Source organism: Harpia harpyja, chromosome 22 (assembly GCF_026419915.1).
Source record: "Harpia harpyja isolate bHarHar1 chromosome 22, bHarHar1 primary haplotype, whole genome shotgun sequence".
Classification (NCBI taxonomy): Eukaryota; Metazoa; Chordata; class Aves; order Accipitriformes; family Accipitridae; genus Harpia; species Harpia harpyja.
This window is the reverse complement of record NC_068961.1, coordinates 16,729,983-16,802,071: the sequence shown is the minus strand read 5'-3', so window position 1 is coordinate 16,802,071 and position 72,089 is coordinate 16,729,983. Positions and strand designations below refer to the sequence as shown.

The following is a 72,089-nucleotide window of genomic DNA, read 5'->3' as shown; positions in this document are numbered from 1 at the left end:
ATGCCTGGGAAAATAGGGGAAAAATGCACATGTCCCAAAGCAGAGCAGTCCCAAAATAGCTATGCAGCCTGTAACACTAAAAAGGAGGGAGTAACTTGCAAGATTTATGCTGTATAAACCAACCACCCCCACATGGTCTATCTTGAGGAAGGATGGTCTACGGTGCATTAATACACAATGCTGAATCACAAGTGACTGAGGAAGGATAAGATTTTGGAGACCAGGACAAGCCAGGTGGAAGCTGTTTAAGCTAGTTGGAATCTTCTGAGTACTTTAAAACAAACTTTCAACAAACCCCATTTCCATGGCTGAATTGGTTGTTCCAATCAGTTCTGAGTTTTTATTCCTGTCATTTAAATAATGTGCATTGTTAAGCGTAAATAACTCCAGGGCTTGTATTTTTAAGACTAGTATAGCAAAATCTTCTAAAACCAGGAGCTGATACGATCCAACACACAGTTAAAAAAAAAAAAAAGAAAAAGAGCTAAAAAGGAGATAAAACTGTTAAAATTGCAGCTGACTCATGACCTCGCTCTTTTTCCATCTTACCCCTGAACTTTCTAGGTAATTCCTACTGTGACTGTCATGCTGTTTAAACAAATACATTTAAATATAAAATACATATACATAGGACAAATGACAATTATCAAGACCTAGGAATAGAATCTAATCAATTGACATTTTCTAGGGTTGGTTGGCAGACTCCTAATGTTAATTCTAAGTGTTGATTTATGATGCTAGAATTTAATCTTATCGTAAGATAGGATTGCAGTCACTGGAGATGAAGAAAACTTATTCATTTATTTCACTGACGGGTAAAGTTCAGCAGCTAAGGACAAAAGAAAATATATACAAAAACTTTTTCAGGTTTCCTGGCTTATACTCCCTTTTTTGCATTGTATTCTGTTGTATTTTCTGTTTTTATCTGGTTCTTTCCTGTCACTATTCTTTCTCAATTATTTTGGATATGAAAGAGAGAGTGAGAAATGGTAGATATTTCAAAAGATAATCCTCATGATATGTGCATTTAAAAAAATGAGAAAGATCATGCCATATAGTCCTTTTTGATAGACACAATTAAGGATGAAGAAGAAAGCTAACTGCCATGGGAGAGGAAGAGCATGAGCATGTACCTGAGGTACTTCAGACCCTGCTTGAGCATCTCACCAGTAGCACTGACTGGACAGAAAAGCCATCTCCACTGCTTTGTCTTTTGCCCATCTGTAGAGTTCGTCTAGAAGCACAGCTGCTAGCTACCACTCCCTTGAGAATAGAAATGATCAGTGCTTTGCCCTTTAGTGGTTTCTTTCACAGAGGAAGAACTGACGTTGCTGGCATTGGTTAAACTATTCCTTCCTGATTTTCAGAGTTTTGGTGTCAATAATAAATGCCTTTTCCTTCTGTACAAATGCATTTATTTATTATTCTATACAGACATTAATTTCAACACAAACAGAAAGAATGGATTAGTTTATGTAGTTTAATATAATTAAAAGAAAATAAGATAATGACCAAGAGCAAACAAGATTTTAGTCAGTGGACAGAAATGCATGATAATTCTTGAGAAGACAAAGTATCTAGATCATGTGTATCAAACCACTTTTAGAGCATTGGCTTTGTTCAAATATGCAGAATGCTGAAGTAGCAAGTGATTTATACCAGCTATGAGAAAAAATACAAAATTTCTGCGAATAAACACCAGCATTTCAGTACCTCCACTTCCTGAAATCACAATTAAAAAATTATTCTTTTTAAATGACAATGAAGAGAAATACTGAAAACTTTTTATTTGGAAATTGCAAATTATTTCATTTCATAGGAGTACAAAAGTAGCCATACCTAGTTGGACCAAAGCTTCATTTAATCAAGTATCATTTTTGTTAAAGTGACCTGACATGTATTGCTGGAGAAAAGTTTAAAGTAGAGCGATCCTTTCAAGAGCTGAACATTGAGCAGTGTACAGATCTAGCAGTGTCTAAAACATTGAAGGATTTATCATCGATTAATTTCTCTGATAGAATTTTACATCCTTTTTTTTTTTCCTTGGTCTCCTATCATCTTCTGCCAATAAATTCTACTATTTCATTTATTTGGGGAGAAAAAATATAGCTTTTCTCATCTGTTTTAAATCTGGCATTCAATATTTTCAGTGGATGACCACTTGTTCTCTAATTATAAGGAACAAAGTTCCTATTCACTTTGCCACATGGACTTCTAGATGGCAGTCACATCCCCCCACTGCTAAAGAGTTTCAGGCTATACAGCCCTACCTTGTACAGAAAATACCCCATCCTACTAATCCTTCTTAATTTGCTCCTTCCTTCTACTTTTTTCCCAAGTTTCCTATAATCTCACAGTAAGCTAAACTGGATGCAGCATTTAGGATCAGATTTATTTGCCTTTCTGGCTGCTTCTCACCAATGAACTAATGTTTGCAGAGAACCATCCTCAATTCCAACATGTGTTTCCTGAGTGGTAGTAGTTAGTTCATAGTCCATTATTCCACATCATGGGTACACTACTATGTGGCCATTCACTGAATTTCATTTACCATTGACATGTGAAGATCTTCTGAAATACTCTATCATTAGTATCAGTTTTGAGTGTCTCGAATTATTCTGTCTCACTCGTGCACTTTGTCACCTGACTATTTGTTCTCTGTTTGAGGTCATTTATTAACACACTGGACAACATTCATTCCAAGGGCCCTGGAGAACCCTGCTATTAATAGCTTTTCGTTGTGAAAACTGACCATTTATTCCTACCTACTTTTCCCTCTCTTTTAACCAATTATTAATCCATGAGAGGGCCCTCCCTCTTACCCATGACAACTTAATTTCTTTAGAAAACTCTTCCAAGGGACTTTGTTGAATGCTTTTTCGAAATGTAAGTACAGGGTCATTGGGTCACCATTGCCCATAACCTTTATGACTCCTGAAAGAACTTTGATTGATCTGTGAGAGAGGACTTCCTTTCACAAAAGCCCAGTTGATTCTCCCCTGGAATACATCATATTTATCTAGATATCTATTAATTCTCTCCTTTGTTATAGTTTCTTTTATTTACCTGATACGGAAGTCAGACTCACCGGTCTGTAGCTCCCTGAATCATTTGTGAAGCCTTTTTCAAAGACTGGGGACTCATTAACCGACTTCTACTTCCCTAGCATTGAGGCTCATAAAGCAGTGTCTCACATACATACACCTCAGTTAATAGTTCATTGGTTTCATGTCTGTGTTTCTTCAGGACTCTTGGGAGAACGTTGTCAAAGCCTTCAACATTGCTATCAAATTGTATAATACCGACCCACTCCTGAGGTAAAAATGTTTGATAATTTTAAATGACTCAAAATGGAGCAGCCAGGGTGCAGCCAGCCCCGAACTTTTGATGTACTACATGGTAACCCTGGCAATATGATGTGTGGTGGAGTCTAGTTTCCACTTTTTAGTCTAAAAACATGTCTCTGGGTGGTAATAGCTCCCACCTCACAGAGAACAGTACTTGTCATTTTTACTTAATTGGTAAGCGACAAGACTTTTTATGATATGGCTGTGATCCTGTACCATACAAATACATCTGCAGGCATTTAGTTAGTATATCTTTCTTATTGGTGAATAAGTAGGAAGAGGGTGGTAGATTAACCTTCCCTATATTTTCCTAAGTATCACTGTTGTGTTAGTAAGGTTGTTTTTCAAGAGTACGTCTTTTTTAGCTTTTGCTAAACTCCTGTTTTGTTTACTGGATTTCCCAATTCAAGGGCTGCCAGCCTTTATGTCAGACTTCGAGGATACTAGAGATAAATGCTGAATGCATGGAAAACTTGTAGTTTCAGAATTCTGTATCTGCATCAATAGCCTGCTTCAGAAAACACAAAACAAATCCCTGGTGGTGGTCACTGCAGAAGAAGTGCAAAAGAGAAAGAGGATGGTTGAGAAAATTCAGAGGGCGAGTGAGAAATGACCACCATTATCACAGGAAGCAAAAGGAAAGATGAAAGGTTTTCAGCTAATGATATCTTTAATATATATTTGTTTACTGTTGAAAACCAGCTACATGTATATGTGCAGGGAACAATGCATTACAATATGAAAAATTAATATAAAACTACATTTAAATAACTAATGTGTTGGCACCAGAACTGATGCGGACCCAGGAGGAATGTGGTTCCCTTGTTAAAGTATGTTCATTAGCATAAGAAGCACAAATATGAAGGGCAGGAAGGGAGGAGTGTTCCCATGTTAATAAATATTTACTTCATGATTCCTGAATGACAGAAATCAACAAAAGCTAAGAAAGAGAAAGTTCCAGCAAACACTCCAACCTTAACTAGGAAATGAAATCAGAAGCTTGAACCCAAATTTTGAGTTCCTTGTTTCGTCTTAACATGAGTCACAAAATACAAATTCCCCCTGGTTTTCCCTGCAAAGTTTGATTATGCAAGTAAATAAGAATGGCTCTAACCATCTAGTCCTATTTTGCCTACTTGTTTCTTCTGTAATGTTTTTCCCACTAAAAGGACAAAAAGTGGAAAATTTGTTTCCAGTAATGCTAGTTTATATTTTTATAGTACCTTTAATTCTAAAAGGTCCCAGATGTTTTCTATGAGAAGATGAACCGTTTCATCTGCTCCTGAAATACAGCTAGCTGTCAAACACCTAACACTACAGAACTCTGGTTAATACCAAAAAATATTTAAAATTAAATAGGTGAAAGACAGGTACCAAGGTGGGAGAGTTGGAAAAGAATAAACTTTTTTCTTTTACAAACTTATTTGCAAGTGGCCAAAACCTTGTTTTATGGTCCCCACCGTTGGCACGCTGTTGTAAATACTGATTAAAAGGAAATACAGAGAAATAAGCTCCAATTATCAAATAATCAAGAATTTCAGCCCTTTTGTTGGAAGCATTCTCCATAGGACTATCCAGCTATCTCTTGCTTCACTTAGGAACTCTAATGACAACACGCTCAAAGGTGGCTGGCTGCTAGCTCTATATTGCTTGGGAGGAGGAGAAACCTCATTAGTTACTTTCCTTAAGATACCAGTCCTGCGAATGAATATGTACGCAAGGGATTTGTTAAACTACATGTTATACTATGAAGATGGCAGGGATTCGATTTCGCTGTGTTGAGTAACAGTTGTTACTGGGTGCACAACTCATGTCACGCTTTCACCCTGTTGGGTCGAGGGGTGAAATCTCTTTTTAACTGAGGGCAGGTTGCAGCTCAGCCAAAACAGGAGTCCTCCCCGCTCCGTCAGCAGCCCCCAAGCCACTTGGTTGATAACTACTGGCTTACCTAGGGAAGGATCGGTTAGCTCCCAGCCACCCCCACCAGAGAAAGTGGATGCACACATGTGCCACCTTGGCCTTACACCCTTTCAAAGAGAGTCTCTCTGAGCAGGGCTACGGCTGGTTTGTGCAGGCAGGCTGGCAGGAATGAGCCAAACTCATGCTTTTTGGACTTTCCGGCATTTGCTCTGGATAAACTTGCATGGTGTAAATGAAGGGACGCCCCTTAGCCCTTGAGCCAACTGCTGTGAGGGAATTTAATGAAATGACTTTAACGGGAAGTGGTAAGACACATTTTTGAGCTGAAAAGTGGCGAATCAGAAACATGGAAACCCATGCAATCTGATTAGTGTCTCTGTGAGCTTCTGCATGCATGTTCAACAGGGAAACAGAAACTGGGTCTGCTTCTAAAATAAACATAAACCCCCTTCGAAGTACAGCTCTAAGACAGATTTTCTCTTTTAATGCCTATTCCTTCATAACTCCACTGAAGCCCAGCATCTGCTGTCTGTTTTTGCAGCCTACACTGACACAGTAATATCTAAGACCAGTTTTTGCTATCCAAATTTCCCTACCATCTGGGAGGCAGTCACCTTTTGAGAGAGTGATAGTGTCTTCCTTTTGAAGCACAGCCGCTGCTTTTGGGATTCATAACCTCTTTGATGAAGGTGGTCCTCACCTGCGCTGGCAAAGCTGCCTCATGCACCTACATGCAGGGAGGGGGAAGTCTGGCTTGGTAGCCTCCTAGGTTGGGTTTGCACTGGAAAAATAAAGCTCAGAATAAAGACATGGAGAAATTTTCAGATGCCATTACTTGCAGCTGCAGCCAACATTAAAGCAATTTGAACAAGAGTGGGCTCCAACCCACGTGCGCGTTCCCTGAAATAAGAGGCTCCGGTTCCCACCTCCATGAGAAATACATGCTGCGCGAGAGAGGTGGGTACCCAGACATACAAACCTCGCCACAGGCACACAAATTGTCAAACATGAAAAGCAAAACCAAAGCAGATTCACAGATTAAGCCTAATCAAGGAAAAAGGGTATTACATACACCAAGGCCAAGTCCTACTCAGGAATATAGCTATCCTCCAGAAAAAAAGCCACCGCATCTTTAAATAACCGAGCAAGGTGGATAAAGAGTTGGAGCTGTGCCAAGGTAAAAGTTGTAAAACTGGATTGATTTTTGCTACAGCTTGCTAAGGGCTCCCTAGAGCGAGGATGTGATGTTCAAATGTAATAATTGATAGCCTGAAAAAATATTTCTGATAAGTGTGCAACTGTAACACAGAGCCCTGTCTGAGATGAAGCAAGTTTTTGTGTCCCAGCTAACCTGAGTACCGGGGTGACCCAGATCTGCCATTCCCTTCCCTGATTGCAGCCGCATCCTTCAGCTGGAGAGAAAATGGGCCCGGGCTTTGAACAGGGCATTTTGTTAAATGCCGTCGTGGAAAAGTAATTACCCGACAGCCAGACCAGTGCATATGAAGGGGGAGGGCTCTGGGGGAGGAGGGAATTCACATTCATTAATAGCATCCCAGCAATCCCAAAGGGCAGAGGAGTTAGTGCTAATCTAACCTCTTTTCAGCCTTCACCTTGGTGCGGTGACCACCTCAAGCTCTGTATATGTGTGTATAAATTGCTTAAGATTCAATTGAACACATTAAGTTTTAAAAAGGATTTAAGTGAAAATTTTCAATAGCTTCTGAAAGGGGATAATTTATTAGCTCTGAGTAAATTAAAATCTCAAGCAGGGGTAAAGACTTTAGAGATTACTTTAATACATTTTATATGCTTTCAACAGAAATGTTCCTTTAAATGGTCCAAAAATCAGCTAATTTTGTCCTATTTAGTAAATTACCTCCTAAGGCTGTAATGTTACAGATTACAATTGCTAAAAAAAGTTATGCCTTATCAAAGAGGAATAAACTGCATTTTTATAGGTTCAAATGTAGCACTTTTTTGTTTTGTTTTCATAATTCAGGCTAGTAAAATGCTGTGTTAAAATAATGCCAGGAAGGGAGTGTATCTTTTACATTCTTGTTAGGTCAGATGGTAATGTAACAGAATGTCATGGCTACATCTCCCATATACCATACCAGCAATTTAGAGTCTATTTTGTCTTTGAGATCAGACATATGACCAAATTACTCTGGTTAACTGTTACCATGCATCAGCCGAGTCTCACTAACTCCCTGTGCAAATGCTCTTAGCCCATGGCACAGTCAGAGTAATTTGGCTTAGGTTAGCCCCTTTTCACTGCGGGCTAACGTATGTCACATTATCTCGTATTTGTAGTGGACAGTTACCACAGCCTCGTTGATGTGCAGTAACGTGCTGTGCTGAGGCTCTCTGATTATGTCTGAGCCTTGAATTTGCCTATGAAACCACTGGTTTCCAGGTTTAAGGTCTCTTTGGGGAGGATGGCAGGAAAAGCATTGGCTCTGAACAAAAGTCCTGTACATCCATCCTTTACACGGTCAACAGGCTGCCTTTCAAGTTGTTTCCTTTATGGCAAGAAACCATACTGCCTGCTCAGCAGAGAAGCTGGCTTGGCTTCAGGCAGCTTTAAAGCTATCAGCAGCTGGGAAGCCAATGACTACATTTCAAAACTAGAAATCAGTTCACATAAGGAAAAGGCTCGGGTCTGGTTTAGAATTATAGTTCTTGCAAACCACAGGAATCAGCTGTTATGTACATCACTGCCTTAAAGGTTGTTTCTGCTGCTGGTGAATAAGGCTGTGTTAGTAAATTTAACAGTGCCAGAGGTGGTACTGGAACTTGACTGTCCATTTTGGAACATTTGAGTGGTCTCTGATAGGGTTTTACCCTGGGCCATCTGGTAGTCTTCAAACTGTTCCTGAGCAGGGTTTGGGGTGTATCGCAGAAGATAAGAGAGTGTGAGTGAGTGTCACTCTGTGCCGCTTTGTCTCAGTGCAGAACGTGGCCCCAAACCCATTTATTTTATTAATATCGGTTCAGCCTAACTTACAAAAAGGAGTCAAAGAGTTAGTAAGGTGATGAGTAGCTGGTGAGGGGTGAGCGATTTCAAAGACTGGTGAAGGTAAGATCGGGAAGTTGCCAGTAAGTGACGATGGGCTAGGAAAGAGAGTAAAATGAGAAGAATAGAGAGAAGGGGGCTGAACAGATATACTATAAGGATACAATCAGGCTGCAAAAGAAGAAGGAGCCTGGAGCAGAAATAAGGAAAACAAATATTACTGCAGCTGAGACTGAAAGAGAAGACATTAAGAGTCTAAGCTACAAAACAAGCTACTAGTTGTTATTGACCAAGAAAAGGTAAATAAAATTGGAAAGATAAATTTGTATCCAGGAATTTTTTAATTACAAGAAATAGGCCAAGGCACTACGTGGTCTTTGGATGGATATTCAGATCCATACACCTATCTGCATGGACATATATGTGCAACAGCATTTAAGACTGAGACACCTAAAGCTTGTGACTTTTGGGGCTCAGATCAATTAGGTTCTTCAAGAATTTAAAGGAATTTGGTGCTTTTTTTCATGGTGGAATTGTGGAGAGGGCAGGAACAGAAGTAGCCTGGCAACTGTCTTATGCTGCTCAGGAAAGGGGTTGTCAACCTTTTATCCGTGGTTTTATGTGTTGCCTGTCTGTATCACTTGCCCACACATGTGCAATACAATGGTTGCTATTAGCGTTCAGAGGGGCTACATAGTTTTAATTGTTCACTGTTTCAGGATCAAATTTGTCCATTATTGCAGTAAGACCAGCATCCAGGACAGACCTGAACAAAAAGTAAGCATTCATCAGGATTCAATCTCCAGACCTGCCCGATGTCAGTCCTGAAGCACAGAGAAGATCCTCAGCCCAAACATTACCTTTCTTCTTATAAAACACCTCAAGAGCTCCATGTACGGGCAGACCAGATGCATCTTCACTTGTCTGTGAAGACGTATCCTTGTGCCTGATTATTTAGCCCTGTAAGACAGGTGAGGTGATTTTTGAAACAAGTCCCTTGAGCCCTGGAACTAATGAAATCTGGTTTCCTGTGAATCTGTTTCCTGACTGTTGTATTTTGGTTTCTAAAAAGGTCCCGGATCTTTTTACAGGTTTAGTCACTTATGAAGTCACTCTCTGCTGCAGGTTTTCCCATCCGAGAAGGTGTAAATCTCCCTCTACCAGAGCATTTAAGGGGTTCCTTCATCTGTGCCTGGATCCCTATAAACCTTTAGGAACTGGAGTATCTCTTGGATCTCACCACTCTGTCAAATTTCTTGGAGCCAGTGAGGTCAGAGGGTAGACAGAGGATGCACACAGGGACAGGAATTATTTTGCAGCCAAACCAGTAACTTATTAACTGTGACGACATAAGAATTCCCATGCTGGGCTAGTCCCGTGCTGAGCCTACCCCAGTATCTTACCTCTGCTTACCAGTAGCTTTTACTAGTACACCAGCACCTACTTAGTCAGAGAGTGAAGTCTTGTCAATAGGAAATTAATGTGCAAAACCACTAGTCTTATATCTTTTTCTTGAAAAAGTTCTTTTTTATCTCATTGTCTCATATCCTGCATGATTTCCACAAACATTTTTGAATTCTCTCCTTATTTTTGCTATACCTTTTTTTTTTTTTGAGAGAGAATGCCTCTTGAAAAGAAGATCGTTCCCCCAATAATGCTATGCCACTGTCATAAACTGACATTATAATAATTTCCGTATTATTGTTTTCTTTTGCTCTTTGATGCCTTCTGGAATGCCAAACCTCTTTCAGCAAATGACTGCACCACAGCAGCAATCACCACTTCTCCTTTCAGAAGGTACTTTCATTAACTTACACTCACTGCTCTTTAAACTCATCGCTCTTTAAACTCAGAGATCTCAGTAGTTCAAATGATTCTTCCTTCAACATGCTTTAACCTGCATTCATTGAATTTCACCTGCTACCATGCTGTCCTTTCACCTCACTGCCTTCAACCTCTCTGGAGCTCTCTGTAAACTTTTTTAGTGTTGATCAGCCTTTGTGATACCTCTAAGCATGGTCAGCTCAGCGTTCACACAGATTTTCATGTCACTAACTTACAAAACGCTATCAATGGCAACATGCAGCTTTGGAGTATCCCAGTATTAATTACTACTTTTTTTTTTACTGCTAGAAAATGGAGCAGTTTCTGCTTTGTGATGCTCTGTTTTTAATCCAGTGTACTCCTGCATGGTGTTACTTTTTGGACAGTTTTCTACAAGGAACTTGCAAAAACACTTTCAGTAAATCCAAATACATTAGATCAATGCCATTTTTTTTATCTTGAATTTTGCTGATGCACTCGAGGAATGCTTGAAGAAAAGAGTGATAGGTTATCCATTACCAAATCATGGTGCTTTGTCCCAATCTTATCATAGCTAGCTAAGTGTTTTACACATTAGCCTTTCATTTGATGAAGGTCCTTGGCAGATTACTTCGAGATATGGTTAACTTTAAACACAGAAGTTGTACCCTTGAAGCCAATGTCCTATTTACATGCTTTAAGTTCGGCATGTGTTGAAGCCAGGATCACCAGCCTGCAGTCCTTAGGCAGTGAGCATTTTCTCTTTTTCTTTTTTTTTTTTTTTAAATGAAGGATGGAGTCTTTTTTCTAGCAGCTGCCCCAGATCATTCTTAAGTCTGGTGGACATTTAGTAATGACAGATATTTCTGACAACCAAAGACACCAGGGCTATTCAGGTTGGAGACAAAACTGAATTTTGCCTTGCTGAGTGCTACTCCAGCTCAGGACAGGGAGGGGAAGGGAGACACAAGCTGGCCCTCCTGCAGCACCGGCACAGACCCAGGAGCCAGTAATACCATCCTGCAACCCCGACAGTCTGGGGGACTGCCCGCTGCCACTTATGCTTTGAGCCAGCCAGACTCTCAGCTCTTCAGTAAAAATATCAGAAGGCTCTCAACATCCTAGCACTTTGCTAAATCCCTTTTTACTCTTTTCCATTTCTGCTTTCTCTGGGTCCAACCCTCTCATTTTCTTTCAACGTTTTTATTTTACTGCCTACGACCTGATGTGGTTTTATCAGTGTAGTTAGCACTGTACAGCCTCACCAGGCTAGATCCAAGCACTTTTCATAGTGCCTTTCCAACCACCTCAATCCTTCTTCAATTCTTCCTTCCTTTCCTTCTCTTTCTCTCCCCTCTTTCCAAATCTCGTCCATCTCTATCTTTTGTGGTGGTTTTATGTTCTCTGGCAACCTGGCTCTTGCTTTTGGGCAGAGGCTATTTGCTGTCTTCAGATCTCACGTGCTGTGCTCTCAAGGGTCAGATGCATCCTGGAGAGGATTGCAGACTTTTGACCCCATAAAATCAAGAGATTTAAAGAAAGTAGTGGCCCCATTACAGTTGCTAGATATAAGGAGACACTATAATATAGTTGAAGAAATATTATAGAAGGCAGGAACATTTAAGGCCCAACACCCCAATACTGGAGATTCAGAGACTGAGTCTGTGGAATGCAGATCAGATCCTTTCATTTATTTTTTACTGAATTTGTGCTCCAATTTCTAGCTAGGATTTAACTGCAGTAATACAAATTTAATACTGACCCTTTAAAATTATTCACTGGCCATTTTTCACACTTGTTTTATGAAACAGTCAAAACATTTTTCACTCCTGCTCTTAAGAATTTTTGGATCTGTAAATAGCAACAACTATTTTTATCTTCTATCAACTATTAGAAGCCTTCAAGCTGGGACACATATTGTGCACTGACTACAAGAAATACTGAAGCACAGAAATGCCAAATCAACCTATTGTTTCAAGAGACAGAGCCTACCATTTCAAATGTCCTTGCGCGAGAATCTTTCTCATGGTCATGGTCACTAGGAATGTGTCTGAATAGTAAAAGACAAAGGGTAAAATCTCATTAATTTCAGTGGGGTCAGGGTTTCAACCAATTTGCTTCTTCCTACAAATGTAACCTTGCCAGTACTTTTAATGTGTTGCTTTAAACACATTCAAAGCTGATGCAACTTGTTCTTGCAGTATTTTTTTCCCAGATGTTTGTGCATCTAACAATATTCCTAAAAAGGTGCTATGTTAATAACTCCAACAGTTTTGACTTTTTGAAAGTAGCATCTAATTTTAGAAAACCATTAAATAACTTAGAGTGAAGGATTCACCAAGTAAATGGTACTTTATAAATCTTTCTGTCTAGATGGATGATTTAAATACAAGTTTCTGATTTTACTTTTACTTGTCTAAGGGTTGAGACTACCATGAAAATCAAATTGATATCTGTAAGAACAATGAAATAAAACCCATCTAATTGCAATGTTTTGAAAATTTTCCTATAGGAAGCTGTAAAATACTGTTTATTTGTGTAGTGCTTCTTGCTGAAGATGCATAGCATGTGAGCAAATACTGTAGCTTTTATCTAGATGACCTGATTCTCAAATTCCAAACACTGAGGACTGGAAAGCAAGGCAAGAGCTAAAGATAAATTTTTAAAAAATCTGCATTTATTTAAGTTATGGATGAATAAAATATAGGGCACATAAAAGTGACAGTACCTTGTAGGTTAGTAGATTGCACAATCTGGACTTTCACAGCTACAGTATTTTCTCATGCGTGTGCTACACTAAGAATACTAAAAATACCTAGATTTAAAAGGCGGAGCTGACAGAACATCTAAGTAGTGATGAAATACTCAGATACACATGAATTACATCTTCCAAAGAAGTCTCTTGAAACTAAGTGCAAAGGCCTTCATTCTCTACTCATATTGATTTAAATCAGAGGAAATTTCTTGGGGTGAAACCTTAGCTATACAGACGCCCACAGTACGGTTCAGGAGAGAGTGGTGGCAAGGCTGATTTGACAGAGCGTTTAAACTCCTGGGTGCAGTCATAAAATTATGTCTATCTACTTTTGTCCTCAAGAAACTATTAATAAAGACACAGATACCCAGGCTGCAGAGGTGTCTTAAATTCTTTCTCTTTTGACATCCTATCTGGTAGGGGCTGCAAAGACAAAAGCTAAAATTTGGGTTCTTTCATCAAAACAGCCAAAGCCATGACCAGATAAGGTCCATTTGAATACACCTACACTGCTATAGTGTAAAAGGACAGCAACCAGTTCAGATGATGGTATCTCGATCCTCTATTGGGCTGATTTTCCCACTACTTCTTGTTTCCAACCATGTTTTCAGCAGGCTTTGCACCCTCAGACAACCCCATCGTGCCAAACCCTCTGGCGTGCCACGTGTGTGGTCACTTTCATGGTATAACACCCACCAGCCTCGTTGGCTCCAGCACAATCCTCTCTGATGTCAGACTCTTTGAACTGAAATAAAGAGAAGCTTTAGGGTCATGGAGACATTGTATGGAGCCTAAAGGAGAGCCAGGGTCAAGAGCTATTACTTCACAGGCCCCCACCTGCTCTAGACAGGATTAGTCTGAAGCAACGTGAAAGCCAGTCAGCTGGTGCCACACAGACTACTGCTTAGAGTTTCCATGGGAAGATCTCTTTCGCCTGTTTTCAGATTCGAAACTAAAATGAAGAACACTTTGATGGACTGGAAAGTTAATGCAAATCATGTGAGAGGAATATATTCTGACTCTTTTAGTGTTATCATAATACAGTTCCACTTCCTGTAAAATGCAAGTTGACTAAACTGCCATGCTGTTAGGATCTCAACTAGAACAGAGACAAATGGCACTTAGATGGTAAAAAAGATGCCCAGGGTTGTCATTACTGTAAGTCAGGTGTTAAACAGTTAGCACTGAGAGGAACAGAAGCATTCAGAAGCTGGTCAGGGTCCCAGCTGAGTGTGTTACTCTTTCGGAACCGTGTCCCTTACTGAACTTGCCCTTCTTACTTTTTTACAGAGGCTCTGACACCCATGACGTATCAGCGTAGTTATATGCACAATCGAGCTAATTCATGCTAGTTAATAAGCACGATGTAATTTGTGCATTTTTAATGCAGGATGCTTCCAATAACCATCACTAATAACCTCCTCTCAGTACAGGAGAGTAAAGCTCCTCCTGTGTTATTTATGCTTAAGATTAGATTTCATCTCACATAACTTTAGCTGTCAAGTTTAAGCCACTCACCACAGACTCCCTTTGTAGTCACTGGAGAGAGATAGGCATCTCCAAAGGGCGATTCCTTCCATCTCTCTTCGATACCTGTCTTCGGATGGGATGAATCACCCTCTGGAGGTGCCTATCTCTCTTCATTGTCTAGAGACGGAGTCAAGCTGACTTTAACTTATAGACATCTAACAGAGACTTCTATCTTATAGATAGTGAAAGTGAAATGAATCCCACCTTCAGCGTACTGTACTTTAAGTAGTTCTCTGCTTGGTGTAAAGAGGATTGAAGGAAGATTTCTCTAAGTGCAAGCATGATTTTGTTGCTGCTGGTAGGAATGCTTTGCTTTCTTCTCTTGCCTCCCTGAGATGCTGACAGCTCTGATGTTAATAATGGAGCACCAGTCGGGCTTCAGCGATTTGCAGAAAAAAGGCAAGTTACGTAATTTTTCGAGGTAATAGCTGCAGTCTGGGAAGAATTGGCCTGAAACTGTCTGAAGCTGAGAGAATCTTCCATGTTAAATAGTTTAATTTCAGGATAATATATCCATGACTTGAATTAAAAAAAAAAATCTAACCTATTTCATTTGCTGTATTAAGTATCTGCATTTGCTCCTAATATTCTTAATTAGGTCAATTTGAAAATTTCAGCATATCATTTTCAAGTGTGAATTTAGGGAGAGAAAGTTTTGCAACCTATTACATTCATACTTCAGTTGTAAAAAGCACCCCACATATCCTTGTGTGGCGATAACATAACATTTCGTGAATCGGACAAAGAGTTTTTGGCATTGCTAAATAGAACGGCTGCATGATCTATCACTTGATACTTTCCCAGCACTTATCCATGGCCTGGATTCATCCTTGCTTTTCTTCCTAACCTGCGCAAGTCTGTGTATATGTAAAAAAAAAAAAAAGCAGTTTCATTTGAGAAATTACTTCAAACACATATATATGAAAACTGATCTTGAAAGGACAGAAAGACACTTTATGATGTTGCCAAGACTTGTCATTTAATCATGTATTTTGCAACAATCAGTATTTTTAGTGCCTTAGCTTCAAAAATCCTGTTATTACCTGATAATCACTGTTCTTATTAAGGGAGAAAAAAAAAAAAAGGACATTCTTAATGGTCTGGACTGCCGAGGAAAGTTCAAAAATATGAACTGTAAAAGCTCAAATCAAGAAGGTGACAAGTGAAAAGGAGCAATTAATGTAACACTTTATAATTTTTGGAGGCCTGACTTGATTTTTTTTCCCCTCAACTAAAGTAAAAATTTCCCACAGGATTTTCTTTTCAGGATCACAGTTCTTGACGAGGTTGAAGTGAGACACAGGACTGTGTGATCAAATTCATGCCTGCCCAATGGGTCAAACTAAACCCTATGCATCCCTCTAGGTCCAGATTTTTTCCAAGACAGTGATCTTGCTGGATGGCTAAGTATGAACAGGACTTCATGGGGCTTTATATGGGGTTTGCTCTGTTTTGGAACAAAGTCTTTGGATCAGAGTTTGCAAAGAACTAGAAGGGTAATCTGTCCTGATCTGGGGTGCTGCAGAGGGGTGAATTTCATCCTGAAAGAAGACAACCAAACCAAAAATCTTCCTGAAAGAAAGAAAATTATAGGGCTCTTCACAGTGTCTAAATTTAGATACTTAAATGAAGTGCCTGAGGTAGGAGGTTAGTCTTTTAAGGCTTCCTGCCTAATCAATAGAAAGGGAAAGACAGTCCTGTAAACCATCTTAACGAAGTTTCTGCTTTGAACTGGCTACTGAGAGAGCCTGCTCTCCTGAAGGCATCTCTCAGTGTCAACCAGGTCCTGCTTCCTGGAGCATAACGCACACCCGATGTTGAGTCCTCTTCTTGGTTACATTACTTTTGTGAGGGTCACTGATCATAGAATCATAGAATCATTTCGGTTGGAAAAGACCTTCAAGATCATCGAGTCCAACCATTAACCATGCCCCCTAAACCATGCCCTGCAGTACCCTGTCCACTCGCTTTTTGAATACCTCCAGGGATGGTGAATCAACCACTTCCCTGGGCAGCCCATTCCAATGTGGGACTTGTGGTGGCAAAGGAGCAGGAAAATGAACAATATCCCAAGACCTGTGTGGATGTGGCTATACTCTGCAATACTACTGTTTCTTGCTCCAGAAGCCGCTGGGGATGGGCTTGCTCTAGGCAAGTGTGTGGAATTACAGAGTGTTAGGGGAAAGGGAAAGTTTGGAAAGCGTCTGTTGTCCTCACTTCATACATCACGGAGCATATATGGAGGAAAAGGAGAGTGCTTAGAATAACTTCATAACTGGCTGATACCTCCATCTAGGGTTTTTGGGTAGCTGATCTGGCCTATGCAATCCTCCAGGACTACAAGGTGGAAACCTGGATTGCTCCAGTGAGACAGATGCCACTCACAGCCACAAACATCTGGATGCTCAGGAAGTTCAGGAAGCTCATGCGTTCATTGCAATTTTGAGAATGAACAGAAATTGTGATAGCCCTCCTTCTGATCAAGCTGCATTTATACTGCACTGCAATGTAAATCTATGTTCCTCTTGATTCCTTAACTTTGGCACTGGTGCTACTGTGTAAACTTAGAGAAGTCCTTTCTGTATTAGATTGCCTTTACTGCATTGAAAATCAGGCCCTGCATTCTGCAGAATGTAATTTTGTTTTACCCAACAGATATTAGTTTAGAAACACCTGGGTATCTTCAGCGACTGCTGTTTTTAGGTTAAGCAGTCCGGAATCTCTGTTTGATTTGGAAAAGAAAGTTCAGGATTAACATGCTGTTTCTGCAAATCCATAATCAGAGCAGCTTTGTACCAAATAGCAGATTAGGAAGCAAGCCATTGCGTGTATGGCATGACCCAAAACAGGTGCACCTGCAAGGTAAAGGACTGGAAGGATCCTGCTTAGTAAAATAGGATCCTGATCCCATTGTGTGATGTGTCTAACTTGCCTGTTTTTCAATTCTGCTTAAAATGTCCTTAGATCTTTCCTCTCCTCTCCTCTCCTCTCCTCTCCCTCTTTTTTTTTCTCTCTCCCCTTACCTCCATCCTCCTAGGGTAAAAATTTGGCTGACCATTTACTTTGGAAGCAGATTACTTAAAAAATCATTCTTACTTTAGCATGAGAGGAAGGGATTCGGGTGAGTAAACACAGATGTTTTGTGCTTTTTGAGATGCTCTAGGGTGCCCAAGATGTCTGGGCTGGCTGATCTGACACGGGGGATCCATTCCCTCCTGGAGCAGGCAAGGATGCCCTGTTCTGTCCAAACTGGCACAAAAACATCCAAATCTCCTTCAGAGTGCCTCTACCTGGAACTGTTCCAGTACAGCTACTCTGCATTAAAACAACCCACAACCCTATACCTTATTCTGGAATAATTTTTGTGTAAGCTATCATCCTAAATTGCCTGCCATAGACAGCTTGGTTAACAACCTAATCAAGGCTTGCCTCAAGACGTTATTTAGAATCATTAACAATAGAAAGGAGAGGTTAATGGGCATCTGTGCAGGGCCATGCTTGGAAATGTTGGCAACACTTTTGGGGAACAAAACTTTGGACTGTCGATGTGCAAATTGCATTGGTTTAACTAAGAACGGGATTTAAAATCAATGTAGTTAAAACAGTGAAATAGGTTGTGTCAGCTCTTTTAAATCAATGTAAGCCTGACAGAGCTTGGTTTAACTTATATTGAGTTAAAAGTAAACCAAAATAAGCTGCTTGTAACCCAACATTAATGTGTCTACATAGAGTTTGTACTGAATTAATGAAACTGATTTTAAATCAATTTAAGTCAAAACAGTGCTAGATCTGTGTACAGACAAAAGTTTAATTGGAAAATGATTGATTAGATATGGATAATGCAGCCAATGGTGGGGGATATGAGAGAGAAAGAAATCAGGATCTGGACTTAATGAAAAAACCTGAATGGATATGTCCAGGCAGCATTGTGCAATGTTGAGATACATAAATAAAGGGAAGACTATTTAGATTGTAGCCACTTCCCTACATAATATAAGGCCTCCACACATCAATATGCATTACTAGATACGCAGGCAGATGGTATAAGTATGGCAAAAGGATGGAAGTTGAAAGTGGGTGCATGGGGAAAGGGTCTAAACCAGAATAAAGGTCCTTAACGGCAAAGAAACAAGAATGCCACCTGGAATACTACTGTGGAAACAGCAAATAAAGCGGAACAGACCTTACCACCCTATATTTTTTTCCTCTTCACTTCTCAAAGGTCTTCACGTGCTAGCATTCTGAAAGGGAAAAATAACGCAGAGAGCTTTTTCTGGTATTGTTTGAGATTGCCTTTTTTTTAAGACAAGAACTGTTTTACTATCCAGAGCCCCTCAAAAAAATTGAAGATGTTCTCAGCACAATATAAAAATTGGTCATGAAAAATATAAATGTTCTTTTGACTTGAGAAGGGAATCACTTCATAATTTACACTATCTCTACTTGAGAAGAGAAAAACTTCACTACTCATGAGTTATTGGTTTTCCCCTCTTCATTAAGCATTCCTTGTCTGTGTTTCTATCTATTTAGTGCATGTTCTTCCCACTCCCTTGTCAATGCCCTTAGATACAAGGGATATATTTGAGAGTCAGTGCACAGAGAACTTTCATTTTAATACATAGCAAATTAGAGACACTGCACATGCATGTATATGTGGTGTACCAGACTATTAACCTCTAATGTGGATTCGTCCTCCTTGGATAATCTTTTGCCCACATCCCACCACTATTTTCTAACATTTGCAAACCAATTAATTTATCTCTTGGAAGGAGTGCTCTGCAGAATTTACCGGTGACGATATATGTAAAAGAGGATACGTTAAAATGAAATCTCAAGTATTGTCATTGTTGACAGGAAGCTGAGTGATATGAATTGCCTACAGTATATACAGAAATGTGGTTGCCCTATAAATTTTTCTGTGTCTCTAAACAAAGACAAAAATAGGTATAACTAGCCTGATACTGTTTAGTTATGTAACAGATTGAGGGTTTGGGTTTTAGTCACTGAAAATGTGATAAACAACATTGTGCATTAATGCAGAAAACAGATTGAGCTTTTTAATGGTACATCAAATAAGACTTTATTAGCATCTATTAGGTTCAACCCAAAGCCCGGGAAATAGCATTAATGAGCATCATATATCAGTCTGTCTGTTATTAGATAACATTATCCCTTAAAACTAGCAAGTCATATAGTACTTTATACTTTTTACCTTTATCTTTAGAATTAGCTGCTGACATCCTCTCCTGTTACACTGGCCTTACTATTAGTAATAGTGAACCAATTTATAAACCCATTAGTGACACTTTTTCCCGAAGATAAAAACAGTCAAAATTATCTGGCAGCAATTAATCTTAATGGCTGTATGCAGTAAACAGCAATGGGCTAATTCCAGCTCTGTCAGCCCCATCAAACAATCCCACATTAGGCAGCTTTTCACTGATCCATTAAGCATATTCAGAACAACAACAAATTCAATGCTGAAGGCATATGCACTAAACATTACAACAGTGATCTTCTGAAGCCATCATTATCTCTTAAATAGTACTTCCCCCATGTATTATCATTATGCTGTACATTAGAAATACTTTGATTAAACTCCCTTAATTCATAACAGCCAGCTGCAGACCATTTATGCAGTTAATCTCAACACAACAGCTATTGAGGAAATATAACAAATGAAGGCTGTAAACTGGAAGTCATTACTACGAAAGATACTGGTTTCCTAGCCCTCGTAGTGCAAAGTGCATGGCAAGATTGTACTTTACGATGACAGTAACGCAGACTGAAACCACTAATGACCTTCCACATGTCCTGCAACACGTGCAGCAGGAGTTGCAGCTGTAAAGGTGTGGGCAGGAGCAACCTGACAAACTGTCAGCAGGAATGGCAAAAACATCCAGGAGCCCCTTGTCCACAGGACTAAAATACCAGGCAAGACCTGGTTTGCAAACCACAGCCTCTCCTTGGCTTTGCTGGCTTCATCTGGAGCTCACAGTAATTTGTCCCTATGAAAGAACAGTTCTGATTTCTTCCTCTATGAAGCTCAAGTTAGTAGCAATGACACTTTGAAAGACTGCAGACCTTTGAGTTTCCTTTCCTACAAGTAATAGCTGTTTTGAGAATTTTTATTAGACTGTTTTCTCTTTAAGGTATAATGGATATGGTGTGGCAAGAAAATTTGCATAAAGCTTTCCATGGTGATGTAAACAAAACAATATTATCAGGATGGCAAGGAAAACAGTAGCTAATTTATATTTCCACTCTGACCTGAAATTCACATGAGGTATCCTCATTTAATAACATGAAAATGTTAAATAGATAAAAGTTGACGGTATTTTCTTAAGTTTTCATCAAATATATTCCATCAAAAATACGTATTAAAAATTCACTCAGAAGGATTCATGCTGCATGTTAGGGAAAAACGGGAGCTAAGTTTGTATTACTAATCTAGATCGTACCTTTTCTTAATTTAAAAAATACCCCAAGAAATCTGTGGGATTTGGGTACAAAAAACACTTTCACAAATTCTTTACTTGTCAAGTGTAAAGAAACCATAAAAATATTAGTGAATAAGGTCTATGTGTTTTACAGTTCTTCACTATATATAAATAGTTTATTTGATTTTAAAGATATAAACCACAGACACAGTGTCTACCTTGCAATGAAATGATCAAATAAATAAAACTTCAATTTGGCATGAGCCTAGCTGCCAGTTCTGATCTTAGTTCCAGTTCATAAGTCCAGCTCACTCGAAGGTGGAATGCAAAACCTCCGCAGCACCTTCAGCACCCGCACTGAGGAGCAGGCAATGGCATGCAACAGGCGACAACACCCTTTAGAGGGCCAGAAGAATCAACTTCCTGACACTTTGCTTAAAACCGAGGTGAAAAGTCTCGCTACAAGTCCAGTTTCGTACTTCTATTACTTTCTAAAGCTTGTGCACTGCTGGAACACGTGAGGCTGCAGCTCCGCACCGTTTTCCCTGGGAGCAACCTGCACAACGCGGTGCTGCATACGCCTAAGCACACTACACCAAATCCCCTGGTTTGCTCGTAAGCAGAGGGATTCAAGACAGCCACTTTTCAGATGGGTGCTCCCGTGTAGTCTTCCCTCTGTGTGGGGAGCCACACCTGCATACCATGTTAGATGTTGAGCACTGCCTAAAGCAGCAAGTGTACTTACAGAGTGAATTTTGCAAAGATATATTCCATTCTAACCATACACCTTTTACAGACTGTCACAGTATTCTCCTTTTCGGAGGGAGAAGAATGGACTTGTGCTTCAGATACAGATTTCAAACCCAGGCACTCTTCCTACCTCCACAGAGCTTGCCATATGATCTTAGGTAAGTCACTTTATGTCCCCGTGCCTTGGTTTCCCTTCTTTATAATGTTGATAAGGTGACTTTTCCATGTGGCAGAGATGTTGCCGAGACTAACTGGTAACGGGTACAGTGATTCCAAGGTCTTTGATCAGAAAGCCAAACAGAAAAAAAATTGCTACATCACTTACACTAAGGTATTCTGCTTCTTGGCTGTCAAGGTTGGCTCCTGTGATCAGTTATGTAGGACCTTTAGGCATCAAGAAATCTGTCCATACCACAGAGCTACCCTGGGTCCTTGCAAAACCAGCACTGCCTCCCAGCAGGTCTGACCAACTTCTGAGATGATGAGAATGAGCAGAAATCACTGTGGCCCTCAAGAAGGCAGGTGCTGAGCATGCAGGAATTACATCCCTACCTCCAGCCTTCACTGCCACCACGGTAAGCAATCTGCTTTTTAACAAGCAACAGTAGATAGATTAGTTTCAGGAAATTATTTCTCCATGCCAGTCTCATTCATGCTGTTCTAGAGCAACTTGGATGCCAATCTTTGGAAGTACAGGAGTGAACTTTATCTTTAGCCCATTTTGGGTGATCTGGAGTTAGCCTATAACAAGAAAAGCACCTGGAAACCAAAGCTGGTTCCTTAACCCAGTAGAAAACGAAAGCTGAGTAATGAATTTTTTTTCTTACACAGTAGCATTTCTAGGTACAAGAGCTTCAGGCAACAAGGAATGTTAGACAGCTTGTCGAAAATCAAGACCCCAGCAGAGTCTGGACACTCAAGGGCAAGGCATCCTCTGATCAAGGATTTCTAAGACTGGAAATTTTCACTTAGGTGCCTAAACACAGTTGAAGTCTCCTGCTGAACAGAATGCTCAATGTCCCAGATGTAACTTATATGTTTCACATATATGAGCTATTAATTTGGGAAAAAGTAGTTTTTCCAAAACTTAAAGAGAGACTGACTCACCATCCTCTCCAGCAGGCAGAAAGACCTGTGATACGATGTGATAATTTTAAGTTACAAAGTGTGCCTGAATCATTGTATGTAACCGTCTTTGTCCAGCTTCACGTTTTTCTTCCTTTCCCTGCAGTATGTTTCCTTAAAAACAGTGGAAAATGCCGTAAGCAATGCATTTTCAACAATTTATTTTAATTTTCAAGATATGATTTCCTTGGATTTAAGAAAATCCAAGTAGGTAAGCGCTAACCTTTAGAACAAAGCAGAAGATCTGTACATCTTTCTCTCCCAGAAAATGGAGCAATAGAATTTGTCACCTCACAGTGGGCCTGATTCTGGGGAGTACTGAGTAATGGGTACTCTGCAGATGACAAGGAGTACAGGTAAGAATGAAAAATTATTCCCAGTTGCTACTCGCTCACCCCAGCACAAAAATTTCACTTAGCTGCAGTTTTACCAGGCGATGTTTTTTTTTTGGCTCAGGCTTCTTATGACTGACTGCAGAAGAATATATGGCTATGTATATACCCTTCAAATGCAGTAACAGGGGGGCTACTCTGCTTACTTTCCAGGGACCATTTACTAATCCTGAATTTAGCTAACCAGGCAGTGTAGCTGGTATTTTATAAAGATTCCCATAATTCTGCCTAGCATGCGATCCAAGCACAGAGCTCTTACTGTATCGGTAAGAATTTGGGACTAAAGAGAAAATATATACCTACCGAGTTGCTTGTAGGAAATTGATTACGTTAATTACAGATGAATTTTATAGATGGATTTTATTTTAAATTATGGACATTGTTGCTTCTTAGTTTGACAATGTGTGAACAGTGAGATGTGAAACTAGCTCTATAATGTGTCCTAGTTTTTCACAAAGGGAATATAATATTGATGAAAACCCCAAAGTAGTTTGGTCATACTACAACATATTTTTTCCTATTATTGACGTATTTCAAAAGGGCCAAACTTGATTTCAAAACAAGAATTTTGCTCTTTGGTCTAAGCTAACTTCAGATCACCCAACAGTGGTAAGGAACTTTGACAATATTCTATCGATTTTACTGATAAAATTCCCAAGGCGTGACTTTGACTACCCAATTTGGGACTGCAGTGCAATGTGCATAAAAGTGGAGTGGACTGTTCTTAGAATTATTGCTATTAATGGCATTACTGGGTAGCAGAAGAACACGAGTTATGAGTTAAAGGAGCACATCTCTACTAAGAGACAAGAGAGGAGAAGAATACTTCGCAGGTTTTATTTTGCTCACTTATTTATTCAAGTTTCTTTTTCCATAAAAATTTCTATTGTAAGAGTTAAGTGAAGCTCTGACAGACAATCTGGAATTGTCCAATTTTATGATGGTTTTTTTTCCAGTTCTTCAATTCCTTTATACATTTGGAAGAATTTCCACATAAAAGAAGTTTCCTTTTTCTTCCGCAGGACTATTAATGTGTGCAGACTTTAACTGGGTCCAAGTATAAGCTCTGTGTGCTGACAAAATGTTAGGAAATCGAGTTTAATGAGTGGTCAGATAGTGCACTAAAGTAACTCTAGAAATCTTAGAAAGTATACTGATTTATAGAAAGCAGTGCTAAGGACTGTAGGGTTTCCATCTCTAAGGGACAGAATATAAGCAATGAAATTGAGAAGTGGTTTTCAGCCTTTTTGAATTTACAGACAATGTAAAAATATTTTTAGTGGAGAGGAACACCCGTGTAATATATTTAAGCTTGCAGATAATATAACAGCTTTTTCAGGGACCACTGACAGGAAGCCCAAGGATCCCCAAGGGTTCACAGGCTATAAGCAGGAAATCACTGAAATGAATAATACCAAATTATCTACCCCATTCTAGCTCTGTTTCTTAAGTTTACCATGTTGTCTTGAATCTGTCTTATTAATTATCTGGACTTATGTTACTATACTGCTTACATATCTAGAAATAACAAAAAACCCTGGAGAAGTAATTTTCTTGAATTTCATTATATCTCTTCTAAGAAAACTTGTATTTCATGAAGGAAAGAAAAGGAATAAAACAATGATTCCATTCATATACAATGTGTCAGTAATTTATAACCAATTTATCAATGACCACACAGCTGCATTCACTGTAGTTTAAAAAAAAAACCCCTCATATAATGCTTACACAGTCTCTGAAAGCATAGCATCTTAATAAAGGAAGAGGAAGCCACCAGAGTAATTAGAAAGGTATATTGTAGTGCATATAATGGCAGAAGGATGTTTGTATTATAGTCCAACACATCATTAAGGATACAATTGTTATTTAATGTGGCACAATCATCTTTCTACTCTTCATGAAATCCACTTAAGTAATTACTTTTCTTAGCTCATTGGCTCTATGAACTGACAGTTTAGCAAAGTGCTATGTCTAAAGAAATACTGAATCTCTATTTTTATAATATCCTGCCTCTTTTTAAGCTTGACTGTTACTGCTTACCTGGAATGGCCATTTTCTTATTTGAAAAACTGGTGAGGGGAGTGGGGAGGAGAGGAGAAAACTAGATGCGGGGGAGAGAGGGGAAAGAAGTACTAAAAGCTTACAGAGCTGTCTTAAAAAATGAAAATGTTAAATGAAAAGCCCTGCTCCCTTTTTCTCTACAGTGTATCCCTCTTCCCCAGTCCTGTTTTTGGAACATATATATATATATATATATATATAAATATATACCCAATTAACTGATTTGTTTGTACTATGTTTAGTCATTTTTGTATCTGGTAGCAGCAGAACACGAGCTCAGTAGTGCAGCACCTTGAGTTGCTTCTAATCTGTTTTTAGGAGGAATAGTTTTACAAAACACAGTTTTCAAGATTTGGGAGAATACCATCTTAGGAAAGTTAGTGGGCAACATTAAATAACCTATTATTTTATTTTCTAATCTTTTTGCACTTATGACTGCAATAATATATGGGAGCAGACAAACATCATCTAAATACTCAAAGCTCATTTGCTTTTTTTCCTGTCATGCATATTTTAATATAAAGTTCAAGATCATTCTGCAGAGCAAGCCCAGCATTCAGCAGACACAGCACTGAAGTGCAACATTTAAATTGCCCAACAGCACGCTTTTTTCTTTTTTTTTCATTTTAAACTTCAAGCTCTCTTTCAAAAGATGTTGTAGTCTTCGTGTTTACTAGCATTACAACAAGGTAAGTCTGAAATACCTTTATCTTATTTAGTAGATCTATGTTTGATGCTCTTTGTTTGAATAGAAGTGTCAGCTGTATTTTACTTTATTATATAAAAAAGTTTCAGAATTTAATTAAGGGTCAAGTACCCACAGTAGATAAATGCAACAGCTAAAGCATATTTCTGATCTCTCTGAAGACTGCAATCATGAAAATTATTATCATTGAGTAAAACTGGTCTCAATGATGGTGACTGGGAGATGGAATCTGTGTTAGTCAGCCATAATTTACATAATAATGGGTTCTGAGTTTTCATCAGCACCTTTTGTTTGTACAGTGCTTACTGCTACAGTAAATTGTCAAAATGTCATTCCTATCCAATCAGCCAGAAAATATCAACAGTAAACAAGGCACAAGAAGAAATTCTCTGATTAAAAGTATGGCGGTGGAAACAGTAAAACGGGACACTGTAATAGTCGTAGCAGTCTTATTCTGATATTTTCAACAACACTGCTGAACAACTTATGAAACTTATTATTATTTTTTAATGAAGCAATGCCACAGAGGGGGTGATGTCATTAAAAGAATCTCAGCAAACAGTTAGATAACTGGTTTGTTTACACTTGAGTTTGTCATTACCTGATTGTTTCCTCTTCCGTGCGGCAATCTATCTCACTTCTCCAGGCAAAACAGACTCAACTAAAAAGTTACTTTTGCTACGGGCTGGGTAGCCCCAGACCTACAAAAACAGTGCCCCAAAGCAACTTAATCGAGGAAAACACTGAGTCCTAAACAAAAATGCCGGCCCAAATAAATCTCCCTTCTCTCTCTAACAAACACACAAAGCCTGATAGTATTTAAGTTGAAATGAATTCAGTGTAACTTTCTGCCACCTTCTAAAATTCACAGAAGTGCAAGGAGAGGAGGAGCATGAATTAGTCACAGTGTAGGCTTTATAGCCATCGTACTTATGTACTATATTAAAATAAAAAGTTTCACATTGTGTTTGAAATAAAAATGAATAAAGTGGCATCCTGCCAAAGAGAACCAGAAGCCACCCTTGTGTGGAACTGAAACATTTGGCTCATACAGTACTTAATTTATTTTCGTGAAATGACAAGTTATATAAATGTATCTTTAAAACAGAGAGGCAAAAACTTGAAAAAAGTTTCTTTGTATTGTGGTTCATAAAGGTTGACACAGTCATAGCCTGTATATAAACAGATCAAAAAACAATAAGCATTCCTCAAGGAGGGCTTCCAGCACCGTGCTCTTAAAAATCTTCAAAAAGGATGTGATCACGTAGTTGAGTCACCACAGAAAAGACTCACAGTACCTTCTTTTGGAAATGAATAGGAGTTTTAAAATCTATTGAAATGAAGTGTTGACATAAGGAAATATTTTGTAGAGCTTTCAGGTTTCTTTACTATTCACTTTATTTTACTTGGCTACTTTTAATTTTTTTCCACTTCTTCTGTTTGAAAATCCTGCATTGTCCAAGCCCTTTCGATTAAGCTGCTTGCCTGAATGAAAGCACTGTGATGATGTGGCGGTGCATCAATAAACAGGGTGCCTCTCAAAGCGGGACAGAATGCTGAGAAATAGGGCTGATCAGCGGTAATTACTCTGACACTTCATGCAGTACAGGGAATTAACTCCTAGGACTTTGGGCCGAATGGAGAAGTAGTAGTTGATGTTCCACATTGTGAATGCCTCAGTGCCTGAACCCATTATGAGTTTAAACGGAGATGGGAATTCACTATATACGCGGCTTTTTTCTTTCTTTTTTTTCCCCAGTTAGGAATGTGAAGCAGAGTGCAGAAAATAGAAATCGGGATGCTGAGCAGGCTGCATTTCTATTTTTTTGCTAAGGTCTTTACATTCATTTTCCATTAAAACACAAATAATTGAATAAAAGGATGCCCGTAGCAACCATATTTATGGGAATGCACCCATCATGTTGAGGAAGACACCCATATGCCAAGTTAAGGAAGTGGAATTGCTCTAAGGCAGACCTGCAGAAACTAAGGTACACAAAAACACATAGCAGGAGGGGAAATACAGCTAAAAAGGCAACTAGTTAGCAGCTGCCACTATGACCTTTAACTGCATCCATGGTAACTGGGCTAAAGATGGAGTTCCATTTTATTATTCTCACACCCACAATGTTAAGCCTATGAATCCCATTGCAATTTAATGGCTGAAATCAGAAGGCAGATCTGTGTTCATTGGACCAGTGCCGACATCCTCTTAGCTAATGAGTGCAATAAACATTTTCATGCCAGGAAACCAATGCAAGTGGAAATATTATGCCATGCAGAAATCTATCCCCCAAACACAAAGAAATGGTCAGTAAAGTCAGTCCTTCATGATCATTTGCATATACTGTAATTTTTCAGGTTTTAGGCCATGCATCTTTGAAGCAGGAAGATATTTAACTCACATACTCTTTAACAGTGTGGCATGCAACAGCATTCACTTTATATTAAGAATCGTGGGAAGAATTATGTATTCCAGAGTTAATGACTATAGCTGCCTCCAATTATTTTCCTAAAGGAATCTTATGTTTTTAAATAGTATTTTTTTCTTTCATGCACCTAAAATGTATTTCATCCATTTGCAGGCTATGTACAGTACCACCAGCTGAGCAAAAGACAGTAAACCAGCAAACCGTTTCAACAAGAAAGACGGCTTTGTTCTAACTTTTGTTGCTATTGTAATTTGACTGATACAGTTTTTCTTAAGAATCAGTGACAACAATGTCATATCTTTGTCATGTGAGCTGAAAGCAAGACATATATCATCCTTACTTGGGCTGAAGAACCAGAGCAACGACAACAGCGGTTAAAAGGATCTGTGCTGGATGTGTCTTTGAATTCTTAAGCACTTCCACCTCTAAAGTTCTGTGATAACATGTAAAACTGACAATGAGAGGTGTGGAGTGGAGCTAACAATTGATTTGTCAGCCTTTACCTGGCAAAAAAAGTACAGCTGAGGAGTAGCCATAATTACTTTAAAAATTGTAAATATAGTGATTTAACCACATTGAGCCATTCAGTCATTTACCTGTCTTACCCCCCAGCCTCCCCTAAAGAAGGAACGTTGTTCTCATAACGCAACAGACCGGGGTGAAGAAGAAAACTCTGAATGCATAAATGTGCAGCTGGGAAATGAAGGTCACCAAAATCTCCTTGAACTCTTGGGTAAACCCACTGTATTTCCTTCAGTGTGGTGCACTCAAAGACATAAAACTACATTAGTACATTCATAAAGAGCATTATGTGAAATGTCCCTGCCTCTCACAGTCAACTTCCTCCTCCATCTTAAAATATCCAGAATTTTATTTTTGTTAAAATGTTAGCCTGGCATAAGGAGAGAGGGCTTAATGACTTCCCCTGACAAGAACTACATGTATTTTTTTTTCTTATGGAATACTGCCAAATATCCTTTGTAATAAAAAGCTTGAACTATTTTGCTAACAGAAGCTGCTTGTTCTGGTAACTGTAAAGGTCAGACAGAAAATAATTTTGGTGTTTCTTATCTTTTAAAATAATGTCACTTTTTATCATTACGGTAACATTTTTGGACAACAAAGAAAAGAGAAAACAAAAGATGTGATACCCCAGACCACCAGGTACACTATTTCTTAAAAGACATTAGGTTAAAAAAGCTGTTAGCCAATTATACCAAAGACTGGAAATGTCACAAAAGCCAATGAAATCTCCCTGGTAACATTCAGAAATAATATGCTTTGGATCATACTGTATATTAAATGACAACTGTCAATTTAAAAAAGAAGTCCTCCAAAATCTTTGATGTATGACAATTTAGAAGTTGAAACACACTGTTCTTACCATTTAATATCTTCGAGATAAAAAGCTTTTGACATGTTAACTAATGTGAAGGAATAAGTGCTCCTCTCATTTCCCTAACACAATACTGGACTGCACTGAGTAGCTTTTTGTGATAAATGTCATAAGAAGCAAAAAGTGGTATATAACCATTTTATTTAGTTAAGAAGTATGTGCATTTATGGCTATTATGTTACATAACAATAGAGAAAGGTGAGATTTTGTATCTTAAATATTGCTCTTTGATACATGCAGTATTTCTTTCAGTTTAAATGGGCATTTGAATAGGCACTGATTGTCAATATTATCTAAGCCACTATTCTGTCTGGGGCTGTAGTACAGCATGATTCAGAGGAAGCTGTCAGTCTCTGAACGCGCAACCATTCCAGGATAAAAGGTCTGTTGGACTGCATGTTAGTTGTATTTTTCTTGTTTGTTGCTTTTTTTTTTTTTTTTTTTTCCCCACAGTCTCCAGCTTCAGGCAGCTGGCTCCCAGGTAGCTGGGGATATCTCCAGCGGGCAGTGCTGGGTGGTGATGCCAGGCTCCTTGCTTCACTGGGCTCCCAAATTCATCGGCTATGGAGGATGCTTGCTCCTACCCTATAAGCACATCTCAGCAGTTAAGGCAGTGCCTCAAATCTATGTGCCTTTCACTAGGACCCAGCTGGAAGTCTCCGATTTTAAGGATAACCCAAAGTTGCATCCTATCAGGTTTCTCTGTGTAAAGACTTCTCCTGCCACTGAAGCAATGGAGCTCAGCAATGAGAGATTTAGACCAGTGCCTGACCCTGGGTAAAGGGGGTGTTCCAGACCCTAAGTCATAGGGTGATCAAATAATACGAGGCTGGTTCAGCAGAAGCATTTAAGGTCCAAATTTTGAGTTGGCTAAATTAACAACCTGTAAAAAAGTAGATTAGCTATCTAAACAAATAGTAAACTTCTAGGTATTTTTGCTGGCCTTAATGAACTCTGAGTGTGTATGCTAATTGTTAGGCACAGGGTGGATGGGGTTTTGTGGCCCTGAAAACCTCATGTTGAAGGTTTCCACTGCTTAGGTGTTGGCAGAATATGTTTGAAGGTGATTCAAAAACAAATCGGCCCCAAAAGAGGAAGAGTCCTAAGCAGTGTAGACCTCACCAACTGGTGCCATTGAACTCTGGGGAAAAGATTAGTTCCTGAACCTCTTCTAATTAATGGTATAGACACAGGCTAGGAACACTGCTGTATATTGCCTCAGATCAGCTGTGGACTGTTCAGTTATTTTGCTGAAGAGCAGACAACAAGTTAACCATACCAAGACTGGGAAGTTTTATGAACTCATTCAGTAGATCTTTATAATAATGGTGTATTCACTGGAATAAAATGAAATAGCAGATGAGAGGGTGGTGCCACAGTTGTGAAGAAGGCAGTAAACATGATCTGCTGGGAAATCTTTCTGATCCCAAAAGCAAGAGCAGAAGACAGAAAACACTGTTGTTGAAACCTTGGTTGCACAATACATTTGAAGATGCAGATTTTGTTGTCGTGGAATACTGGGACATTGGGACCTCATTCTGTTAGACCAAGGAGCTGCACAAACAACTGGACTCCATCTCATGGGTAGGTTGGGTACTATCTTTGGTTGAAGAGTAGATGGAGCATCCAAAATGACATTACTAATGAAAGACTTTGTGCCAACAAATACAATACAGACCTAAGCTATGTGTATCCCAGTAGAACCTATAAAGCGCAGAAAATTAATATAGGCAACTGGAGGAACCAAGCAAAAATGTATGCCAAACAGAGCTATAAACACGATGGCATTTTTAACTTTTACACAAACAAAATAATCTACATAAACTGCAGAACTGTCAGAAAGTTGATGTGGTGAAACTTCTCACTATGATGTGGAACGAGTAGACTTCTTAATAAATATTTCTGGTTTGAATCTGAAAAAAATAATTATATATTTATGTCTGTGTTGTATGAATGATTGATTTTTTGTTGTTTGGCAATCAAAGCAATATATTTCATTTCAGGTAAAGCCAAACAGACTTTTAAAAAAAAATTTCAGCATATAGATAAAGAACATTTTAAAGTCCATCTGCATTTGCTCGCAGTATCCCAATGTGTATCTAGGTACTTAGAAAAGGTGGTGTAACTTCAGAAGATGATGTTCAGTCCAGAATTCCTTTATCTCAGTGCTTAAGCCATTTCCTGTGAGACAAGAGAACAGGGTCATATTCTCATTCCCAGTAAAAAAGAGAGAGATTTGAGCTTTCCTTTCCCACTTCATACATGGACGTAGAAGTGTAAGAAAGCAGAACTCCTTTCTGGTTTTGGCATGACATTTAAATCCTGCCATACCTGTTTGCCTTACAACTGTTGATCCAGTTCATTCCAGATTCTTGAATACTTTTAGATCCATCAAAAGTAATGTCTTTAGGTGAATTAATCATTCCAAGGTGAAAAAATGTTCAGTCCTACTTGTATCGCGTAAAGATAATGAAGAGGATTCCCTATCAGTAATCAAAGAGGGTGTTGAACAACAAAAACTAATGATTAACATTCTGAAATCAGCAGCACTGGATAACCAGCATTTAAGAATTCCTAAGGGCAGCTGGAGAATGATAATTTTGAACAAGTCCTGACGTACAAGGAATGCTATAAAGGTAACCAGACAACATTACCTGTCCAAACCCTTCCCCTGCTGTTACTCTTACGCAAAACAATGCAAAGATGACATGGGATGTTTCTCCTCTGATTATACAAGAACTGGTACCAGAGGAATGATTGCAAGTTCTTTTATTAACAGTCCAGAAGTTAGTGTGAAATTATTCCTGGAAGTATTTACAGATAAGTCAGTGGTAAGCAACAAAGAGAATGCTGTGGAGATGGAAAAGATTGCTTAGTAAACTAGGTTATTAGAAATAGGGTGCTTTAATACAGCCCAATCCTAAATTACTTTTCTAGAAACGAGGATGAAAACCACAGAACTGAATAACTGAAAGCAGCGACTTAAAAATATGGAAGATTCATACTAGACAAGCAACCAAAAAGTGGCTCAGAATGGGATGATAAAGCAAAAAACCCAATACAATTGCTGAACGGTCAGTGAGGGAGCAGGAGAGCTGATCTTTCTGTTATAACTTGGGGAGGCCAATGCCAGAGTATTGATTGCATCAACTCTGCAGTCCACATTTTCCGAAGACACGATGGAGGTACCGGAGAGGGTAGAGAGGGAATGCAGAAATGTTTTGAAAACAGGAGAAAATGCCTTCTGGTGAGAGATTTAAAGAGTTGGATCTTTCTGTTTATGAGTCAGAAGATTGAGAGGTGACTTGCTTATGGCATATATACCTTCTCAGGCAGAAAATAATGGATATGAAAGGACTCTGTAATCTAGTGGAGAAAGGCATAATAAGAACCAAAGGCTGGAGCCTGAAGCCAGATGAATTCAAATTGGAAATAAGGCACACACTTTTAATGCTGATAGCTATTAGCTATCAGAACACATTATAGAGGGAAGTGGTGGATTTTCCATCTCCTGAGATCTTCAAATCAAGATTAGATGCCTCTCAGGAAGATATACTTTAGCTGCAGAGAAACTATTTGGCTCAAGGTAGGGATAACTGTGTGAAAGATAAGTGCCTGTGATCGAGAAGAAAGCAGATTAGATGATCTAAGAGTTCCTTTTTGCTTTTTACACTACAAAAATTTGAAAACCTGCAGTATGTAGCTGGGAGTTAATCTGAGTCCTCCACCCCAGATTTAGCCCAACCAGATGACTGGTTCACTGAAGTGAAATTCATACCCCATCCAGCACTCTTTTCTGTCCCTTTGCAGGGTTTACCCGGAGGGAAGTCAGATTTATTGCTGTTTGCTTTTCTGCAGGATTCTGCTAAGGCAATGCTCCGTGTTGGAGAAATTAATGGAACAGATGCAAAGATCTGCAACCACTGTTTAGACTTTCATTCACAATTAATTTCTAGAAGAGCTCAAAAGAGACATCACTGTCTCTGGCATGTACTTCCAGGATTGAGGCATGGCAAAATGCAGAAAGGTTGTGTTCACTGTACCACCTACTAACATTATTATTTATATGACTTTGTATTTGCATCTTCACTTTCAAGCTACTGGCAATTACTGGAATATCCTTGCTTCATAGGTGAGCAAAGGTGACAAAGAGAACAGTTTTCTAACTTGTGGCATCCACAGGTAGATACAGGGAATGTTGGAAATTTGTTATGATGTTAAATGACATCTTTTGTGAAAAGGTGCTGTGTCGTCCATGTGGGGAAACAACACGGGAATATCTTTTGCCTGATCCTGGCCTCCTATATCAGACAACTGGTATAATTCTGTTATAGGACTTGTATTTCAAAAGGCCACAGAATAGTGGCGACACTACCAAGACAAGTAGGCAGTACTGCAGAATCTCACAGTTTTGGTGATATGGCATGTATTTATCTCAGATATTGGCTTAAAATTACTGGTTTAAAGCCTGATTTTATGGTGATGAGGGGAATAGCGACAGGATGCACAACACAATGTAGGTAGGGAAAAAAAAGGTAAAAAGATTGGTTTAACAGGGCGAAAGGGGAAAAGAAAAAGTCATTGCATATTTCGAAACAAATAAGATGAACAGGTGAAATTATGGTGCAAAAAGCACAAGATTATGCACAACAGTTCTATGGACTCTTATGGCAAAAGTAATTTTATTTAACTTGAGCTGTCAACGTCTGAAGTTGTCACCGTAGATTCCCTCTACTGTCAATGGAGAGAAATAGGTGCTTTTAAAACATGATTCAGCTGACCTGTTTTAGCCATCTACTTCAGGATGAGATGAATCACACCCTAAAAGTGCCTATTTCTCTCCATTGATTATGAAAAGAGTCCAGGGTGACAACCTCAGATGTAGATGTTTCAGTTATAGATTTTTGTATTTGGTCAGATGAATCCCACTATTAGAGCCTATAGATTCTGACACATCTTCACTTTTTTCCATAATTTCTCATTGAAAAAACAGCTAGTATGGAGAAATAGAGGAGATACACATACATTTGTATTGGGTGCAATTTACTGTAGAGTGGCTGGAAAATTGACATTATATGTGTCAAATGTTGACATTTTGATGAAAAAAAATCAACCCCCCAAAATACTTCAGCTGAGAAAGAAAATATTTCTGTGTGGAAATACTGACATGTGGCCTCATGGGAGTGACAGGTCAGTGCTTCAGGCTTCCAACCTTCTCTACAGGGCAGAGTCTCTGCCTGGACTACCTATTCCAGGATTCATCCTGGTTACTTCTGTTGGTGATCCTGGTGGTGCCTCTTGGGATCCCCATGGTGATGACAAATCATAAGAGATGAGCCCAGCCAAGCAGCCAGAACCAGTCAGAGTAGATTGGGAGCATGAAGTAGCCAAATTAGACCTTCTGCAAGGTGTCAAAGTGGCATACTTTTAACAGAAGTATTTAGAGTTTTGATAGAATGATAGCAAGTTAATGTTTTAAACAAGCAAATGACATTTTCAAAAAAGAAAGAAGACAGTTTGGAATCAATAACCCTACTTCTCAATATCCAGACTGATTATGCAGTCTTCAAGGAAAGCTGAATTATGGTTGTAAACTTATTCCTTATTTTGCTGCTGTATTTCAATGCTCTTTGCAATCTTGTAAGTCCACACACACTTTGATATGCTTATGATCATATTTTGCATTTCTGCCTTCCCCCTTCCCTTCCCTTCCCTTCCCTTCCCTTCCCTTCCCTTCCCTTCCCTTCCCTTCCCTTCTTTTCTCTGGCTTTCTCTCTCAGTCTTTTGTTTTCTTTCTTTCCTTCTTGTTGAGGAACTGTGGATGGTGTTAAACTTAATACTCATTTTACCAATGCGTGGTTAGCAAAAGATACTTCCCAGTATGGAGAAGAGCGCAGGAAAACACAAACAAATTAGATCTGCTTGACAGGTTATCAAATCAAACTTGAGTGCAAAGATATGCATAAGTTAAGTTCAGAAATATCTTTGAAGATAAACCTTATGCATAACATTTCTAGAGATAACATCATGTTCAACATACAGAGGCTGCATTACTCATGTGCATAAAATAGTAACCTTTGTGAATGGTCTAAACAGATTTTGCTATTCAAGAAGCCAGAGATTCTGACTCCTAATTCCAGCTGGAGGGAACTGAAAGTGAGAAAAACTAATTTCAGTGTTTCCTTGACATGAAAATCTCAGCTTTAAGAAGGAGAAGACCAAGGCTGAACAGCCTCTGAGGTTTTGAGTTTCCTTCAGAGGGCTCTGCTGATGTTGCATTATTTGTTAATAAAACTAAGGTAGAGAAATAGGATACTCTTAGTTTTGTTTGGAATTTAAACTCATCTGCTTACAACAGTATACGATACAATGCAAGCAAAAAAATAGACTTTAATCATACACATATTATACACAACCAAAAGCTATCATGACATAGCCAAGAAATCAAAAAAACCAGAACATTTGAAAAACTTCTGCCTTTTAAATATGCATAATGCTTTGCATTTGATTATATATTCACATATTATTTATTTTTAGAGATGTCACCTGCCATTTTCCCAAACCTTGATGCCCTCTCTCTATAACTTCCAAGCTGCCACAGCCTTCTCAGTTCAATGTCTTCCCCGTAGGTGGTTCTTTAACCCAGCTCTATTTTCACTCATTGTAGTGAAATCCTTTGTCAATCCAGCATGAGATTCGCTCTTCACAGTACCAGTCTCATCTCAGAATTTTTAGTTGGGCTTAGACCCTCAGACTGTCCTGATCTCTGTTCTGCCCATGAAGATCCCTATCTGATCTATTTTTACTCCTTTTCTGCAGTGGTTTCACTAGCAATGCCCATTGCCTGACTCCCTACCTCTGAGGCTAAGGGCTTCCTACCTACTTCCTAAACACCCAGTCCAGTTTCCTTTCCTAGCCTATTCCTCTTCCTCTTCTTATGATGTATCTGCTCCTTGCCCTCTTTAATAAGGTCTAATCTACTTCACTTGGTCCCAAGTCTTTCTCTTTCTCACCAGAATTTAGTTTGCTGTCACCCAAATCAACAAGCTTGTTGTAACTCTCAATATAATGTTCTTCATCAGAACATAATTCCAGCCTTCTAATGCCTCCTGTGACAAAGAGGTCTCAGTGACCTCTTCTCTGGCTTCCAATTATCCTAGATATCTCTGTGCTCCTAGAGAGTTACCAGGCTACTAGGCAGAATTATTCATTTCTCCTCCCAGTCCCAGTCTTTCTTTTGTTCTCTCCACATTAGAATATGGTGGCTCCCGTCTCCGTGCCAGCAAGAGATCCTCAGTACAAGCTTTCCATACTGCTCAGTGGGGGGGATGGACTAACTCCCTGCAGGTTAGGGAGGGACTGTCTGGGGAGCAGCTTTGCTGAAAATAATCTGGGGGGAAGCAGGCTAAACAGGAGCCAGCAGTGTGCCCTGGTAGTCATGAAAGCTAACGGCATCTTGGGCTGTATTTGCAAGATGAAAAGCTGGACCAGCTGATCTCCTGAGGTCCTGTCCATCCAGGGCTGTTCTATGATTCTATATTAACGATGTTAATGGTATGTTGAGAAGTGATTATTCTCCTTTACTTGGCCACATCGAGATACTGTGCTCAATTTTGGGAACCCAACGCAAGAAAGATGTAAACAAGTATAATCCAGGGGCTAGAGCACATTGACTATGAGGAATGTCTGTGGCAGCTGGGTTTGTTCAGCCTGAAGAGATGGCTGCAGGGGGACCTCACGGTCGCCTTTCAACACTTGTGAGTAGGCTATTAAGACAGCAGAGCTAAGTTCATTACTGAGATGCACGGCAAGAGAACAAGAGATAATGGACTTAACTGGAATGGGGGAGGTTCTGACTGGATGTAAGGAAAAGCTTTTTTAACTGTGAAGAGAATGAAGCACTAGAGTAGGTTGCCCAGAGAGGCTGTGGAATCCACCCTTGGAGGTTTTCAAGACCTGATGGGACAAAGTCCTGAGCAACCTGAATTCCGAATTCAATTTTGACCTTGTTCTGAGCAGAAGGTTGGACTAGAGACCTCCTGAAGACCCTTTCAACCTACATGATTCTGTAATTCTGTGAAACCTCTGTTGAAAATGTTTTCCCAAAAGTTCCTCACTTGTCCAAGTTAGAATGGGTTTGGATTTATATCAATGCTATGCATCCTTTGAAAATTTCAAGCCTTTGCTCTCAGGCACAGAAGACTTGGAGCACTTCAAAGGAAAGACTGCCAGAATTTTTTCAATGTGTACAAAACAAGATTATCTCCCTGGACTCATTGTTGGATACTGCTGAGTAGTTTTGTCTGAAATATTCGAAGAGAGGAAAATGAGGTCTGAGGCAAAGTGAATGTAAAAAAAAAAGTCTGATTCTCAGACTCTTGCTGGTCTACCACCGGTGCTACCAAAGTTGCTGTTAATCCATCATGACTACAGTGAAAATTCAGCTCCCTGTAGCACCAGCTAGACATCACATGTTGAAAACCAGGCAAGTTGCCAAACACTAGTTCATTTTTAGTGGGAATGCCATGGTTTGGCAATCAAGAGGTAAACCAGAATATACTCTATTTTGTCATCTGTTCTTAATGTTGTTTTTTAAGTGGTTTTGTATGGAATTAATAATTCAATGTATTGGCCAGTTGTAAAAATTATGCCTGGTATCAGCTGTAATCTTATAATTGTATTTCTCCACTCCCTCCATGCCCCCCCCCCAATTTATTACTGACCTGCAGTAAGGTTTACATCTGAGATTATCTTAATATTTCCAAATATGTATCATTTAGCTAAAAGATGAGTGGTGACACCTAGCAAAGTTAGTAGAAAATGAAGACAATGCTACATTTATAAGTAAAGACAGGGGACAGCCACCACCAACAAAAAAAGGAAGCAGAGTCTGTTTTGTCATATTTTATAAAATAGAAAGTTGAAGGTAGAGCAATGTTGATTAAACTTGGAAGGTAGAGGTTTCTTGGAGAAAAATGTGTAATAAAAAGATTGATCTGTAGAAAAAATTGGGCTGTAACATGATGGAAAGTATCTCAAAAATGGAATACACAAAGAAAAGAAGAGCTAAAATATCATAGCCTAAAGAGGTAGTTTCCTAAATGAACTCCACCAGTATTGAAGAGAAAGGGAAAACATAGCAAGATACTTGCCTAAGTGTATCTGAATGGTTATCAAAGACAGAGTGTTCATTAAACTTGTAAGTGGTATCATAAATGGACTTTATATAAGGAAGATCTTTTGGGAATTAAGAAACTGTGTGCACTCGAAGCCTGACAGCTAATGTCAACATTTTCATTCCATATTTTCTGAAGAAGCCAAGGAAAAAGCAACCAGTTTGTAAGGTGTCTGGAATGGGCAGAATTACAGCAGAAGAACTCAGACAGATCTACAGATTTATGTGCACCAGTTTTCGGGTATGGAATAGGAAATGGACTTCCTTATATTAGAAGGAGCATATGAGAAAGACTTGCAGAGTCCTGAAAACAGGAGTGAAAATCGGTAAAACTACCTTCAGAAAATCTGCCGGATTTCTGCTAACTTGAGGTTGCCACATTGCCTCTGCCATAAGTATTCACCTGCAAAGCACAAAGACTCCATCAGAAAACCCTCCATGTTCCTTGTCATTTCAGCCCATTTGTATAAGCAAAGTACATGACGGTCTCTCATTGAATTTCTGTTTGAAATATAACTCAGCAGGGTTCTGCTTATCCACACCGATATCTTACTTGCACATTTCTGACTCACCTCACTTCAGATTCAAAGGGTCGTTTCAGGGTAGTAGCTTCCACAGTCCTTCCTCACTGGATATTTCCAGGTGGCCATTGACATTGATTAGTTCTTGTAGTCCAGGAGTTTTGGGGGAGAGATAAGTGATGGCATGTTTTGCCCCAAGTAAATACTATTCATGTAACTATCCGCACTGCTGCAGTTGCAAGCCAGACCACCATTTCCTGAGGCCTGGATAAAAATATTTCCTCCACCACAATGACCCTAGGGGAATAAAAAAACATAACAAAACAAAACTGAACTTTCCATACAGACCTTTTATTTTAAACAGCCAGTGTTATATTTCTGCCAAACTTAGAAGGTGTTTTTGATTATGTAGCTTTCAACTACCATGGAATTAATATAATAAACTTGTGTTCTTCAGGGAGCCCTGTCATACATCTGCAAAATAAGGTCCTTTTTATGTACCTACACATTAACATTGACATCCACTCCCTCATTTAATTAACAACATTTGAATGTTGTTTCCTTTCATGTAGTAATTGTATTTTTTTATTCCTAAACTGATCTCTTGTTTTGGATGGAGATACAATTGGAAAATGTCAAGATTTGGCCAGAAAAAAACAGTAACAATAAGGGTTTCCTTTTTTCCTCATGGTTTTTGAAACCTGAATCTGGACTTTCCTAGCGAGTTTTGAAAAAAAATCTGAGGTGGGAAATGAACCTCCAGATTTTGACTGGAGGGGAGAACTTTCTAAATTTTTTTGGTTCTTTCTTTCAGTGAGTTCAAAGCTAACCTGCTGGATCTGGGAACTTTCATGTCTTTAGGACCCTGGTAGCAACTATAAATAGTTGTGGTTCTTAACGTAGGTACGCATGTTGGAGAATCTAGAGCATGTATTACATGTCTGCCAAGGAGTTGAATTCCAAAGAAGGAGAAGTTAAAATGGCATTAGTAATGCTTAACTTTAACAGCCAGATAAAAGATATATGGTGGAGGAATGCAATCCAGTGTTCACTAGCTACTTGAATTTCTTTAATAAAGCTGACAAACTCATGAATATTAAAAAGAGTCCTGGGTTATGTGTCCTTATGTAAGGTATTCCTCTTGTATCTGGTAAATGGTGTCCATGCAGTTATTAAAAGGTAGAAAAGAGCAGAAAGCGAGGTTAGATCACAGGGGAAAGGTCAAACTATTGGGAGGGGTTGTAGTACTCTTTGTTCAGTACTTCATCGAAAGAACCAGGAGATAATGTGTAAATACTTGTGTTTTTTTAAAAATCGGAATTTGAGTGTATGAAAGGCAATCCATCCATTTATGAAACATGTGTGTGATCAGTCAGAAAATATTGTTGTGGTTTTTTGTTTTTTTTACTTTACTGAAAAATTTCATCAATTTATATACTTTAACAGTTATAGGTGATAACTTTTTCTCTTTATCCTTTCTAGTAATTTGTCTGGTGATTACTATATTAATATAATCATCATAGGGACACAGCAGATGAATTTTGCAGCTGGAAGAAAAATAAAGTTTTCAGTAGATCTGGGATAAGGTACCTAGACATGTCTCCAAAAATCCCTAATAAAAATATATAATGTATTCTGATAAATTTTTTTTAATTAGTAAAATAATTTAATTAATAAACTTATTTTTGTATGAGGTTTCCTATGAGTTGAAATTTCTAAAGAGCAATCATAAGATAACTTTGAAGAATACCCTTTCCATGAAATTTAGAAAAGTAGCAGGAAGAAAAGACTTGTAACTGATATTTTTAACTAGTTGTATGCATCCAAATGAAGAAATACAAGTTCTGAATGACTATATGAGCAATATCAAAAGGCATGTTATGCTGGAGGTTTATTTCCAGCTCAAATCCTGGCACTTTTGCTAGCATATATTACCTTTCTCCCTGTCTCACCAGTCCCCAAATTCATTTGCCATGAAAAGAAGACATTTTGCACTCTTTCCCAAAGAAAAGCATTTTTGATCAATTAGGTCAGAAGCAGCTTCTGCGTTTTTGAAACAAAACCTGGAAAAAAAAATTAAAAGCATCTTACAGGTACTAGATTATCCCTTTAATGCCTCCATTAATATTAAATAAATCCTGCAAATACAGTGTCTCGGTTTTGGAAAATATATTAATTGGGTGTATGTCAGGAATAAAATCCAGGAACTCACTTTTAATATTTCTTAAATCAAAAGCTTCTTGTTCTTAACAGCTAACCCATTTAGATATTCCTTCTCTCTCCCCCTTCCAAAAGCCAGCTCCTTCAGCTGACTGCTGCACTCCAGTGCTGTCTGTATAGGTTACAAGCAGTGAAATGCATCACAGCCATCTACATTTATACTTGTCCTAGTGTCAGTGTTACTTCCACAAACGGCTGAAAAAATACACAATTTTTCTTATGCTCTGAGCCACGTTTACTACCAAGCACCTCCGGAAACTGCAATTAAGTGCCGAGTTTTCTTTGGGGATCTGACCCAAAGTACCTTTCAAAAGCAAAAGAAGATTCTGAACACACGGCATCTTTTTCTGATTTCTTCTGTTTCCATGTAAATCACAAACATCTAACTGAAAATAAAGATTTTAAATGCAAGCAAAACCAGTTAATTTTACTACAGATTTTTATTATAGATAATTCATAGCTCCTTTAGTTAGTAGTGCATGTTTCGGGCATTACTGAGTGATAATGATGTATTTACTGATAAAGTAGGAAGCACATAACACTAGGAGACAAATCTCTTAAGACCCCAAACCTGCAAATAAGTTTGCTTAAATGTAGTCCTATGAATAGACCCACTAAAATCAATGAAACTACTCATGTGCATAAATTTAAGCATATGCAAAAGTACTTGAAGTCAGGAGATTTAGCTCTTAATTATTTTAGGTCACTGAAGGAAATGGAGGCCACAGTTTCTCCCAGAACAGGTGACAAATCTGCTTAGAAAGGTAATGTGGAAGTGGCACAAGGAAACGGTGTAGAAGCAATCTCATCCAGGAATATGTGAGCACACTGATTCTGCCATAGAGGATCCAGCTGGGGAATGACTGATCTAGGTAATTATATTGCAAAATCTTTAGAGGAGACATCCCATACAAATTTTAGAAAATACAGATCAGGGACTCGAGGTACCTGCCGGATGCATAATTCACTCCAAATAATTTGTTAGACAAACCTCACCTCCTTTTCCTGTTTGTGAATTGTACAAGAGCAGTTTATGACTTTCTTAGATTTATTATTCAGAATTATTCCCTGAATGAAGGTGTATCATTTATGAGCACTTCACTGCAAGTGCTTGATATTCAAAATTTGGCATTCAATATTGTTACATTGGTTAGTTGGAGCAGAACACATCGCAGGTTGTATTTCTCTGAGTGGAAGTAACTCAGAGTCAGGTTTTCTATTGTAAATCATCGTATTTCAGAATTCAAAAATCACTTTCTATTCCCATTTTGCAGTAATCACAAGACATCTCACAAACATTCTAGCTAAAGGCACATTTGTTCAAAATTAAAACATCATTATTTTCATGGAATTATTTTGTCCTATTATGTCTCTATTTATGTCCTATAATGTCTCTACTATTCAGCTATAACGAGAAGGTTTATCAAAAGATATATCATCATTTTAAAAAAAACCTAATAGGGATAATTTTGTCCAGCTGCATAATCCCCCAGCTGGGATATTGTGGAATGTCCCATGCCTTATTCATCAGTCCTAATATGTTAAGAACAAAACTTCCAAAAAGTGACACCACTGAAGACTTATAGCTTTAGCTATCTACAATCAGTCGGAGGAAATGTTTGAGAATGAAGAGACTCATTTATGTCTTGAGAGCCTTTTACTCGTATGGTCATAAAATGAGGGAGATTCCTATCTTGGTCCTGCTTCTGGAGAACTACTTCCCACATCACGGAACAAAACCTTTTGTGGTTCCCCTGCTGCTGAAAAATCTTATAATAAATAGAAGATTGTAAAAACATGGTTGAAAAAATAAGAAAAGAAAACATATTGAAATAGTTCCTAACTCCTATTTTTCATGAGAACGAAGAAAATGGCTAAAGAATTGGAAGCGAGATATGTAGAGAAATTACACTGCTCTTAACGCAAGCAATATTTAGTAATTTCTTAGCCCTGGCTTGCAGTCAGTCATCCTAACCATCTGCTCAGAACGGAACTTTTTCTTCTTCTTCAGTGTAGTTGAACTATATCAACAGAAACAATTTTTTCAGGGAGAGTAAATGTACCGCTACGAACGGTTTGATGAAAGACTGAATCTTTGTATTCCTGGAAAGTAAGTCTTCCTGTAACAAGCAGCTAACGTTTGAACACGTCAAAGCAAGCCTTTTAGAACAGGAGATAAGAGCACTTGAATGATTCTTACAAAGTGGTAACTGGCCCAAAAGAAAATGTTGTGTACGGTAATTTATTCTGGGAGTTACATTTTCCTCGGCCTTGAAAAGAACTTTACCATGACTCAGTATGCTGGGCTTCTCTCCCACTCTCGTTTGAGAGATTTGGGTCTGAAATACAGACCAACTGTACAAGCAAACATTTTATTCATAGAGGCAATGTTATTGGCATAGGCGGTGGTATGATAAAGGCCAGATCCGTATTAGGAACGGCTCATAAAATAATGTCAATCTGAGGTGGGGTGTTTATTCATGGTTTTAATTTTAACTATGCTGTTAAATGCTATGCTGCAGAAGCTTTAATGTTTAAGCAACTATATTAATCTAAAAGTACTGTTATTGATAAAAATTCTTTTGGTTTTTGAATTGGTGAATAACACACCATCAGAAAGCCTTTATTGCTGGTATAAGCTACAGCTGTGCTGGAGGGGACAGCTACGCTAACCTAGTGTCACTATCTCAGCATGTGGCCTGTTCAAAGTCATTGTTTACGTGGACTTTCTCCATATGGAGTTATCAACATTTTATTGCAAAAACCTTAGTGCTGCTTTGTACTTCCAGAGTGAGAATACAGCAGGAGAGACTCTGTTTTCTCCTTTCAAAAAGAAAAAGAAAAAGGAAAAGGAAAAGATTTCTCTCTCCCCCTACTAATCCTCTCCCGTTAGAAATATACGTCGAGTTATAAATACCAACATGTGTAAGTATATACACTTATTAATATATTGTAAAATCTCGTATTTGGGGTAGCCTACCTCCTCACTCTCAAACGCCTGAGACTGACCATGCTGGGGATGTCATTTCACCTCTAAGAGAAGGAATAACTCTTCCTCCGAGGGGTGCCCCATGATTGCCCCCCGGGCTGGACCTGCCTCTGCGCCCGGCGAATGCTTGGGTAGAAAACGAGCTGCTTTAGCACATGCAACATCCCGTGGGCCCAAACACATGGGGCATTCTTAGGTGGTATTAATATGTAAGGAGGTGGTTAGGACCCTGCCAGGCGTGTTTGGGCAGGCTGCCCAAGGCCCCGGTGTGGATTGCGTGCAGGCACAATGCGCTCTTGTCCGCTCCTGGGAATGCATTTTGAGCAAGTGAGGTAGACATACCTCTGGAAACCTGAGTAAGGCAAACTGTTCCGGTTCATGTTAAGAGGGAAAAGGAAATGAATAAACATTATAAATCTTCGTTAGCCCAGCAAGAGCGAAGAGCATTCTTTCATGCACAATAAAAAGTAACAGAAATAAAAGGTAAGTAAGAGTAAAAGGATTTTTTGAGCTCTCCTCTGGAGCGAGAATCCCATGAAAACCCCTGGAAATGCTCAGATGTATGTAGCTAAACCAAGGTACTTCCTTGTTAGTGCATGCACAGAGTTCCTAACAAAACAGTGTATTGTGAGAAAAATATCAGTTTGCTGAACCTGAATGTTTTCCCCCAAATTGACAAATATTGCTCTATTAAAGATCTGGTTTGAAGAATATTTCCTCGGTCCGTCCTGGGGCTCTGAACTCTTCCACATTTACTGCTGAAGAAAGAGAAGCCTTGAAAACTTGAGCTGCAGCTCCCCAAATCTGGGTTTCAGTAGGGTAATACTGTAGTAGCTCCAACAAAAAACCGTTTCTCAAGGCTTTTACGCCAGCAAGCCTAGAATTAGCTTGAGTTTGCATAGCCCCAGGCTAGTCCTGCAAAAGCAGCATCACTGACTGGGTTGGGATTCAGTAGTGGCTGCATTCCCTCCTGCCTGCCTCCCAGGTGGGTTGGGGACGGATACATATCCCAGTTCTGGAACATCACGTGTCCGAGTTTCTGAAATGAGGTTTTGAAATTCTAGCTTGTGGGAAATTGCTGAGTATTTGATTTCATAATTAAGGTGGAAGGAAATACTACATCAAAATACCATAAGTCCATGCAAATAAGAAAATCTGTGTTTTGGGTAATTCTAGTCTAGCTTCCTTGCTGTTTTCACAGATCATTGATTAACTACGTACAAGGAAACATTCCTTTTCCAAGGAAATAACACGTATATAAGGATATATAATTTTTTTAAGCCCTATATGCACAGTAGCAATAGTTGAAATGGTATGGAGATAAGCTTCTGATGGGGCTTTGGTATTGCTGATGAGAGTATTCAGTTACTGGAAAAAGTCTACCCTAGAGATGATATAGCGAAATTACTCCAATAGCTAAGGGTACATTAGTGGCACTAGGACAAAGATTCAGATAAGACAAAGCCACATACAAATGAGTATGAAGATGGGAAGCATATGTGGCTGTATGGAAACTCAAAGCAGATGATGGAACAACTTAAGAATAGGATGATCAAAGTTACATATATAACCAGTTAGATCAGAAAACTCCAGCGAAGGGAATAGTGGTGATAATGGACAATATATTGAACAAGCAAAAAAGACAATGCTGTCACAGAAAAGACAAACGCTACACTAGGTTGTGTTAATTGGAGCATCATATGTAATACAAGGAAGGCAGTTTTTCTGCTCAGTTTGACTCGGCTGAGCTTCATCCAGAGAGCTGCATTTAGTTTGGGCTACCACATTTTTCAAAGGATACAGACAAATTAGAAAGTCTTAAGAGAAGGACATCAAAAATGATAAAAGGTGTTGAAAATAAGGCCCAGGAGGAAAGCTTAAGAGACTGCGATATGTTCAGGCTAGAGAAGAGAAGCCAAAAGGGAGACATAATAACTCTCGATAATTGCATAAAGGGGTGTTACCAAGAGGACAGGGACCAATTGTTCTCATTAGTCAACGGGGACAAAACAAGAAGTAATGGACTTCAGCTGCAACACAGATAATAGGGTTAAATATTAGGAAAAACTTTACAGCTCCAAGAACAGTTAGGTCATGGAGCTGACCATCAAGGGGTTTTCCAGAATCACCTCCACTGCAGGATTTTAAGGCCGGACTTCATGTCAATCTATCAGCAATGGTTTAAGTTTAATGAAATCAATCCTGACACAATACATGAGGGAAGGAGAAAAAAAGGCTGGACTGAATGACCTGCATTGGATGTGTTTGCTGGTAAATAGCTCTGTGATTCTCTGAGCCCGTGCAGTACAATAAGAGGTTTATTCACTATTGTTAATTTTTTTCCCTATCTGTAATCCCTGTCTTCATCTGAAAGAGAAAATGCGGAGATGTGTTTTCCAGGCTTAAATTAATACTGAGATGTGTCCACCTTATGCATTTAGAGATGTGACCACGTTTGCCATCCTCAGACCAGCTGGTGACCAGTGTGCACGTAGAGTGTCAGCTGGGAACAGAAGCTTTCATACCTTCCAGCCGCAGGGTGACTCTTGGGTCTAGGTAGCGGTCGGTTGTGTCTGACACCTTTCTGCAGCGTGCTGCAGGTAAGAGCAAGGTTTGTCTTTGAAACCCTTTCAAACCTTCACCCCATACTTTCCGTTAACTAGTAAAAGCACAATTTATACCCCAAACCTACGCTTTCTCTGCTTGGAGCATGACAAATGCTGAAGTAAATCTCTTTCATGAACACAGTGCCCCTAGCCCTACGCTACCTGCTTTGCTCGACGTCCTTTATGTAGCTCGGGCTGTTAAAACTCAAGCTAAAAACACTGTGCATCAGCATCTGCAAAATGAGCATTAGGACTAGTATCGAAATCCAGGACACCAACAGCTTATATTAACGACAAACTTTTTCAATTACTCTACGTAATTCCCAATGTATAAATGCAAATCAGATTAATATTTAAGCCAAAAATCTGAGGTACCAATATACAATTAAAGAGAAAGGGAGAGAGGGTATGTTTTTCTTTTCGTTGCCTACTGCATTGAAATACTAAGTGTCCTCAAACCACAGCTTAATGACATAGACTGGAAATGAAGTAGCTGAACGAACCCCCTATATAGACATGTTCTGCCAACAACCATTCCAGTGCCAGCAATAAATTCCCAGACTAAACAGTTTAAATTTGGCATTCTCATTTGTGATGCTGTTCTTATGCTACACTCACAAGATTGATTCTCTGAATTCAAAGTATTCTAGCAAATGAATTATTAGAAATATGAAATTTTAGATGACAACCATATGTCTACACCAAATTAATCTGATATTTGAACAAAACACTATTCTTATCAAGAGAAATTTGTGGTGGTTTGAACAATAATAGCTACAGTCAGGGTCAGTCAGTTTTCCACTCTAATTCCTACTTTCAGGAGACTAATTCCAATGCTGACTGGAGCCTGACAACCAGCTCTCAGATGAGACAAGATGCTTTTTTTAGTAACCAATGGAAATACAATTTTTGTCCTAAATCTTCATGATTTTTTTTCTAAATTTCACCTGACTTAAAGAAGAAGAAGAAAAAAAATCTTACTCTTGTATAACTAAAATGGTTTTCAATTTAAATTGGAATTTGTCCAAAGGCTAGTTCAGAGTGGTTTAGGTATTCTGGCAATGAAAAAGGAAGAAGTATGAATGCTTAAAAATGGACTGCAAAACAAAACAAACAGAAAAAAGCTTCACAGGCATTTTCAAATGTGGACTTAATATGCATGTGTAGCAGCTGGATTGACACAATGGACCCTAACGGCTCCTTCAGGTTCCTTTCATACTGTATTATTCACTCTGCAGTCAGAGTACCAAAGACAACATTTTTTGGAAAAAGCCTATATTTTTGCAAACAGCTGCATTTAGACAATGACACAGGCGATGTTATCATATGACTGTCCCAATAGAAAAGTGCTCTTGTTTAATGGAAGTATTTAGTATCTGGATATAAGGTCGTCCATGGGTTAGCGAGGGATGCAAGTCAGAGCACTATTTGGTCCAGGGCTGTGAAACCTTTAGCTGACAGATTCCATAACCAAAAATAATGTATTCTTGCCCTTTATTTCCTCACCTGCCAGTTTCCAAAGACCATTCAAATTTAAAAAATGTTGCTTACATAACTAAGCTCATTTTCTGTTAGAAATAATGAAAGATGTTTTGGATTTATTGAGCAATTTTATCTGATTTATGAAAACCACTTTTGTCCACTCTTTTCTATTACAAGTAAAGTGTACTGTACTGGGAATACTGAGCTAATGCCCTCGAGGAAGACCATGTGACTGCAATTATTTATGAATTAACATGTCACAGATTTGAAGCTTTGAGACAAACACATTTCCCAGCTGCACATTTGTGACTTCTGAGTTTGTAAATGGAACAGATGAAATAATGACTTGCTCTTCCTATCTTTTCCTCTTATATATTGGTTAGTTTTCTTGCTGGATATGTAAAGACAGGTAGGAATACTCATGTAGATATTTATCATTCTCAGAGAGTGTAAATTAAACATGCCATTACTTTATCAGCTATGATAATAAATACTTGATGCCAGACTGTATTTCTCTACAAGTGATGTTATCATTGTTTTTAATACATCTTTTGCCTTTAGAGATACAAAAATAATTTCTGAATGCTAATGCTGCTTAAAGCCAACACAGTGCAGGAGTAAAACCCTGCAACTGAAGAGTGAACTGCTTTATAAAGCACAGTAACATGTGCTTAGCTAATGCTTTAACTTGATTTGTGCTTTGGGAGCCAAACAATAATTTAACTGATATTATTAGATACATACTTGCTTGGTTTGTCCTGCAAACTTAAAAGTCAAGCTGAAATCAAACTCAGATGTCTTAATCGATAGCACAAACATAAAGGCAAGAAATATATGTAGAATACATATGGTTTTGCTGTCAGATATAAACAAGTGTAGCTGATACACATACATACATATATCTGTTAGCTGACTATGCAAATTGAGATGAAAGCCCATTTTCAAGCATGACCTGCGATAAACAAATGCATATAAATAAACAATAAACCAAGATAACACTAGAATAACATCAATTAAAACAATTACAACGACTCCTAGTCATCATGAAGTATTGTTTCAGCTCCATCTTAAAACAGGAAAAGCTCCCAATTGTTCTTAAATCAACTGGTAACTGATTCCACATTTGTGGAGCCTTGAAACAAAAAGCTTTTTATCCCTAGTTTGTATTCATTCTAGGGCATGGTAGTTCCACAGTATGAATAGAGCGTAATGTATAAGTTGCTCCAATTGAAAGTAGCAGGTTAAAATAGTGGACACTGATTGACATAGTACTCTAATCGCTATTTTATATCCATATTTTAAAAGTAAGACTTTGCAGGGGAAAAAAAAGTCGTATCTAAAGTTGACACGACTGGCAAGTTGAAAGCGCAATTCAGATCTATGGAATTTTACATAGCATTTGATATTATGCCAGATATACATGCGTAAGTACAGAAAAAAATCCCACAACAGAATATGATGTAGAAAAAAGCCTTGGAATTCTGATAATCAGTCTGTGCTATTATTAACCAGAGCACAACCTCCAAACAGCAGGGCATAGAAGAACTTAAAAGTGAAATTTATATATATATATTTTAAAAATGTACTTTGCTGTCTCTTCTTTAAATATATAAATAAACCATCAAAAATTCTTTTCTGTCCTTCAAGCCCATTTGCTTCTCAGGTACTGATTTCCATGTTTTCCCTAGATAAGTCCTCAGGAGTCTGGAGAACTGGTAGGATTATGACATCAAAAGGGACAAAAGATTGGAAGCTGTTTAATGACAGGAGGGTGGGACATTTAAATCATACTCTTTAAAAGTGGGTTTTTTTTCCCATAAGCACTTACAGGACTTAAATTCCTGACAAACACATGAGAAAAAGGCTCAGTCAGCCCTTTGAGAAAGAGTTCTGAATACTGCCACTTGTAAAGTTCCCTAGAAAGTCTTCATGAAAAAGGGGGGAAGGGTATCAAGATTTGATATTCCTAAAGTTAAAAATAAAACAAAGATAAAAGTAAGAAAGCTCAGTGGCTGTTGTTTCTTTATAAATCACAAAGGCACTGTAAAGGACAGAGGAAAAAGGAGTAGATTTTACCCTTTCCCAGTCTTTTATAAAGGTCAGATTCAGGGGATTGCTGCACTGCCACCGAACCCCCGAAAAAGAATATTCTGAGAATAGAAAAAAGAAGGATGGCATGCCTGGAAAGGCGAGATGTCTGCGTGAGAAAGGCATTTTGGAAAAGAGCCTGTCGCCCACAAAGTACTGCAGAATAAAGTAATCGGAGCTGAGCCTGAGGCAAGGCACGGCTCCTGCAAATAGGCAGGAGGGGAGGCCTATGGCGTGCCCCCGAATGTCGTGTCCGCTTTGTTGGTGCCCACACGTGGGGCAGGCAGGATGCCACGGGCAGGATACTCACCTTTTCACAAGCTCGCGGATGAGCTTGTGGTCTCGGCCAGAGCACCGTCACAATTTGCTACCGCTCGGCATCAGCCACTTCCCTTGGATCAACGGCGGAAAAGTGCAAAAATGGTACTTTTACAGAAAGGGAACTGCTGGGATGGAAGAAAAGTGTCTATGTGTGTGGATTTATGACCCTGGAGACTGCAAACCTGCTGGACCACAGCATTGCAAATGGAAGAAGAGGACAGTAGGTCATGCTTAATACTTTTGCAGAGATAGCTCACTTTCCAACCACTCTGAGCCCTACCTCCCATGCTGCTGTCTGCCACAATGCCCTTTTATTCTGGTTTCTAGCTAAGGATGAGGATTTTGAAATCTAATGCCATGTCTGTCCAAAAGGTGAACCATGCTATTTTTAACTCCCCAGCACCTGCAAAGGCACAGAATGCAACTGTCCTGGAGGGCGAGCAATTTGGTCAGCCCAGCTGCCTGCAGTAGCTAACGGAGTCCTGTTTTATCCTCACTGTTATGCACTTACACAAAAATCTTATGTCTTCCTCTGTGAATGCAGAAAAATCTCTGTAGGGAAAACCAAAACACCAAGATCAAAAACTTGGCCCCATTGAAAGTAAAGGGACCAGGCTGTGTCCCGATTCTCGCCTTAAATATCGAGGGAGGTCTTTATAGGGGTCTGCATATCGCTGATAGGCTGACATTTAAATCCTGCTCAAGATGAAGGACTGACAAATCCAGCAAAAGGTATATTTTGTTTTGTTCTGGAGTAAACAAATATGAAATATGTATGCATTATGTCGTGCAGTGAAGTAATAATTATAGTAATAAAAACCATGGTCAAGTTTAGGTTCAGGTGCATCTTTATGAGACCACAGTGCCACAGTTAGATTCTGACTGCTGAGAATCTCTGATCAAAAGTGGGTCATCCTCAGCATCAGTGTAGGAAAAAATCTGAGTTTTACAAAGACAGACGGAAAAGTAGGAGGTTATTATAGCAGCCTCATGGGAGTAGAAGGGTGCCTGTGAGTGATACAATGATATTCAGTCTGCAAGCTCTGTAGATCCTCAACGTGAAAGCATTGCAAGGGAGAACACTGTTAGTTGGAACCTACACTTAATCTGGTTATATTAACCCTTAGTAGTTGGATAGCCCTGGAGTCCTAAACTCCAACAAACCAAAATAAAGATAAATGAAATAAAATGAAAACAATCAGCTGGAGAAAAGTTACATAGTAGTGAAAAACTGGCAAAAAATAGGTCAAATTTTAAGCCTAACAACCACAGTTATGTACCTTTAAACTTCACACCTGCATGAAAATCAACTTTTCTGAAAACAGGAATCAGAGGAATAGTCCGACCCAGTTGCAGCACATCACCTAATGAGTTGCCAATTACAGGAGAGTATTTTGCAGTAGCATGGCAATTATGTGTTAACTCCATTGGAAACTAGGATGGCTTTGCAGAAAGCTTGAGCTGCTGCTGTGGCATTATAACTTTATAACATGGTCAGTCAATAACTTACCTCCAATGGACCTCAGAATGGCAGTTGTAACTGTCTCCAGTTTTGCTACTTCAGTGTCTTCATTATTCACACAGTTCCTTCCCTAGCACTATCTTATGATTGCTGATGGAAACCAAATGGGTCTGATACTCTTTGTCTGAGTATATCTAGCAATTCTGTCCTTAATTAAACACAGTGGTTCTTCACAATGGAAGGCGGCGAAAAGTGAGAAGAATTCTCTGAAGTCTAAATTGTTTCTTTCCACTCATACAAAAGGAAACAAGAACTTTTTTTCTTGTTGCTGAAAAACCGTGCATCTGGTTTTTTTTAAAGAATCTGCTTCTGGTACAACAATCACATGTTACATTAAATAGCCCACAACTCACTACAAGACAAATCTTAATCTCAGTAACAGCAGACTAACCTTGAAATTTCAACCAAATTTTTTAGTTAAGGTATTCCAAAGACAAATAATATGTCTTTTTTAAGTCTCACAGTAGGAAATGTTATGTGCAGAAGCAAATGAAATGTTAAGAAAGGGCACCTGGGCATTTCTAACCATGAAACTAAGGCAAGAAGAGTCCTCTGTGACTGCCTTGGTTAGTCAAAAAAGGTTTAATTCCTTTCCCAGATGAAATCATGATTATCTCTATGAAGTGCCTAGCTTCTGTGAAAGATATCTACTTTACCAGGGTAAGAAGAGACTGGTGACCGAGCAGCAGTCAGGGAAAGCCAGAACTAGAAACCCAAGCAGAGCAATAGCTAGAAGCAGTTGTGAGAGAACCTCTGAAACCCACAGCTAATTTGGGAGAGGATAAAGGATGCATGTAATGGAAGATGTGGGAGGGAAGGAGGGACTGTAGCGGTCTTCATACCTTCTAGCAACATGGGGTTGAGGCAGAAAGAATCAGCTTGATGGAAGACGGCTGAGGTGGAAATAGCGTCCAAGCTGTTCACTTGATGCAGTCGGGTGTTGGCTGGGTAATCGCAGCACTGTTAGGCTGCAGCATGGACTAGGGTCCTGAGGCACTCGTTTTAAGGGTTCCTCAAAGTCATGGAGCCTCCAGTTCTGTACCTATTTTTAAGTACTTGAAAAATGAGTGAAAGTTAGGAGAGCAGTTCTTCAAAACTCCATCTAGAAGAGAAACACAATTCCTAAGAGTAAATCCTGTACTAGATAGCTTGACCTGCTTTCAAGGGAAATTAAGATCTCTGCTGTTGGTCACAGGGGAAGTTGAGGGAAACTCAGTGTCAGCACATCTCTGATATGCATGGACAACAGGTCTTAGCCTTTGTAGAGAAACTTTAGTGGGATCGCAAGTTTCTAAGAAGAAAATGTTCATGAAAGCAAATCTTAGAAGAAGGAGGTGTTTCTGCAAGTAGTTTATGGAATCAAAGTGGTGACACTTTGGTGAATCTAAGGGAAGATACTACATGGGAAGGGAATGAGCAAGGCAAGCGGAGCAAAACAGTTCTTGGTCCATGATTCCAGAAGGGTAGAAACCAATGTCAGCAAGATAAGGAGGACTAGGATTCAGGCACTCCAGGTAGCTTCTTATCTTACTATAACGCTGACAGTCAAATCATGAGGACAGAGGGACAGAAGAAGAAGTTGATGTAACAAAAGAAAACGTCTGGTAAAGGAACTAACTCCACTTGTTCATCCACTTTCAAGTTGAGGCTTTTAGTTTTTTGCTGGTTTGCTACCATTCAGATTATAACACATACAGAAAGAGCAGGCTTAAATAGATTATTTGACTGATATTTTTCAATTTCTCTGCCAACTAACTTGCTATGGCAGATAATGGTCTGCCTGAAAAACTGCTTTTTCAGGCCTCTGACAGGAGCCACAGTGAAATTGAGAGAGGTCAAAAGAAGTCAGCTGCCATTTTCACTCCCATTTTTTATGGAAATGGGCAACAGATTGGTGAAGACATTGCGAAGGCTCTAAGGCAATCACTCTTTCAATTTGTCCAATATTAGTTTCAATAAGAACCGAGAACAGAAACAATTGCCAGCAGCCCCTAGTTGATTTGTTAAGACTCACTCTTGTCCACTTCAAATCACCTTTGACATTTACGAGCTCAACTTTGCAAACATCATTTGAGTATTATTATTTTACCTGATGCCTCTATTATGCCAGTGCCTAGGCTACCATAATGCTAAAAGGGATGCATAGGCATCAAGAACACCATTGTTTCTTACGTCTCCACTTCGTGGAAAACAAGGAAGCTTTTGTTATTGTATACAGACCCAATACTTCCAGCATTACACATGCAAGGTATAGTTTTTTTGCAAAGATTTATGTGTATATAACCAAAGTGAATTTGAAAAAAGGGAGATCTAGTTTGGCAGACATTTACAATAAGACTAGCATATTGGTAGCAAATTAGCTTTCCCCTGCACCTGCATTCACCTATGTAGAAACCATCTTTGTAGAGCTCATAATGCATAATAAACAAAGAAATGCTAATAGAGCACATTTAAATCACTTTAGGCTTGTACTCTTTGCAGCATGCAACAGGTTGCATGCAATTCTCCTCTGCAGAGTCACAGGAGGAAGAAGAAAAATAAAACCGTGCTGAACAAGATAACAACGGTATTGACAAATATTCCTAGGACACAAATGCACAGTGCAATTTACTCAGTATGATTCCAGTGCATGCAATTTAGGGGTCGGAAGAAAATGTCTATCTGGGTCAAATAGTTTGAGAGAGAATGACCAAGAAAGAGAGAGAGAAAATTATATCAGTGTGGGATGGGTGGTGTTCAGTAACTAGTGCAGATTCTTACAGAAAAGATGCCACTTTGCCTGAAGCCAAAATTGTATAGCACGTGCATTCTGCCTACCGTCTCCTGTAAGGCTGAAACTCAGAGACTGTCAATGAAAATGGAAAATCATTTGAACACAAATGAAAGAAGAGTGGAGTGGGCAATGCTGAGGACCACGTTTAAGGACAACTGAACTGCCATGTGGGTTTGGTAACGTACATTATGTCTGCAATGGATTCTGCGATGGGATACAAAGACAGCCAGGGTGACTTTAGCCATGTGGGACCCCAGGCAGATTGTGGTACAGGCTGTCCTAAATATAATTTAAAGAGAAGAAATAAGTGCAAGGAAGGAAAGTTAGTATTTTCCTGAGGGTTTGCACACCACTGTGGGAGAATAATAATCTTTTGGGGAATGGTCCTTTCTGAGGGGAAACTTGACGATGATGGAGTTAGGCTGGACTGAGCAAAATTTCTATAGCATGTATAAGGAAATTCAGTCTGCAGCTCTTTTTTATTAAATCTTAGGTGCCTCACAAGTACCTAGTAACAATAAGCTTCAGGCATTCTGGAAATGCATACTTGGAATTATTTTAACACAGGTTCTTTTCTATGTGTTTAAAGAAATATTTAAAAGTTTCTTAAAATACTGCAGTGTAAAGAGTAAATAAATATGAAATGTGCAGAACTAACAGTAAAAAAAGAGGTGAAGACATTTTCCCTCTTCTTGATTTGGGTGCAGAATAACACATGCTTTAAAGAATAAACCACCAAATATTCTGTATATGTAAGCCTTCTCTCATTGGTTGCAAGTAAGCTACAAAAATTCCTGTTGACTGCACTGTGGAAGGATCATTGCCACTAACACCTTGATATTTGCTCCCACTTTCCATTTACTTTTCACTTGTGACTTTAAAATACAAGTGACAATGAAGCATTGTCTCTATGGTATATAAATGGGAGCTTATTTCCTGCATTTACTCTGGTTTTCTTAGGGGAAAGGGGATTTACAGTTAATAACAAATCCCGTTCCACATTTGGATTATTCTTGTGTACAGTAAAAACTCCTTGAATTTCAAATAATGCCAATTTCCATCTGTTCAGCTGGAGAGGCGGTGGGGACTCTGGTGCGTGCTTTTTATCTCAGAACCGTAAGTGCTGTGGTAAAGGGCCATAAATAATCCCACGTGTCACCAAGGCCAGTGATAAGCAAACGCTTGCGGAAAGGCCCTTGCTCCCTAATCTCCTCGGACCTGTCACACTGCGCGGAGACAGCCTCCGCAGCAGGTGAGTCGCAATGACCAGCTCAAGGCACAGCGGGTGCTGCCGTCCTGGTCTTTGCTCCCTTGGCATTTCTGGGCAGAAGTAGCGTGGAAATGTCCACCACCCTCGACTGCTACCAGTAGCGGATGGGCATACGGAGAATGATTTAACTGATTACCAAGCCTGTCTTGAACAGTATTTTATCAGCCGGCAGCAACTTGCAAAAGAAGGAGCCGAACAGACAATATTAAACCTACACTGCACCATTACATAACTAATATCTTCATAGGAGGGGAAAGACAAATAGAGAGAAATACAGGCTTTTGTTTTTTTTAAGAACACGTTTCTTATAAAAGCTTCTTTTAATAAAGAAAAATGAACGAGAAGATCATATTGAAACTTCAGCAAGCAAATCTGTTTAAAACTATGACAAACTCAAATAGTAGCAGAGGCAATGTTTAGTTTGTCTGTTATTATATTGCCTCTATTTAATGGTTTTGCCAGGTTTCTTTCTGGGACATCCATTATTAGAGTATACTAATATTCATCTAATCCTGCTACAACTAATTATATAACCCCCTTAACCAGTACCTTACTCTCTGCCAACAGAATTAAACCTAATGAAATATATCAATATTGAAGACTCAAATGATGGCAGTTACTATCCCTACAAAATAATTATAACCAGTAAAGATCACACGCATAACGTTACGGTGGCAACATCTAGAGAGTGGGAACAGCACGGCAGTGATATTCAAACAGGAACCCAGCACCCCCTCAACCCTGGAACTGCTAATAACTTCAGCTGGAACAATTGACAGAGGGGAAATGAATCATTCCCTTTGACAAGAACAAAACTATATTAAAATGTAATAGTTTATTAAACAACTGACTTCAGAAGTTAAACTACTAAATTGCATCTCCATGGGTTTAAGAAGTACTGTCTGATCACAATAATGGATTGCCTACAAACTTTTATCTTAGCCATCGCCTCCAGAGTTGCTGTATTTAATTATTTAAACATTGTATTAATGAAACATGTTATACTGGTAAGAAAACTACTTTTATCACAACACATGAAAGACAAAAAATATAATATGTGGTTTACACTGCACAACTGCATTTGCATCCCCCTTGCAAATAGCAAAAAACGTCCTCTCCCTGATCTCCTCTTTCCAGTTGCTCTGCCTGCAAAGATTTGCAGAACTGATTTAATGGCTGCCATTGTTCTTGATTCTGACGTGATTTTTTAAAAAAAAAGAATAGAAACCATTTAAAACATTTTGGTGCACCTGTTGTGCTGCATTATGACCCACTGTGATTTCAATTTATGTCACATGAGAACAGGCCACTGGAGCACCAGATTGCATCATGTGCAAAAACCCTAGCAGTGCTGGAAATTGATGTCACATCACATTTTCTAATGCATATCTATGCATATAATGCATAGAAACAAGAGGGCTAAGTAAAGATCAAAAAAACAAGGAAAAAGAAAATACGCATGGCCTGAATGAGGTTAGGCAGAACCATTCTGATTTGTACACGTGTCCTTTAGAGGCTGGAAACCTCTGCTGCACAATGAAGACCTCTGTCACTTGAGATATTGAGAACCTAGTAGCAATAGCAGATTGTCATCTTTTCTGGTGGATCAGCCACATGGGGGAAGTAAGACATGTTTTTAGGTGGGTTTCAGGTGTTTGCTGACATTAGAGGAACACTGTAAATTAAGAAAACTTGAAAAAATTCCATGTTCTGGTTAGGGGCAGGGTCTACAGATGAATGCTCCTGTCTCATCTCTGCTCAGCGAAACAGTCTTTTCTGTCACTTGAAGACCCTCCCTCAGGTTCTTTTCTGGTCCTATCTTCTCCAGCTGCCATCCTGCCTTTCTCCTTGACCAACTGTCCCAAGAGGGATAAAAGAATTTGGCAAAGTGCTCTGGAGCACACGAAAGACCAAAACTTAGGTACTTAAATGGAAAATGCAGAAATGAACAAAATATTAATCATATGAGCTTACAGTTAAGCACCTTTGAGAGCCCTCAAGAAGAGAGACTTGGCTTGGAAACCTGCACTATGAACACACTCATTGAATAATCATGTTTTGTGGAAGGAGATTTCAAATACACTGCAGAGTCCTGTTCAGAAGAATCCAGCAATGCTTTTTCTCCTCGCAAGGCACAAGACAAAATATGCCTTTGCAAAGCACATTTTGCAGTCCAGCAGCCTCTTCATTGGAAAAATGGCAACAATAATAATTCTCTGCCTTACAATTGTATTGCAAATGCTAATGATGACAAAATTCCACAAGAAATGCTTGGAGAGCATTTAAAATGCTAGAAATGCTAAAAAGCCGTTCCTTAGCTGCCTAAACAGTGTATTAAAAATCTAACTGCTATTACGTAGCAACCCTTTACAGCCAGAAGAGCAGATGCACCCAATAAAACACCCTTTTCTTAGGGAAGAAAGAACAAACACATGATCTGAGTTCTGCTTGGTGCCAGTGATGCTTCCAGTGATGTACTGTGTCCACTTTTTGACGACTGAACTTAAAAACAGATGTGGACAATTTGGAGAGCAGAGGTCAGAAGAGAATGCGAATGATTAGAAAATAAGGTCTATGAATGAAGGGTGAAGGGATTGTGGTTATTCCATCTAAAAGTAAAGAAGACTGAGAGAGAAATGGTAGCAGCTGAGAGATATGTAAGAGAAAGAGAATAATCTGTATGACAAGCCCAATGTGGATAGGACAAGCAGTAATAGCCTTGAATCACAGCAAGAGGGATTTGGGTTAGACATTAAGAAAAAAATTCTAATTGTAAGAAAAGTTAAGCACTGGAGAAGAACACTTACCTCACCTGGGGAGATTGTGGGATCTCCACCGCTGGGAGATTTCAAGAACGAGTCACGCAGATATCTTTCAGGCACGTTCAAGGTCCTGCCATTCACATAGACTAACTGATGAAGAGACCCCTATTTCCTGTGATTCTAAGTTTTACTAATTCTTCCAAACACTGAGGAGAGGTTTGTTTGTGTGAGAGCTACAGGGACTAACCACTTAATGTGTGGAAGCTATTAATGAAAAGCAAGCTTAATGGATCTTCCAAAAATATTCACCTTCATTTCAGTGTGGGAAGCCGATAACCTATTGCTGAAGGAATCCTGTTCTGACAGGAAGAGGACCAGGAAATGAATTCTCCCTGGAAATTTCCTTCTGTGTTGTAGCCAAGCCTGTGGGATGACCTTCCCAGGATTGTTCTCCTTCCACTTACAGGCAGCTGCTGGGAAGTAGCTTTCTGCAGACTGAACAGATGGTAGAAGGGTCGGGATGCTGGTGAACTTGTGTTCCAGGAGGACAGGAAGGAGCACGAATCCTCAGAGGACGTGGTTCTGTTGTACTTTTCTGTACAGAAAAGTGTCCCATCTGAGGCTGGACAAGTAGGTGGTTTTCAGGGGTTGTAAGGACTCTGGATGTCAATAATGTCATGGTAACACTAAGACCATGAAAATGATGGAAAGGTGCTATGGCAGACCAGTTATTGAGAGTCCACACTGAGGTCTACTCTCTGGCCTGAAAGGCAACCAGTGCTTTGAGTTCTTCTGCGGGGTGAAGCAGAGACTACAGGGCTGGAAAAGGGCCAAGAAAAAGGGACTTTGCAGGGAAAGTGTGGCTTATGGAAGACTTAGCCAGGACTTCCACTTAGCTTCAGTGCCCAGCACCTGCCACATGGCATGGCTTGAGTTTTAGTTTCTCTCTTGCAATCAATAAATCTCGGCTAGAGGAACAGTTTCAACTAAGATTTACCTGCTCCTCACAGGAAAATTGCGGTTTGCCTGGGAGATCAGAGAAGTCAGACTACCATGGCTTTGAGTGTATGAATGAGGTCCATCTATGGTGTGACTGGTGGGTCTAGGATCGCTGGATCTACAGTTCATGTAGCGTACAGGCAGCCTGTGCATAGACAGTGGCTGTTTATCTAGGATTTCTGGATGATAGTTCATTGCTCTAATTGAATCATGAATGCCTGGAAATACTGAGCAAATGATTAGTGTCCATGAGTCCTGCTTAGAACAGAAAGAACAGGATATATCAGTCTTCTTAAGGGACTATGGTAGCACTGGATTTGAATTTTTTATATGCATAATGGCTTTCCACAGAGCATGACTATGAAAGACAGCTTTGGGCACTGTGGAAAAAACCTGGGCAAAAAAGTAGGGTAGGATCAGTGAAAACCAACATGTATAAATATATCTAGATGTGAGAGACTGGTGAGGACCCACAGAGGATAAGGAAAGAATGAGCGATTTGATGAAAGAAGCAGTGTAAGGGATGTTCTTGTTGTCACACTTGAAGGTTGAATACAACCAGAGAGTCGGGGGGGTTGTGAAAATAATGGAGGAAAACCACATCCCTACTCAGGGAAGCAAGGTCACTGTTCTTACAGAGATAAGATTGCCCTGCAATGGTGTTGCACACAAAACTGACAGACTTTCCAGGATCTTGACTCGGGAAGGTGCATTTATTGTGATACTAAATTCATGAACCAGACCATGTTAAGAGCATCTTGCTTTCTGATGTGCTTTTGGAAACTCAGAGAGCAAACTGATGTGAGAGCCAGTCCTTCCACATGAAGTACTGACTGTTAGTTTCATGGGCCCCGTGCTGTAACCGCGCCTGTGCTCTTAGCAGAACCACAACAAGGACTTGCCTCCTTCACCTTGCTTCTTTATTGCACCCTTCTTAGACGACCTCAAATGAAGATGAGAAGGACTCACAGGCAGAAGGAGAAGGATGAGGAGAAGATTTCTATTTTGAACAGAAAGGCAGGATCAATACAGAGAAGAAGTGAAATTCAGATGGGTGTTCGTATTTTTTACACCTCTGGTTCAAGTGGATCCTCAAATACTCCTGGTCCTGTAGAACTGCAGCCTTTGGGCAGTGGCTGGCTCAAATGCAGTATAACCTTTGGTACAACCCTGTTGGAAAAACTGCACAAAGTTCTGGCCCCTTGATCATATGAGAAACTGGAGCAAAAAGTTTCCCTTCACCAACTTTCATTTTTTACCCACGTAATCAATTCTGTGTCCCAAGGACTTTGGTCTCTGCTTTGTCTTGGGACCCTTCTCATGACTGTTTCTTTCATTTCCTTCTGTTCTCCTAGTTCGCTTCCTCCTTCACTGAAGCAAAACCCAGTCACTTTTAAGCAACCTACAGCCCCTACTTTTCCCACTAGAAAACCCCACACTGCATTCATCACGGGCTGTGGTTACCCATTTGGGGACAGGGTTGACTTGAATACCTTTAAGCATAACAAATTGGGTAGGCAGCATTTTGCACGACTGGGGTCCTGTTTGTCAGTGCACCACAACGCTGCTGCTTACTTGAGCCACAACTGCAAAAGAACTAGGAATCACCCAGCAATGAGGATTTGAGGCCAGATTATCGACAGTTGCCTATAGAGCATTTTGTTCTTTGTGTTCCAGCTTTGGGTACCCACTGATGGCCAGTCCTTCATTTTGGAGAGGGGAGGCGTGATATTACACTTCTGCTTTATCCAACTTGTCCTCCAAGTGGTAAATATGTGTGTGTGGGTATGCACATATGCAAAGAAAACTTAAAATAATTTAAGAAGGAATTACAAAATCCAAGATGCTATAATCTTACTTACTAAAGAAAAAAAAGAAACTAAAAAACCCCTCCTACATATGAGCAGCTAAACACTACTGCACTTCAAAATACACCTGGGGAAAAAGAAAATATTGCTGGACTTAAATACACTAACAAACTTACACTGCCATAAAACAATGAATGTGAGGACTTCAGCCAGATCAGCTATTCATGATGTTCTCCTGTTTTGCCAACATATTATGATAAGAGAAAACATCTGTAAATCCTGATGTAACAATGTACTCTGGGTTATATTCCATTCCAAAAACCTTCAATAAACAATATATTAAACGTATAGCATACAACATGTCTGAGTGTTAGGAAATGGGGTACAGTTTTGCTATGGAAGCTGAGGAAGCATTCATCCTCCTCCTGTCCTACCTTTGTCCTGACCCCTCCAGATCCCCCACGTCTCAGAGGTCCCCACAGCATTCTCTACTTTTCAGTTATCTTTAATCAACCAATTCTGACAGCATGTTTTAACATGAAGACAAAACACATCAGCCAAATTAGAATGGTGTTAAAATCAGGTGGAATTAGATGGAGTCTATGGTTTAAAACACAGACTTCTCTTTGTGCTAGCAAGCAATATTTATGGCCAAGAAAGCTTTAAAATCCTTTTCTCAAGATAGTTCATCTACATTCGCTGCCTGGACATCTGGTTTTGGATTAGGGTGGGGCGAGAGTTGGTGTGGGTAAATTGTGAAGTGAAATATTGATCCTCATCAAAATTATCTGACAGAGGCAGCTTAAGAGTATTGCATCGATGCTATAAAAAGAGGGGTTGACAATATATAGTATTTAGCAGCATTAGGGTAAGGTAGGGATATTGCACTGGGAGAACACTATTTCTTAATGAAGACTTACTATTGCCTTTGAAACTGGAAGGTAAATTGATGCATTTATCTCACAGCATTCAAATATCGGATACAAATACATCTTAAAAAAATCACCATAATGTCATTCTTCCTATACTTTCTGAGGAGTCCTGTCCCCTGAATTGTCTATAAACTGCCCTCTTAACCCTTTAACATAAATGTTCCCCCAAAATTCTCAATGGTAATATGTAGAGAAAAGTACTTATTAAAATAACATGGCAGGCCTGGCTGGAACTGACAAAACCCAAGAAATTCATGGCTAAGATTGAAACTCCGTCTTTGCGACACCCCATTGTGCTTTGTTGCATTTTAATAAGTGTTCATCTGACCCTCTGCCAGTTAATTACGGGGATCTTCAGAATTTTGTTCTGGCCCCCTTGCTCTTCCGTACTGATGTGCTTCTTTCACTTCTATTTTTAGGGACCTTAAGGTGAGTTATCATTGTTAACCTGCTAACACCCAGATCTATTTTGCTCTTTTAGCTGATCCTGCTAAGGCAGCTTTTAGTCTTTTCATCTTACCTCCCTAAAGTGCAAATTGGGATCTTAAATGAATCTCTCAAAAAAAAAAAAAGAGAGGGAGAAGAATCACAAAAATTAGATCCTCTTCTCCCTTCTCCCCACCAACCTACTAAAAAGTAGCTCCAAGTTTTCAGTTCCATTAGATGAAAATCTGTTTATCATTTACAGCATGACCAACAGAATTGAAGTGCTGGTAGATCTTATTTAGCCATTTCCTTTTTTTTTTCTTTTTTCTCTTTTTTTTCTTACTCTTTTACAGTTACCTACTTTGATTTACTTTGGATTTCCCATGTGAAAATAAGAAGAGATTGAGAGGTTACCATAAATCTTCCCACAGCACAACCTCTCTTGTTCCCATTTTAAGGTGTAGGAATCTCCTTTTATTACCTCCACAGCAAAAAGCAATACATGTATCTAGGATAATTTTAATTCAGAGGGGAGAGAGAGAACAAAACAAAACAAACACAAAAAAAACTATGGAAGAAAATGTTTCCTAGTGCCTCCTGTGGCTGTTTTCTGCATCAAGATTTTGTAGGTTACTCCTGAAAGAAACAAGGATTGGAGAATGAATGGTTTTCCTCTGAAATGTTGCCTGTCACCCATGAGGAGATATTGCTCTGCTTGGTAAAGTAAAGGAATCTCAGGAGGGGGCAGAAGTAAAGCTAGACATCATTAAAGAACAACAAAAAATTGTAATTATTTAGAGGTTCCTGGATACAATGACAATAGAGACAGTTTTTCAAAACACTGTAGACAAACATTGATATAGTTATACTTGTCTGAAACAGTCCTCTGAATCTTCTGAGATTTGTCCATCGCTAGAAAAATTTAATGAATACTATTTTACTAGTGGAATTTTCCCATTGAATGCAAATGATTCCAAAAGTTTATTTTCAGAATGTTTCATGCTTGCCTTTGTCAGACAGCTGGTTGAGGGAAAGGGTTTCAAAAATAAAGAAAATTATATGTAATGAATAACCAATTGCAGTAGATGCTAGGAGACTTAATGTGTTTTTATTGTGAGGACATAATGCTGCTATAACCTAACCTTCTCCACCCCCATAGGGTAAGGAACACTTAATGAAGGAGAGGATGCTTTTATTAATCTGCAGTCCTTTTCTGTGCTATATAATATTCATTAGATATTCATTAGTAATTTCTTCCATCCACCCCATATTTTGTAGACAAAAATCTTTTTCAACCTTTGAGAAGACCGATAAATAGTTAACTAATAAACATTGTCTATTTTTTCAATATAATCAATAAAATCTTAACACATTTATATGCCCTGATACATGGGAGGTCAACATGCATTTTGTTTTGAGAAAATCTTTCAAGACTCGGATTACCAAGACTCCAAACTTCTGTTCTTTGAACATCTCCCTGACTGTACTTCTTAGAAGCAGTCTCCCCGGGTGTAGCTTTGTTCTGATAAAGTCATCCCAATGGTGGATTTTCCACTGGTGTGTATATGTTACAACTAACATGATTTTCTGGTCACTTTTTTTTTTTTTTTTTTTACAGGTTCCAAACTTCCTTCTCCTCTCCCCACTCAGAAAATATTAGATTTCCAAGTAGGTGCTGGGCTAAGCTCTTTGGTTCTCCTCTCTACTCCTAAACAAAGTTAATGCCTGCTTGTTAGCTCTGCTTCTTTAGCTTTGGTCCAAAGCTGGTTTTCTGTTTACACTTAGACATTTGATCAGCTACTTAGATTGTTTTATTAGATTTTCATTTAAACCAAGAATTGTAGGAAGAATACCTCCTTGTAGTGGAGAATACCTCCTTAAAGCTGAGAAAGCCCCTGCTTTATTTTAGTGGGCAAGAAAGGCAACATTCTGAAAGCCTGAAACATTATCAATTGAAGGGTTAAGTGATGGCATGCATTTTTATAGCATACTGTTGCTCCAGTGAACTTGAACACTAAGACTATGATTAACTTTACCTTTTCTATTTTAAATAAAAACCTAACCTTGATTTTTGCTTTTTTATTTTTAAGGAGATTGGGTAAAAATATCCCAAACTAAAGTAATTCTACTCCTCACCCCTTTCGGACTGTGAACACAATGGGCTCCTATGCTCATACTTGCTGACAGGATATTACTGCTTTCTTTGATATATAATTTTATAGTATCTGCTCCTAGTCAATTGCCCTTTGATATGTAATTTTATAGTATCTCCTACCAGTTTCTCGGACCTTTTTTATTGGTCTTGGTCAAATCAGGTGTATAAAGTAAGAACATCAGCATAAGGAGTTTGAGTTGAATGAGAATGAGTTGTCCATTAATTCTGCTGGTAGGTCCAGTATTATGAAAGATTTCTGCCACCTTTTTCCAAAGTTTTGTTGATTAGTCTGTCCTGGCTTGCCCAAGGGGCTACTGCCAAATCTTTCGGCCCTGATCCTGCAGTCAAATCTTCATGTCTGGGATCCTATTGACCTCAGCAAGTTTTTAGGCAGATACTAATGTCAGACAGCCATGAATTTGTTCAGGGAGAATTTCCTAAGACAATCAGTTGTGGAGTTGCTGAGAATTTCTGATGGGCCGAAGATCAGCAAATGCACGGATCATGCAGGTTCTCGTCTTCTATATGGTCCCAGTAACAGTATCTGCCCATGTATCATCAGTGGGACCCAGGGACCCTGGTGACATGGTGTCCTATGTATATCTCTCTATATATATACATACGTACCTGTACATACACACTTATACATGCATACATATATCTACTAGCATCATGTAGCTAATTTACATACAAATATGCATAAATATATAATTACAAGTAGGCTCTTGTCTCCTGAGTGCATTCATCCAGTTTCCGATTTGCCATATATTCTGTGTTTGAGATGATCTGTTTTCTCCATAGGATTCTGGGCATGGATATGACTTATTTCGGTCATGTCACCTCATTCAGGTAAAGCACAAAAAGTGAGAGAAAAGTCAGAGAACTGGGAATTACGATATCCTTTGCATTAAAAAATAAATGCATAGGTAAATATGTTACATGCCCAAGTATCTTGGTTTTTTTTCCAATTATAGTGTGCTAGAGGTAGCTGATTTGGGATTTTGGATCTGATTCCTTTCTTAAGCACACAAATATAAATAAGGAGGAACACTGCTAAGTCCACTGAGGGCAGCCTTATAAGACTACCTAAGAAAGAGGTCTTTGTTTCTGGACTTCAGGCTAATATTTTTAGTTTTCTTTCTGTGGGAGTGATAAATGCAAAACTAACTTCCAAACCCCACTCACTTCTCTTACTGATCCAGAATATGACCACAAGATATGGCTCTAATAAACCAACCTAAAAAAGGAACTCTGATCTCCTAAGAACATCAGAATAAAGTTTGCATTAATTCCTGGTTAAATACAACAGTTATGTAATTAATAAAAAAAGTATCCAGAACAGTAAGCGCATTCTGGAGCTAAGATTATTTTCCTTTACCGCAATGAACATCACCCTTTTAAAAAATACTTCATCTCTGGAAATAAAGAAACAATACTTCTATTAATTTCCTTGAGTATTTTAGATAAAAATGTTGTCTATTTCCAAGTGATCCATGTGTACCTCCGTATTTAATTTTTTTTTTAATTGCAGCTATTGACATAATATAAAATACACTTTGTGCGACAAAAAGCCTGCCAGGACTGTGAGTTCTGACATAAAGGACCTAGGATACACTGTTGCACAATACCTAGAGTTTAGTTTCTCTTAAAACTTGTATTTAACTGTTAAAATGAAATGATGGTAAATGTAAAGTTGGAACCCATTTTTATAAACACTGATTAAAATGCAGAGTTGGTAACTTGGAAAACGTCCCAATGATACCTGAGGGGTGAAGCAGGAGGATTAGAGATACTGAGGAAAAAACACACAGAACTGATCATTTTCCCACTGTATCAATTTAAAAAGCTGTAGTTCTTGTTTCTTATAAATATAGTCTCTTTGTAGTTTCCTTACAGCCTCAAATTTGTTGAGGAAAATGTGACATCACTACAGATAGCTTCTTTAAAGTCTTCTCAAGCTGCATTCCACTTTGTAAACATCTCTGAATAACAAAACATGCAGGGCTAGATCCTGCCCTCTGCCATGTGCAGACAATCCTGTCGGAGTTCACCAAGGTTAACGCATGCAGCGGACACTCCAGTTTGGCCTACCCTTCTTTACTGGGAGGCTAGTGAGCCATCTTATTTTTACCTCTCTTTTTCTCCAAACTTTTGTTGGATAAGCCTTCGCCCCCCAACCCACACTTTTTTTTTTTTTTTTTTTTTATTAAGGAAGATGGGAAGAAAGTGAATTTTCAAGTCACAAAACTCTGCCGTATGAAGATCCACATGGTTATGCCAAGGGCCTGCACCCCTGGCCACCTCAGAAAGTCAGAAAGTGAAATATGAATCTGGTTATAAGATGAAAGTTGTGGAGTTGGAGTAACATACAAAAGCCGGGAATAAAACTTGCTAAACTGAACAGAAAGTGTAATAATTGACCATATATGTTCCATAAGACTTTGCTGAACAACCTGCTGTTACCAATATCAACTGCCACAAAGGCATGTTGTATACAATAATAATTTTGTGTTTGTAAATCATCTCGAAGACATAAATTCCCATATCATGTCAGTGCTCGATAGAATATCCTACATATTTTTCTTTTTTTTTGTTAAGGATTGAATTTTTCTTTGGAGTTATAATTATATTCTACCTCACGAAGAAAACAGGACATTGTCCATCTTAAAATACACAGTAATCGAAATTAAAATTTGCCCTTTGTCTGAGGGAAATTTTACGCTAATTTTATTTCACGTGAAAAACTTTTTTCCCTCTCCCCAAATATTCACAGACAAGGGATAGCGCAGCTGTGACAGAGAAATACACTTTTGAGGAGTGAGTTTGCATCGTAAGGACTCTTTTGGGCGCCCTGCTGCCCTGCCCAAAAGCTGCTCCAGAGGTTAAACCAGTGGTCATTTCCCCGAATGCCAACACCTCCTCCGAAAGATGGGGCGGGAGCAGCAGCAGCAGCACAGCAAGTAGCCTGCTGCACAGTCTCTCCTGGAATGCAAACTGGTTTTAAGAAAAATACTAATATTTAGAGAGCGAAATATTTACTGATATTCCCCTAGCCAAACACTGCAGCTGTAACTATAAAGCATGTGAAGACGGTAAAGCAGCCAGACCCCTTCCTAACGGTGTTTTCTATTTTTTTTTTTTTCTCTCCTAACTATAATGGGTGACTGCTTTTCTGCCTAAACAGCTCTAAAGGGCTATGAAAACTGAAGTCCTTCAAAGCTGTTAAATGTTTCCTCAGATTTACAATAAAATTCTGCATTACAAATCTCCTAGTAAAATCTCTGAAGCATTGCAAGCAGTACTTACATAATTTTCCGTTAAGTCAGTATTTGTGTATTCAACACCTAGAAAATAAGGAAAGTGAACGTGGATAGGGAAGGGAAAAAACAAAGGCGGGGGGGGAGAAAAAAGAAAAAAAAAGGGAAAAAAAAAAAAAAAAAGAAAAGCCCTACCCTGAAACAGCCATGCAGCTATTAAACATATGCCAAAGTAAACAATAGTGTGAGGGTCTGCCATAGCTTTGCCCTGCAGGTAGACGGCAGGCGGCACAGAAGGAAAGCAAATGGCAAGGAAAAGAGAAAGACGGTTCGGGATGTGGATGAGATGCCGAGCCCTGAGAGCATGAACGGCCTGATTGTGATCCTCAAGTCACACCATCAGCCATGCAAAACAGGACATACCTTTCTGGCTTGCTGGTTCTGTCGGCTGAAACAAAGCAGTCCCATTCTCAGCGGGAGGCCAAATCAAAATGAAATTTTATTTAGTCTGCACTGTCCCCAGATTGGGTTTCAGAATGACTGCTTTAGGAGATAGCATGGATGTGGCTGATGCATGCTTTGCATATGAAACTGCAATAGGGGGAAAAAAAAAAAAAAATCTACATAATCAAAAAAATCTGTGCCGTGTGTATGGCAAAAACCCCTGGACGTTAGTGAAGCAGCTACAATGGATGTTTTAAAAAATGACCTTTCTGAATAAAATGCGCATTTGTGCTCTGCAATGCTATTTTCAATAAATATATAATAGATCATTTTGCATGTAATTATTCAGAAGCTGCCCTGAGAGACTGAAATATCAAATCATTTTTCTTATTTTTTTTTTAATCACGGAGCAGAATTACAGTTTGGAAACAAATGAAGAGAAAATGTATATCTAAAGAGGATTTCTGTGTCTTGCAGTGGCTGGCAGTGATTGCACCTCAGAATCCCCTTCAATTTAATTTTTTTGTTAAAGTCCCTGTTTCCTAGAGTACCCAAAGAAAGGCCTACTGCAGTAAAGAACATCTGCTTTTTGTACCACTGATCTAATGCATTCCACCTTGCACTTTTAAGAAAGGATCCATTCTTTGATTAGACACACTTAATTTTACAGACTATTAATAAATAAAAAAGATCATCAACTGATCGCACAGTATTTTCATTAGAAGTTAGAAATAACTTACAAAGGCAAGGAATAGTCTGCCGAATATGCAGGGCATACACCATGTAATGCCTTTGTTGTCAGTTATGCTGCAAATGAGATTTTCAAATAGGATTTGCAGAGGCAGGGCAGTGATCAACACAGTGCAACATCCAGGAAAGGGAAGTTGAGCACAGTATTCTGTGAAACAAGGGGGCAGAAGGGAGCCTGTTTGTAAATACGTATTATTATCCAAAGAAAAAGACTTATCACTGCTTGATTTTGCTACCCCAGCTACTTGGAACTAGGTGATACCAATAATTTTGTAGGTGCACGTCTGCGTGGGCACGTGTGTTTGTATTTATCTGTGTGCAGGGCATGTAAGCCTGGAGTCTGTGCACACGTACACGCTCGATGCTTACACTGTAAAAGACAAGCAAAAGGCAGAACAAACAATACACATGTTTTCAATTGACAGATATTTCTCTGCTAAAACAAGCAGTGCTAATACTGTGCTCTATAGCATATGGACAGCCAAAGAATGGGAAGGAAAAAACAAAACCCAACACCATAAAATCTTTAAGAATGCAAAGGGGATAACGATCCCAAATAAACAACAGAGATAAAAACTTCCAGGAATAATGAGATACAGTGCAAATCATTCACACAATGTGCTTTCACACAGCAATGACGGAAGTCACTGACAACAATGCAACCATGTGCAGATACTCCTTGGAGAAATAGTCGAGCAAATTTTGTAATTCTATCTTCTGTGCTTTGCAGGCTGAGTTTGAGACTTGCCATAACAAAATGTGCTAGAATATCGGTGCTTTAAAATTAAGCATTGGACATTATGGAAGGTAACTTCATAATGAGTTCTCCTATTGCTATTTAAAGCTAGAAATCCATAAGGAGCACAGTGAAAAATATAACATTTGTTCTCCTTATGTCTTGGAACAACTGTTTTTATATTCGTAGTCATTCTAACCGTTGTTCCAAACAAGACATTCAGATAGTCCCTAGCCTCGTGCTGTATCGTATTTATTCTGATGTATATCTTATAGCAAAGCTTTGTCTGTATTGAATTAATTTGATATTTTTTTTTGACATTATGATTTTTATAAATGCTGCTTTTTTCTCACAGAACTTCCCACTTTAGGGAAAAAGAAAGATGTGATTGCTTTAAAAATAGAAGACCAAAACCAAAGCTAGTATTCCCAAAATTCAATGCACCTGGCATTCACTTTATACCTAATAAGCATCCGTGAATATGCAAATGTTCAATGTCTCCAGTAACCTCATTAATTTATTCCTCAGGCAATCAAAGAATGTGAACCAGTCCTCTGCTACTAATACTGGAAGTGGTACGCCGCTCAGCATTGCTAGAATCATCTGAAAGCACATTCTGCATATTGAAAAACTGTTTCATCTTTCTTCCTTCCTTCGCCACTCTAATTCAAACAAAGACTTCCTACCTCAGTTTACATAGCTGACAGCAAAAGTTGAAAAATGGCAAAAAATAATTAAGACATATGTATTTTTTTTTATATATATATATATATATATATATGTATCCACGTGCACGCATACAGGCTGGGAAGATAAATAGTTTAAAGAGATCTCAACAGAATTCCAGTTTGAAAACCATCTGAGTTTCCTTATTTATTTATTTGGAGAGGGGGGAGCTTGGGCAGGACAGGGGGGGAGAAATGACCTGCCTCCTACTCTGCAGAGCAGCTGAATAATCTTTTCCTTTGCCCACATTAAAAGCCCTGAATAATGTTTATAAAATGTTAGGGAATCCCGGTAGGTTTCCTATTTAACAAGCCATGTATGACAAATCACAGTGTAATGTACTACGTTCTTAATCTTTAATTAGAATGTGAATATCTGCGCGAGAACGCAGTTAACTTTGACACATTAAATCTTCTGGTTAAAGTGCCTTACAGGAAGTGCAAAGATGAAA

General features: G+C 38.9%; 1 long non-coding RNA gene across 2 annotated transcripts; it reads right to left on the bottom strand.

Annotated features, from left to right (window-relative positions):
- Window positions 1-31,726: 31,726 nt before the first annotated feature.
- Window positions 31,727-69,648, bottom strand: LOC128135279 (uncharacterized). Of its 2 annotated transcripts, none has more exons than XR_008233038.1 (3): window positions 69,406-69,648; window positions 39,424-39,669; window positions 31,727-31,857 (listed from the first exon to the last, which is right to left on the bottom strand). It is a non-coding gene; the product is annotated as an uncharacterized LOC128135279 (long non-coding RNA). The 2 variants fall into 2 exon arrangements; XR_008233039.1 differs by lacking the exon at window positions 69,406-69,648 and adding an exon at window positions 69,032-69,059.
- Between the last annotated feature and the right edge of the window lie 2,441 nt (window positions 69,649-72,089).